Source organism: Helianthus annuus, chromosome 7 (genome assembly GCF_002127325.2).
Source record: "Helianthus annuus cultivar XRQ/B chromosome 7, HanXRQr2.0-SUNRISE, whole genome shotgun sequence".
Classification (NCBI taxonomy): domain Eukaryota; kingdom Viridiplantae; phylum Streptophyta; class Magnoliopsida; order Asterales; family Asteraceae; genus Helianthus; species Helianthus annuus.
In genome coordinates, this window is record NC_035439.2 from 146,534,724 (window position 1) to 146,600,973 (window position 66,250).

The 66,250-nt window shown below is 36.3% G+C and overlaps 4 protein-coding genes and 1 long non-coding RNA gene across 5 annotated transcripts; 4 read left to right on the top strand and 1 right to left on the bottom strand.

Moving 5' to 3' along the window:
• Positions 1–4,868: 4,868 nt before the first annotated feature.
• LOC110869156 lies at positions 4,869–6,488 on the top strand. Its single transcript, XR_002552969.2, has 3 exons — positions 4,869–5,145; positions 5,701–5,757; positions 6,257–6,488. It is a non-coding gene; the product is annotated as an uncharacterized LOC110869156 (long non-coding RNA).
• A 22,576-nt stretch (positions 6,489–29,064) lies between these two features.
• On the top strand, positions 29,065–30,309 carry LOC110867197 (receptor-like protein EIX2). Its single transcript, XM_022116326.1, has one exon. It carries the CDS (start codon positions 29,065–29,067, stop codon positions 30,307–30,309), a length of 1,245 nt encoding a protein of 414 aa, XP_021972018.1.
• A 4,799-nt stretch (positions 30,310–35,108) lies between these two features.
• LOC110867196 (receptor-like protein EIX2) lies at positions 35,109–36,923 on the top strand. Its single transcript, XM_022116325.1, has one exon. The coding sequence runs from the start codon at positions 35,109–35,111 to the stop codon at positions 36,921–36,923; it is 1,815 nt and encodes a 604-aa protein (XP_021972017.1).
• A 9,018-nt stretch (positions 36,924–45,941) lies between these two features.
• On the top strand, positions 45,942–50,900 carry LOC110869154 (putative kinase-like protein TMKL1). Its single transcript, XM_022118444.2, has 2 exons — positions 45,942–46,673; positions 49,546–50,900. The coding sequence occupies exons 1-2, from the start codon at positions 46,148–46,150 to the stop codon at positions 50,139–50,141; spliced, it is 1,122 nt and encodes a 373-aa protein (XP_021974136.1). The 5' UTR covers positions 45,942–46,147; the 3' UTR covers positions 50,142–50,900.
• A 1,270-nt stretch (positions 50,901–52,170) lies between these two features.
• LOC110869153 (F-box protein At5g07610-like) lies at positions 52,171–53,880 on the bottom strand. Its single transcript, XM_022118443.2, has one exon. It carries the CDS (start codon positions 53,721–53,723, stop codon positions 52,377–52,379), a length of 1,347 nt encoding a protein of 448 aa, XP_021974135.1. The 5' UTR covers positions 53,724–53,880; the 3' UTR covers positions 52,171–52,376.
• Positions 53,881–66,250: the final 12,370 nt, after the last annotated feature.

Genomic DNA, 66,250 nt, shown 5'->3' on the forward strand with positions numbered 1-66,250 from the left:
TTAGTTGGGGTCGAGTTTACGTTTCAGTTCTTTCCCTGTTCTGTATTTAAGCAGCTTGATGTTAATGAAAAAGGTTCATTCGAGTGTGTGAATTATTCGTTTGATTACCCAACATAGTGCTATCAGAGCTTTTCTTGAGTGAGTTTTTTTTTTTGTCTTTTCTGCTTCATGGCGTCTGCTTCATCTGAATCTGCTCAAGCTCTTACCCCTGTGTTCAAGGGTGAGGGTTATGAATTTTGGAATATACGCGTGAAGACTCTACTCCGATTAAAAGGTCGGTGGAAGTTTGTGAATCAGGGGTTCTTGGAGCAAGACATAAATCAAGACAGGTTGAAGAACAATACCAAAGAAAATGCAAGCACTAGAGATGGGAAAATAACCCGGTTTGTAGCCTGTAGAAAAATAACCAGTTTGTGGTTAATCATAACCGTTGGTTAGTAACCGCTTATAGATCTTTAGGATATATAAGGGTTATTTTTAGCCGATGTACCGGTTTGTCACACCCCAACCGATGGCGGAAACATCGGGATGAGACGAAGTGTGTAGATTGCTTAAAACGTCATAACACTATGTGACAATATTTAATTAAATTCAAATTTCATTTCAAAACTAAATGTCATACAAAATTTCAAAACAAAATACAATATTGTTTCAACAATAACATAACAAACAAAAGATAGATAAATTCTAGGTGTGTATCTAGTCCACCCTAAACTTGTTTCATCATTCATCCATACTTCAATAATCAACCTGCAACATGTATTAAAATAGAGTTCAATGCAAAAGCAAAGAGCGAGTATACAAGTTTGTTTACATAGCATAATAGAATAAAAGTCTCAAATCCAACATGATTCATAATATGTGAATTACTAGTATGCAATTTTGGCGTACACTATGATCAAACCCAAGAATCCAACGCATAAAATAGCCTAATCCCAAAGAATCGCGGGATGGTAAAAGTTTCAACTTAACAATACCCCAAGTTTAACGGGCGGTGCGTAAATCCTATAGCGCTATAATTGTCAAGGTGGGCTAGCAAAGTTAATGAGCATATACGTTCCAAATCGTTCAAATAGAGCATACAAGAATCATAAGTAAAGCACATTAGTTTCATGTTTGTACAAGGATTGAGTAAGTTTAGTTTAGGTTCAAGACGTTTGCATAGTTATACATGTTGCATCCCAAAGTGTAAAGGGGAAAAAGGGATCGAGTATACTCACGGTTTACAAGTCTTGACTTGAAGTTCCGAGAGCAAGTTTGGTGGATGAATTAGTTTGGAGCACCTTGTCCTTCTACACGGGAAAGCAAAGGTGTGTGAGTTTGGGGAAATCGGAAGATTATAGATTCGGAGTCTAAAGATGTATAGAAAATAACATAAGTGAAAATAATCATCTTGTACACATAACTCTTGTTCTTGACACTATTAAAACTCAAAAGAGTTGGTATGATTTCATGGACTCAAAGGTCCATTAGAGTCGTAACAAGAACATGGTCATAGATGATGTAACATATTCTTAACAAGTAACTATTAAGTTATCATCAAGTTTAGTTACTTAGGTATATACATATAGAATAACTTAGATAATATATAGATTACAAGTCCTATGATTCAAGCATGAGGTAGGAGATTAATGTCTCCATTTAGGCACCTCTTTGTGAAATAGAGTTCATACATGAGGTAGGAAGAACAAGCTTCCATTTGGGCACCTCTATTGTTCACCACTACACTTGTTGTTATAAACAACAAGGAGGGTCATGAACATACAAGTATTAAGGTAATAACAACAACTAATCTATAGAAAAACATCAAGTAATGAGTGGATTCTTATGAAGGATAGCCCAAGCTAGTCCAACCATCACACATTCAACAAGTTTCACACTTGAACACTACTTGTGGGTAAAACCCTAATTAAAACAGAATGTTTGTGAGGTTTTAACCTCTGATTTAAGTGTCTCAACCATGTTTTTAAGCTTAACCAACCATAAGAGAGGTTGTAAGCATTAGGACATTGGTATGAGATGTGTTAGACACAAGTTGGATGAAGTTTACATAAGTTTGTAACAAAACAGAAAGTTTTTTGGACAATTTCGGAGCAATTCCAGGTCTGATTTCTCCAAGGAGAAGTCAAGGAATCAAACTCCATGATTAACCAAGCAAGTAGGAAGAAGAACCAAGTGTTTTCATCAAGAAATGAGCAAGTTATACCAAGTTTAGTGCAAGTGTATGAATCTGTCCGAAAATGCAGATTCTTGCTTGAATTTGAGAGTGTTTTGGTGAGATTTGAGAGTGATGAAAGTGTCCAAGTGCTTGGAGGACCTTGGGTACTTATAGGGAGGTGATTAGGGTTGATTAGAGGTGTTTACAAGTGCCAAAACTCGATTTAAACATGAAATCCCGCCCAAAAAATGAAGCTGGTCGCGACTGTCCATATGTTCTGCAGACCTGGGCCTCATGCGGCCCGCCTGGGATATCCAGGCTATGTAACGCGGGCCGCGAGCCCTTTGGGGTTCTGAAACAAGTTTGTTTTTATTACAATTTGGCCCCTATAGTTGTGTAGTTGATGTTTTAAGGTGTTTTAAGGGCCATTCTTGTCACAAAAGCATAGATTAGGATATGATTTAGCATGAGGAGTATAAACCAAGTAGAATCAAGCGTATAAGTATCGAATCAAGTGTCATTCTCGTTCAAATCACGTTCAATGCATAAGTTTAGTTTAATTACAAGTTCGCACATAGTTTCCAAGAATCACGATTAAACATTGATTGATTCACGAAGTCGAACATACGAGCATACATAGAATGCGTATAACATAAATGTAACAAAATACAAGCTTCATTAATGATCCAAGTCTTGATTTGATAAAGATTACAAAGAAAGGAACGATTACAAGAGTACAAAGTTTCCAAAGATAGAAATACGAACAAAACTTTCTATAAATGGAAAGTACAAAAGAGCAGGGCGTTACAGTCTCCCCTCCTTTAGGAAATTTCGTCCCGAAATTTAGGAAGACGTAGGGAAAAGGTGAGGATACTTTGACTTCATATCCTTTTTGAGTTCCCAAGTAAATTCAGCGCCACGTTTTCCTTCCCATCTAACCTTAACGATAGGAATCTTACTGCGCCTTAGCAATTTGACTTGCTGGTCCACGATTTCTACAGGTTTTTCCACGAAATGCATAGTTTCGTTGATTTGAAGATCTTCGAGAGGAACTTGAAGTCCTTCATCAGCGAGACATTTCTTTAGGTTCGAGACGTGGAACGTTGGATGAACATTGCTGAGCTCTTGAGGTAAATCGAGTCGATAAGCCACCTTACCAATCCTTTCGAGTATCTTGAAAGGACCAACATAGCGAGGGGCAAGTTTTCCCTTTTTACCAAAACGAACCACTCCTTTCCAAGGAGATACTTTGAGTAGGACATGGTCCCCAACGTTGAATTCCATTGGTTTTCGTCCCTTGTCAGCATAGCTCTTTTGACGACTTCGAGCCTTAAGTAGATTATCACGGATTTGAAGGATCTTATCCGTTTCTTCTTGTATGAACCCAGGGCCAGTGAAATGTTTGTCACCAATTTCGTGCCAGCTTAAAGGAGATCGGCATTTGCGACCATACAATGCCTCGAAAGGAGCCATTTGAATACTGGAATGGTAGCTATTGTTGTACGAGAATTCGATCAAAGGTAAATGCACATCCCAACTACCACCAAAGTCGATGACACAAGAACGGAGCATATCCTCTAGGGTTTGGATAGTACGTTCAGTCTGTCCATCAGTTTGAGGATGAAAGGCCGTACTAAGATTCAAATGAGTACCCATAGCGGACTGAAAAGTTTGCCAAAGGCGCGAAGTGAATCGACCATCACGATCAGAAATGATGTCGAGAGGAACACCATGATAGCGTATGACTTCATCGGTATAGATGCGAGCAAGTCGTTCAACCTTGAAGTCTTCGCGAATAGGAATGAATTGAGCGGACTTAGTCAAGCGATCGATGATCACCCAAATGCTATCGTAACCAGCAGGTGTACAAGGGAGTTTAGTTATGAAGTCCATCGCAATGCTATCCCATTTCCAAACGGGGATTTCAGGTTGCTCGAGCAGGCCAGAAGGTCGTTGATGCTCGGCTTTGAATTTCGAACAGGTAAGACACTTGGAAACGTACACAACAATGTCTCTCTTCATACCAGGCCACCAATAGGATGTACGTAGATTATGATACATCTTGTCAGCGCCAGGATGAATTGAGTACCTAGATTTGTGTGCTTCGTTCATGATAAGGTCACGAATATTGTCGCGATCTGGGATCCAGACGCGATCACAACAATAGAGAAGACCATCAGGTTTCGAAACGAGTTGACTTTCAGATGCTCCACGTATTTCTACTGCCATGGAACCTTCATTAATAGACGAGTACTGCGCTTCACGAATGCGATTGTGAAGATCGCTCGAGATATGAAAACAACGAATGACATCTACATGAGCCTTACGACTAAGTGCATCGGCCACGACATTCGCCTTACCAGGATGGTAGCGAATCTCGCAGTCGTAGTCGTTGAGTAATTATACCCAACGTCGCTGACGCATATTGAGTTCTTTTTGGTCAAAGATGTGTTGTAGGCTCTTATGGTCAGTGTAAACCACACACTTGGTACCATATAGGTAGTGTCGCCAAATCTTTAACGCAAAAACAACTGCGCCAAGCTCGAGGTCGTGGGTAGTATAATTCTTCCCATGTATTTTGAGTTGACGTGTAACACCCCAAATTTCGTATGACATGATATAATAATTTAATCGTAATATTTTAATAGTAAGGAGTGGTAAATATACATTTTTACCACTTCGAAAGTCCTATAAATGATAATAAGTTAAAACCCCTTATGTAGTTGAAAGTAACTAAGTTAGCATGGGGAAATAACCATTGAACACCCTTTAAAAGACAAGGGACTAAAAGTGTAATTTTACAATAAAACTTGATAAAAAAAAAGAAGCCAGTAATTGCTTCTCTGTGTGCGATCGAGAAGGATAGGGCAGGGGAGACTTTCCCCTCAAAACCCTAGCAAATTATCACCAAATTGAGAGGCTTATAAAGGATGAAATTGTTATGCATGGGCTAGGAACTTTGATTACTTAAGTGTTCTTGACATCAAGTAAGTATAATTTCATGATTTGGTAAAGTTTGATGAAGTGGTTTATGTGTAATTGTGATTTTCTATGAAATCAGACATGAATGTAAGATGATATGAACATGTAGGAGTTGAAATTATGCTTGAATTTATCTATGATGATGATTTAGGGAAAAACCCACTTGTATGTCAAAAGATGATTAAACTTTTGTGAAATCCTACATGCTAATTAGATTAATGTTGATGATATTTTGATGCATAGATGATTTAGAACAATATGTATATGGTTAGGGTTGCAAATTATGAAGTTGGAAATACTTATGTTAATCAATAGATGAACTACGGAAAAATATACTTTAAGTGCTTATACTTTATGTTTTGTAATTAGTATGCACGCCATGTGTTCGATGAAATGCCTTAGAATGATTTAGTTGCGACTTAACATCAATTCTTGTTAAAATGATGTTATGAAATGGAAACGAATGTATGCTTATTCGTTCAACGCCATGTTGAATAAGTAAAATGCATATGTGATATAAAGCATACAAAAAGCTAAAAGTGTAAAGTTATGTTATATAGGCACGAAGAAAGAAGAAAGCGCGAGTCATTCGAAGTCACAAGCAACGCAAGACCACGGTAAGTTCATATGAACTTCATTTATCTTTTATGTAGATTTTACAAATGGTAATTCTAGAATTAAAGCCTTAGTGTAAAGTGTATGTGGTTCATGTTAAAAATTGTGATAAGTAAAGTATCGAAAGATGAATAGAGATGCAATGTCAATGGTCATGTAATGATTCGCTTCAAGCAGGTCAAAATGTTGGAAAGTGTAATTTTGGAATGGTTTATGTAAAGACTTGTTGATAACGGGTCGAATTGAAGAAAAAGTGTTAAAGATATGGCGTAGGTCTCGACCCACTATGTAGGGGTTGATAAGTTTATATGTTGAATGTTTTCGAAAGAAACGTAAAAGAGCAAAAAGAAATTTATGTTAGAATTGAAAAGAATGATTTACTATAAGGATGTTGACAAGATGATGAATTTATAAACGGGTCGAATAATGACAAGAAAATGAAAGTCTTGAATTTTGTTTGGCTAATAGAACTAATAAATGTATTGGTGTTTTGAATGATAGGTATATCCCACTCATGATGATGCGAGCTCGGATCGAACACACCACACTACATCGCCCTTTATGCGCTTCCGGTTAAAGTCGTCTTTTGTAAATGGGTCAAAACTCTTTCATAATGTAAATATTAAATTTATGTCTTTTGAAGTGTGTCATAGAACTTAGTTGAATGATGATTGTTAAAAACAGGGAATTGTTTATAGTACGAACGGGTCATGCCCAATTTTTGTAAAATTAATATGTCATTATCATTATTTTCGAAAGTGAAAAAAATGGGCGTTACAAGTTGGTATCAGAGCCGAGGTTTGAGGGATTCAAGTATTAGAGTTAAAAATGCTTGAACTCAAACCGAAAGCTCGTATGAAGGTGTGTTCGTTCCGAAGCGCTATTCAAGTAAGTAAATTGTAAATTTTGATTATGCTTATGGTTAGAAATGGGAAGGGGTTTATAGTTAACTCAATAGAATAACCTGGGTTGTAACATTACGGGATGTTGCGGGAGGTTTCGGAACGTCAAGGAACCTTTTCGGGTCATACCGGGGCTTGGGAATGAAGTATGTGGGTAAAAATAAGAGAAATTAGCGTTTGCAGGTTAGAAGACCCGTCGGCGACGGCCCCCTATGGCGTTAGCGACGCACCTGGGAGTCCCGACGGCCTAATTTCCTGTCTACGCGCAAAGTTCAGCGACGCAACATTCTGGGGTGCGTCGGCGACGCGGCCCAGTGCCGTCGGCGACGCCCCTTCCCGGTTCACTTTTGCTGATTTGTTTTCTTTGTTATTTCGTGGCCTCCAATTCAGCTCCGGACCTTCGTTAAACTTAGAAAAAGCCCCTAAATGTTTATAAAACCATGAATATAAGTTGAATAACATGAAGGCTATTAGTTAAAGAACGAATGAATATGAAGTAAGTGTAAGAATGAATGTATGTTTCGAATAACATGTCTAGAATGTTCGTAATGAAGGATAGTATGGTTTTATGACCTACGGAAATGAATTATTGAAAGACAATAATGCATGAATGATAAAGAAAAGAATGATACGGTATCTAATAAAGTATGTAATTGTAGATAGCGGGTGCAGTGAGTGTAAATGATGATGATAATGGTATTACCAGTAATGATGGTAAAGATGATACCCTATGATGAATGGAATGTGGTGAGGTCACGAAGTGACCCTTATCACCGAGAATAATGAATGGTATACGGTATGGTCACGAAGTGACCATTAACACCGAGAATGATGAGTGGTATACGGTGTGGTCACGAAGTGACCGTAAACACCGGGGATGATGAATGGTATGCGGTGTGGTCACGAAGTGACGGTAAACACCGGGGATGATGAATGGTATGCGGTGTGGTCACGAAGTAACCGTAAGCACCGGGGATGATGAATGGTATGCGGTATGGTCACGAAGTGACCGTAAACACCGGGGATGATGAACGGTATGCGGTGTGGGCACAAAGTAGCCGTTGGTATGGTCACTGAGTGGCTATTAACACCCGGAATTATGAAATAAAAGCATGATAATCATAACTTAAAGGACAGAGGTCAATAAGATGTAAGCATGATGGCATGAAGTAGCATGTAATGACGTGAAAAATATATATAAATTTACGAATGTGTAATAAGTAAGAGAATGAAAGTCATTGAATTATGTTAGGCATATTAACATATTTCCTAAATTATGTTGAAGAATATTTCTTGAAGCAAAACCGATAGTTTCGTTAAGTCTCCAAAAATGCAACCCATGATAAATAGGATCGCCTAAATGTCAACCGGGTCATGTCGAAATGTTTCGAAATAAGAACGTATTTGATTGAAAGGTTGTGAAGGAAATTCTAGTTAGGTTTATCAACCCTATAATGAGATATATGTGGTGAGGCCATAAAGGAAGGAAAGTATAAAAATTTAAAATGTTAGAATGTAATGAACGTAACTAAAGCATAACTTTTAATAAGGATCTCGAATGATATAGTAGATGGTTGGTGAAAACTAAGAGAGTTGTTAATAAAATAGGTTCCGAGTAACGGACGGTGCGAGAAAGTAAGCAAGAAGGATGAGGGATTCTATTCCCCCATGAACGAAAGGCATGCATGATGTGGACTATCGTGACCGATGTTGATGATGATGCCTAGGTGGGATGAAAGTTATTGAAATATGATTAAGAATGCATCAATGTAACTTAAGATGACATGGAAAGTATATGAAGTAATGAATGAAGAAAATGCTTAAGGTAGATGACGGACGAAGGAAATACAAACGATAACAAATGACACGATAGGAAGGAATAAAAGCAATGATTACGGAAGAGGATGGTATGGTCCTAGAATGTAAAGAAAGGTAAGAATGATAATTACGACTAAGCTTAGAAAATATTGAACATGAAAGGATGATGGAATTCCGAGTATGATATGATCTTAAGGATGAAAATTTTGTCAAACAAAAGTACAGATTAGTAGGGATATGTTGATAGTTAATCGTTGTAGACCTAAACGTGATATACAAATAAGAGTAAAACATATGACAAATGTGGTAACATATAATGGTGTAAGAAATTATATATATATACGTAGGAAGATGTTGAGATAATAAGATTATGATGAGAGAAGTATGCTCCGAACACGTTACGTATTAAGCATGTGATGATCGACTTATGAAGACTAAATAAATAATGGGCTAAGACCTAGGTGGATGATTTAAGCACTAACGAGGATGGAGGTTTTTGCAAGAAATGGTAAAATGAAAGCAACTATATCTGAAACCAGTAAGGAAGTACAAATGTGCGAATTAGTCCACACTGTAGTAATGGATTAACCAACAACTAATAGTAACAGAGTTATTGAATGTTTGAGGCCAATATATGTATAGGTATATATATATACACACTCAAACAATAGCAGTCAAAGTTTTTACGTCACATTAGAGGGTGACTAGGAAGAATGATGATGTAAATAATAAAGGAATCAATTAGTAGCCTCATGGTGGGCATTATTGATTTAAACAACATAGTGAAGGAACAAAGTATGGTTAGTAAATTGGAAGGCAGAAGTAAATGACTCATAATGCTAGTAAGTAAATTATAATCTTCATATCAATAAAGGAAATAATGACGGCTCTAAATTTTGTTTATTGTAGAGTAAGATTATTAGATGTCTTAAAAATGTCATGATGTAAAGAAAGTAAGAGTCGATTCGCATTACGGAAAGTGGGTAGTAGTAAGAAAAGAAAAGTGAGGAACTGTTACACACTTAGTATGCTAAATTTAGAATAACTAGAAAGAAGTGTATGGAAAATGTGAAAAGTTAACGTCGAAGGAAGCTGGGATGAAAATATAAGAATGCGTAACTGTTAGGGGTGGAATGTTACATAAAGAGGGGTTGAATGGAACGTAAAATGTAATGAATGGTTATGCCAAGTTTTATGTAACTCATACGAGAAATTGAGTGGCATATGTAATAAGCTTATAGTTTCGTATGTAGCGGGAACGTAGGTTGATAGGAATTAAACCTTTGAGGTACAATGTTGGGTAATTTCCTTAGTATTACAATTGCTAGAGGGAATGACGTATGTATGACGACTATGGAATGTGATGACAAGTATAGCTGAGTATGACACCTCGAATGTAATATGAGTTGCTCAAATGTAAGTATTGATTACACGATCATATTGATAGCATGATTAAAGACTCATGTTGGACCTTGTATCCTAGGGATAAACGGTAAAGAGGTTAGAGCACGATAGTATGTATACGATTTGTATAAATGTGTATACATTAAGTTGTGGTTAACCAGGCAGTTATGATAGATTATCAGTGGAAGAAATAATAGTCTTTGGGTAAAGATTATACGAAGGTATTGCAAGAAAAGTACGAAAAGAACTATCAAGCAAATGACATGAAAGAAATTTTGCTTGATAATTGGCCTTGAAGGATGGGGAGTATGTAGAGACTAAATAGTTAGAAACTATTGAATGATGTTTGATTCGTGAATTAATATGAATGAATAAGAATGAAAAAGTATGAATATTATGATAATTATTTCCCCTAAGTAGATGTTAGAGGTATGCGGGAATGAATAATCTGTCAGATAAGTTTTAAGAAATCAACTTGAACAAATGAACGATGATCATGGAATAATGTAATAGGATAGCATAGCATTGAATCATGCAAGATTGATTTACCAAGTGTATTAGACAAGTTTTAGAGTAGTAATGACCGATTCCACATGATGGATGATCAAATGAAAGCATGTTGTCGAAATTCGAGGTATGTAATTACGAAAGGATACAGGTAGACCTGTCAGAAGGTATGTATTCAGGTTTCGGGGACGAAACCTTCTTTAAGGGGGGTAGACTTGTAACACCCCAAATTTCGTATGACATGATATAATAATTTAATCGTAATATTTTAATAGTAAGGAGTGGTAAATATACATTTTTACCACTTCGAAAGTCCTATAAATGATAATAAGTTAAAACCCCTTATGTAGTTGAAAGTAACTAAGTTAGCATGGGGAAATAACCATTGAACACCCTTTAAAAGACAAGGGACTAAAAGTGTAATTTTACAATAAAACTTGATAAAAAAAAAAGAAGCCAGTAATTGCTTCTCTGTGTGCGATCGAGAAGGATAGGGCAGGGGAGACTTTCCCCTCAAAACCCTAGCAAATTATCACCAAATTGAGAGGCTTATAAAGGATGAAATTGTTATGCATGGGCTAGGAACTTTGATTACTTAAGTGTTCTTGACATCAAGTAAGTATAATTTCATGATTTGGTAAAGTTTGATGAAGTGGTTTATGTGTAATTGTGATTTTCTATGAAATCAGACATGAATGTAAGATGATATGAACATGTAGGAGTTGAAATTATGCTTGAATTTATCTATGATGATGATTTAGGGAAAAACCCACTTGTATGTCAAAAGATGATTAAACTTTTGTGAAATCCTACATGCTAATTAGATTAATGTTGATGATATTTTGATGCATAGATGATTTAGAACAATATGTGTATGGTTAGGGTTGCAAATTATGAAGTTGGAAATACTTATGTTAATCAATAGATGAACTATGGAAAAATATACTTTAAGTGCTTATACTTTATGTTTTGTAATTAGTATGCACGCCATGTGTTCGATGAAATACCTTAGAATGATTTAGTTGCGACTTAACATCAATTCTTGTTAAAATGATGTTATGAAATGGAAACGAATGTATGCTTATTCGTTCAACGCCATGTTGAATAAGTAAAATGCATATGTGATATAAAGCATACAAAAAGCTAAAAGTGTAAAGTTATGTTATATAGGCACGAAGAAAGAAGAAAGCGCGAGTCATTCGAAGTCATAAGCAACGCAAGACCACGGTAAGTTCATATGAACTTCATTTATCTTTTATGTAGATTTTACAAATGGTAATTCTAGAATTAAAGCCTTAGTGTAAAGTGTATGTGGTTCATGTTAAAAATTGTGATAAGTAAAGTATCGAAAGATGAATAGAGATGCAATGTCAATGGTCATGTAATGATTCGCTTCAAGCAGGTCAAAATGTTGGAAAGTGTAATTTTGGAATGGTTTATGTAAAGACTTGTTGATAACGGGTCGAATTGAAGAAAAAGTGTTAAAGATATGGCGTAGGTCTCGACCCACTATGTAGGGGTTGATAAGTTTATATGTTGAATGTTTTCGAAAGAAACGTAAAAGAGCAAAAAGAAATTTATGTTAGAATTGAAAAGAATGATTTACTATAAGGATGTTGACAAGATGATGAATTTATAAACGGGTCGAATAATGACAAGAAAATGAAAGTCTTGAATTTTGTTTGGCTAATAGAACTAATAAATGTATTGGTGTTTTGAATGATAGGTATATCCCACTCATGATGATGCGAGCTCGGATCGAACACACCACACTACATCGCCCTTTATGCGCTTCCGGTTAAAGTCGTCTTTTGTAAATGGGTCAAAACTCTTTCATAATGTAAATATTAAATTTATGTCTTTTGAAGTGTGTCATAGAACTTAGTTGAATGATGATTGTTAAAAACAGGGAATTGTTTATAGTACGAACGGGTCATGCCCAATTTTTTGTAAAATTAATATGTCATTATCATTATTTTCGAAAGTGAAAAAAATGGGCGTTACATGACGAGAGGCGTAAGTGATGACTTTGTCTCGTTGCATGAGCACACAACCAAGACCACGATTCGAGGCATCACAATACACCACGAAATCATCATTCCCATCAGGAAGAGCGAGGATAGGAGCGTTGCAAAGCAAGTCCTTGAGAGTTTGAAAAGATTCCTCTTGCTCAGGACCCCAAGCAAAAGGTTTCTCTTTTTGAGTCAACGAAGTGAGGGGACGGCGATTTTTGAAAAATTCGAGATGAACCGACGGTAATAACCCGCCAATCCTAAGAAAGAACGGATTTCAGAAGGAGATTTAGGCGCGGTCCAATTCTTCACGGCTTCGATTTTTGAAGGGTCGACATGAATTCCTTTTTCACTAACAACGTGCCCAAGGAATTGAACTTCTTTGATCCAAAACTCGCATTTAGAAAACTTAGTGTCACACCCCTAAAATCCACCTGCGGAGTATCACCGCTTGGGAGCGTGACTGACCAGGATCAAGCCACCAATCATATTAAACATGTAATTAATATATAAAAGTAAATGCCATTCAACCACCAATATGAAAGGTGTTCAAAACATAAGTATGTTATCACTGTTTAGCGGAAGCGTATAAATAAAATCCAACATAAATAAGTATGAGATGTCATAATTGTTTAACAAGACAACCACGATCCAAGCCCACAACGACCAGCTCCTCCCTGTGCAAGCTCCATGTATCTAACGACCTGCAAGGCATGTAACAGAGGATCAACAACTAGTTGAGCGAGTTCACAGAAAGTAAATGTGTAATAGTAAGTTCGTTTGAAACATGTGGCTCTACTGGGCCGATAGTACGTTCTATTGGTGGGGGCTTCCCATGTGTATAACCACTAGACTATTCGTAACCATAAGTGTTCTACATATCCCGAGAACAGTAATACGTACAAGTTTACGTAGGTTTTACGTAAGTATCCTTCACAACCGAGGATAGGGGTACGCGGGGGTTTACGTAGGTTTTACGTAAGTGCCTGACACAACCGAGGCAGTAGTGAGTATAAGTTCACGTAGGTTTTACGTGAGTGTCCTTTGCAACCTGAGGACAGTGAGTAGCATAAGTATACGTAGGTTTTACGTATGTGTCCTGCACAACCGAGGATGATGGTATGGTAGTCTAGTAACAGTGCAAGTACGATTCTATTCAACCTTATTCCTTCAATCCCATTCCCAAGCCCTGGGAATCCCATGCCTTAGTAAGAGTGTGAACTCACCTTGATTTGCTCGGTATGTTATTGCTTCTAGGGTTAATTAGTGTTTAAGTCCGTTACTCACGACCTAAGGTATATTGCACATGATTCGATGTAAGTGTTTGCAAACAATTAAGGTTTACAAGTCTTTGATATCCAAGCAATTGTGTTCAGTGTGATTATTGTGTACAGAATAGCATGAGATAGATTGTTCACGTATGCGGTATCCAGCAGTATACAACATCATACAGGTATAAACAGACATGAACAATAGCATGAAAAATCATACAGTAAGCTTTGACACACACATCCCTTGTAAAGTTCGGACTATTAGCATGCTATTATATACAGAAACATACCATCAGCTTTATTACAGTTGTTTGCTATAACACAGGACACTTATCCACTTATTCACGCGTATGAAATCAACAGATTGGACGACACAACCCACTTAATAAAAATTCGGACCCTTGGCATTATTAAAAGGTCGGATCCCCACTATCCTATAAAACTCGGACTACTAGTGGGGTGTATATGCAAAACTCGGACAAGAAGTGGGGGGGTTTCCCCTTTACAAAGTCGGACAAGAGAGGGGAAGGGGCTATAAACTCGGACCACATGTGATGTTATCAAAAGTCGGACAAAAAGTGGGGGGGGGGGAAGGCATAAAACTCGGACAAGTTAACACCTTAAGAAACTCGGACCTTCTTGAATCAACATAAAGTCGGACCCTTGATCCCTTATAAAATTCGGACAACCCTTCACCCTAATGAAACTCGGACAACATGGTCTCATTACGTTGGATTTTGTGAGTTGTAAAAAGGTTCGGACTATATTTTATTGCTAAAAGTCGGACTAGCTTGTATATAAAAAAGTCGGGCCAAGAACCCTTGCAAAAATTCGGACATATCATGTATCTTTCAAAATTCTGACTAGGTTACAAAGCTTAAAACTCTGACAAACATTTATACAAACTTCGGACCTTGTATATCATTCTAAAACTCAGACAACAATCAATCATACATACGAACATTCCATTTCATTGCGATTGTATCAGTTACGTTTTCATGTTATCACGACTAAGAAACCCTAATTACATTGCATCTGTCTAGCAGCAATCCAATTATCAAATCAATCATGTATCTTAATCATCGGGCAATCAATTAAACGACTATTCAACATCATTATCACCATAATCGGAATCCAATCAATAATCACAGAGAATATCATATGAAGAACTAGGGTTTTAACAAGAATCACAAGAATCAAGAATTGATAATAATCAAGCAATCAATAAACAATTACCTTGGATTGATTCTAGAGAAAGTGTGGAATCAAGAGTGATGAAGAACTTGTGCCAATGATGAGGATGATGATGATTGCCAGAGAATTAGAGAATATGAGAGTACGTGCTTAGTTTCTTGGGTGGTGATTAGTGAAAGGAATTAGGGTTAAGAATGATTTAAGTTTCACTATTCACACAAAGCACCCTAAAGAATTATCTATCACATATTTCATGCACAAGATATACAATTTAGAGTTTCACCACCACATTTAAGTATTTGTCAAATCATTCACAAGTAACACATAACCATGCACAATTACAATACACTTTATTGTATCAAACGTATACAGTTTCATCGTAAAACAATTGTGCAACTAAACAACCAAACAAACAATGAACGTGCAATAAATGCGAAATTGGAATCTTGGAAACTCGAGTTGTCACACTTAGCATATAAACGCTCAGTACGCAAGACTTCAAGGATAAGGCGAAGATGACGCTCTTGATCGGCTCGAGACTTAGAATAAATGAGAATATCATCAATGAAGACGATCACGAAGCGATCCAAATAAGGCTTACAAATACGATTCATGAGATCCATGAACACAGCGGGTGCGTTGGTCAAACCAAAAGGCATAACCACGAACTCGCAATGTCCATAGCGAGTGCGAAAAGCGGTTTGGGGAACGTCCTCTTCGAGGACTCGAAGTTGATGATAACCAGAATGAAGATTGATTTTGGAGAAACAGGTAGCGCCTTGAAGTTGATCAAAGAGGTCGTCGATTCGCGGAAGAGGGTAACTTTTTTTGACGGTGAGTTTGTTGAGCTCACGATAGTCGATACACATGCGGAAAGAACCATCTTTCTTTTTGACGAAAAGCACAAGAGCACCCCAAGGAGAGGTACTTGGACGAATGAAACCCTTGTCGAGGAGTTCTTGAAGCTGAGTAGACAATTCTTGCATCTCGGAAGGTGCAAGACGATAAGGAGCCTTGGCAACAGGAGTTGCACCAGGTATGAGGTCAATACGAAAATCAACGGATCGAGGAGGAGGAGGACCAGGTAAATCTTCAGGAAAGACATCAGGGAAGTCGCGCACCACTGGAACATCACTTAAACTTTTTCCCTTGCCTTTTTCTTCCACAACGTGGGCTAAAAAGGCAAAGTACTGTTTGCGTAAGTACTTGTTCGCTTGTGTGCAGGACATCAACTTTAGTCCTTTTGAAGGTCGGTCTCCATAAACGTGTAAAACGTCACCAGATGGAAGAGGTAAGCGAACGAACTTCTCGTGACAAGCGATTTCAGCATGGTTCTTTTGGAGCCAATCCATGCCTATGATGACGTCGAAACTACCCAATTGCATGGGTATGAGATCGATAGAGAAAACATGCTCGTTAAGAGTAAGACGACAATCGAGGAGAATGGAATCGACTAAGATAGATTTGCCATTGGCGACTTCAACGGAAAACGACTTAGGTAGCTTAGAGCGTGCGCAATTTAACAATGATTCGAATTCTAAGGACACAAAGCTTTTATCCGCCTTTGATACTGGTGCGGAACGAGACGGGCTTGCGTGCTTCAACCTTAGAGTCGACGGAAGAGTGAGGAGTTTCAGAGGCACGAATCTCGGAAATGACCTTTGGAACGACACGCGCAAATTGATCGGCCATGAAAGCCATCATCTTCTTGGTGGAGCGAGACTTTGACTTCCTAGACGCGTTGGAGTGATGAGAAGACATCTAAGATTCAAGGAACGAAACGAGTGAGACTTGGTCGTAATGTTTGTTTAAGAAAAATGAAATTGATCGCATAGCATAAAGTGTCACATAGCATAAAGATTCAAGTTGATTTGCATAGCATAAAAGTTTAAACGTTTCATATAACATAGTCATGAATTTCACATAGCATAACATGAATAAATGAAAGCATTGTAAATTTAGTTTGTTCACGAAGGATTATTATTGTTTGTGATTGCGATTACGTGCGAAATGATTAAAACGACATTTGGAAATGAATGAACGTTCAAGTATAAAAATCACATATAAATTGAGATACATAAAAGAGAGGCTCAATAAAACATCAGATTGTTTCGGGTAGAGAAACGTCGACTATTCCAAAGTGGGTCGAAAGTTCTTTCGATTTAGAGATATTGTGCTTTGGCCTATAAGTAAGATACTCTCGTCGAGAAGCGATTAACGGTATCTTACCCTTCCGGTTACTACACATCTCTAAATGATTGAAACATTCGGGACTTTGGCGAGAGTAAAAATCGAGGAATGGGACTTAATCGACGAGATGCGGGTTTCACCCCTAACTTGACGATTTCGTACCCTAAATGTGGTTGCTACTCGTCGATCAAAAATAAATTTTGACACTTTGACGAGGGTCCACTAGAGTTGAAATGGAAATTACAATTAAGTTGTGGATGTCACTCCTAGCTTAATGGTGAAATTTCGTGCAAAAATATATTAAAGGTAGAATGAGAGTCGTTTACCAAATTGTGGGTTTCACGCCTATTTTGGTAAATTCTTCTCGTTGGTGTTACAAGAGTATAAAAATAGCATAAGTGTATTCGTGTTAGCCTTAGGAAAGGCACATAAATTTAATCAAAAGTATAGCTAGGAAGCATGCATGGTAGAGTACAAAAGTTTTAAACAACAAATAAGAGGCAAAATTCCTAGAACTATAGATTAGGGCAAAAGCATGACAATTTTCCTAATTCCCTATAGTTATGGCTCTGATACCAATCTGTCACACCCCAACCGATGGCGGAAACATCGGGATGAGACGAAGTGTGTAGATTGCTCAAAACGTCATAACACTATGTGACAATATTTAATTAAATTCAAATTTCATTTCAAAACTAAATGTCATACAAAATTTCAAAACAAAATACAACATTGTTTCAACAATAACATAACAAACAAAAGATAGATAAATTCTAGGTGTGTATCTAGTCCACCCTAAACTTGTTTCATCATTCATCCATACTTCAATAATCAACCTGCAACATGTATCAAAATAGAGTTCAATGCAAAAGCAAAGAGCGAGTATACAAGTTTGTTTACATAGCATAATAGAATAAAAGTCTCAAATCCAACATGATTCATAATATGTGAATTACTAGTATGCAATTTTGGCGTACACTATGATCAAACCCAAGAATCCAACGCATAAAATAGCCTAATCCCAAAGAATCGCGGGATGGTAAAAGTTTCAACTTAACAATACCCCAAGTTTAACGGGCGGTGCGTAAATCCTATAGCGCTATAATTGTCAAGGTGGGCTAGCAAAGTTAATGAGCATATACGTTCCAAATCGTTCACATAGAGCATACAAGAATCATAAGTAAAGCACATTAGTTTCATGTTTGTACAAGGATTGAGTAAGTTTAGTTTAGGTTCAAGACGTTTGCATAGTTATACATGTTGCATCCCAAAGTGTAAAGGGGAAAAAGGGATCGAGTATACTCACGGTTTACAAGTCTTGACTTGAAGTTCCGAGAGCAAGTTTAGTGGATGAATTAGTTTGGAGCAACTTGTCCTTCTACACGGGAAAGCAAAGGTGTGTGAGTTTGGGGAAATCGGAAGATTATAGATTCGGAGTCTAAAGATGTATAGAAAATAACATAAGTGAAAATAATCATCTTGTACACATAACTCTTGTTCTTGACACTATTAAAACTCAAAAGAGTTGGTATGATTTCATGGACTCAAAGGTCCATTAGAGTCGTAACAAGAGCATGGTCATTGATGATGTAACATATTCTTAACAAGTAACTATTAAGTTATCATCAAGTTTAGTTACTTAGGTATATACATATAGAATAACTTAGATAATATATAGATTACAAGTCCTATGATTCAAGCATGAGGTAGGAGATTAATGTCTCCATTTAGGCACCTCTTTGTGACATAGAGTTCATACATGAGGTAGGAAGAACAAGCTTCCATTTGGGCACCTCTATTGTTCACCACTACACTTGTTGTTATAAACAACAAGGAGGGTCATGAACATACAAGTATTAAGGTAATAACAACAACTAATCTATAGAAAAACATCAAGTAATGAGTGGATTCTTATGAAGGATAGCCCAAGCTAGTCTAACTATCACACATTCAACAAGTTTCACACTTGAACACTACTTGTGGGTAAAACCCTAATTAAAACAGAATGTTTGTGAGGTTTTAACCTCTGATTTAAGTGTCTCAACCATGTTTTTAAGCTTAACCAACCATAAGAGAGGTTGTAAGCATTAGGACATTGGTATGAGATGTGTTAGACATAAGTTGGATGAAGTTTACATAAGTTTGTAACAAAACAGAAAGTTTTTTGGTCAATTTCGGAGCAATTCCAGGTCTGATTTCTCCAAGGAGAAGTCAAGGAATCAAACTCCATGATTAACCAAGCAAGTAGGAAGAAGAACCAAGTGTTTTCATCAAGAAATGAGCAAGTTATACCAAGTTTAGTGCAAGTGTATGAATCTGTCCGAAAATGCAGATTCTTGCTTGAATTTGAGAGTGTTTTGGTGAGATTTGAGAGTGATGAAAGTGTCCAAGTGCTTGGAGGACCTTGGGTACTTATAGGGAGGTGATTAGGGTTGATTAGAGGTGTTTACAAGTGCCAAAACTCGGTTTAAACATGAAATCCCGCCCAAAAAATGAAGCTGGTCGCGACTGTCCATATGTTCTGCAGACCTGGGCCTCATGCGGCCCGCCTGGGATATCCAGGCTATGTAACGCGGGCCGCGAGCCCTTTGGGGTTAGGAAACAAGTTTGTTTTTATTACAATTTGGCCCCTATAGTTGTGTAGTTGATGTTTTAAGGTGTTTTAAGGGCCATTCTTGTCACAAAAGCATAGATTAGGATATGATTTAGCATGAGGAGTATAAACCAAGTAGAATCAAGCGTATAAGTATCGAATCAAGTGTCATTCTCGTTCAAATCACGTTCAATGCATAAGTTTAGTTTAATTACAAGTTTCGCACATAGTTTCCAAGAATCACGATTAAACGTTGATTGATTCACGAAGTCGAACATACGAGCATACATAGAATGCGTATAACATAAATGTAACAAAATACAAGCTTCATTAATGATCCAAGTCTCGATTTGATAAAGATTACAAAGAAAGGAACGATTGCAAGAGTACAAAGTTTCCAAAGATAGAAATACGAACAAAACTTCCTATAAATGGAAAGTACAAAAGAGCAGGGCGTTACACGGTTAACCAGAAAAAACCGAAAAAATGAAAAAAAAAATTGAAATAACTGGTTAATTAATTAACTGAAAATAACTGGTTATGAACCGAACCGGTTAAAGTGAATAACTGAACTAGTTAAAGTAATAACCGATTAAAACATTAACCGGTTAAAGCCAAAAGTTGGAATTAACCGCCTAAACTACTTACCTGAACTGGTTAGGGAAATTAACCGATTTGTGCACCTCTAGCAAGGGCGTTGGTGTTGATTCAACAGGGTGTGCACGACAGTGTATTCTCTCGGATTGACCTCGAAACAAGCTTGGACGGTCCTTCAAACCGAGTTTCAAGGTGATTCGAAGGTACTAACTATTAAGTGGGGATGGTAATGGGTCGGGTATGGCTAATCCCATATCCATGCCCGGTTGTAAAATCTTGTCCCATACCCGTCGGGTATCAGGCATACCCATGGGTATATCGGGTTTAGCCTTTACGATTTTCATGTGCAGGGGCGGATCTACATTGACATCTACGGGTTCACACGAACCCACTCGGTTTCAAATTTTTAGTAGAAATGCTATTAAAAATATGGCATGAACCCATAAATAATATTTTGGATGAACCCATTAACAAAACTCATAAGTGGTAAAATGGTTAAGGCGTTTACTACTTAACATGTCAACCCCGGTTCGAATCTTGTTTTATGGTTATATTTTGAAGTTTTTATCTTTTTTTCCTAACTTTAAAACACAAATTAGGGTTTAGACTTTATAAAACCATCGCCCCTGCCCAATTTAAACGTACAGAACACCACGCATTAATCAAACAAGTTGAATTTTTTTTTTTGGCAAATATGATTTGGTTATTTCCTTTGATTGATACATTCTTCGAAAAAAGGTAACGAAAGTTTGCATTTTCTTTCAGTTTCATGTTATTAATATCGAAAAATATTCATGCCTAATAGGTGTTTGAATAAATGCCAAAATGATGAATTCATATGGTTCTCCTTCGAATGCTTAAAGGGGACATCTGTTTTTTGTTTTCTTTTGAGGGTTTAGGTTCCAGTCAATTCATTCATTTAGTCTTCTCCTTGTCTTCGTATATTCACATAATCATGTTAATGAAAGTGATTTCATGTAATTTGTTTTGAACTCTTACTAGATATGCAAAACTAATAGCTTAGATCATATGTGATTGGCTAATTCATACAAAAATGCAAGATCATGTGATGCAAACTTCCAATTTCTTCCACTAATTTTTAAAAAAATTTTGTTTGTCTAACATTTGGTAAAGAAAACAGTAGGTGAAAACTGAATATGATATAGAAGTGAGAAATAGATAAGTAAACAATGTTTGTTAAGAATCATCATATTTTGTGTGATGAACCTTACTCGACCCGAACCGTTGGACCGACCCGAAATTTTTGATGTCCGGTCCTTTAAAATTGGAGCACTGTAAACTACTGAACCCATCGGAAAAAAATCCTGGATCCGCCACTGTTCATGTGTGTGTGTGTATATATAGGGGAGGGTTCATTGGATAACACTAAAAAACCACGGAACGGGGGAACACTCTTAAAAATTATACTTAACATGTTAAAAAAAATTTCTAAATTTTTTTTGGCGCTTTTTCTTATAAATACAAGTAGAAACATTTTTAATAAAAAAAATCAAAAACTAAAAATATATAAAAAATGTTTAGAAAACAGTTATATTTTATAGAATTAACATAACATGTTAAAAATCAATTTTTTAAAAAAAAATTTCAGCGCTTTTCTTTATAAAAAGGAGGAGAAACTAATGGAATAAAAAAAATTTCTAAAAAAAATTTTAGCCTTTTTTAATTGTTTTTTTAATATTTTTAGTTTTTGATTTTTTATTAAAAATGCTTCTACAAGTATATATAAGGAGAAGCGCCGAAAAAGATGTTTAAAAAAATTATTTTTAACATGTTAAGTTATTTTTTTAAGGGTGTTCCCCGGTTCCCCACTTTATTAATCTTTCACAATGAACCTCACACTATATATATATATATATATATATAGAGAGAGAGAGTAGGAGTTGGGTAGAAAGTCTATTTTTCCTAGAAAGTCTAGGAAGAAATAAGAATTTGACATGTGTCATTGAGGGATTTTAAGTAGAAGGGCTATCATGTAATTTCACATTTTAATTTTATTTTTGGAATGTATCTTCATTAACTAAAATTCCATGATTTTCGGAATTTTTATTATTTTCGAATTCAAATATGGAAGTCAATGTGTTCATTAACTAAAATTCTATGTCACATTGCATCGCATATTCCATTGTTCAGAAGATTACTTGAATTTATCAGCATGTTCTTGATGCTGTGTTTTAACAGTTTACAGGGCTAAAGTCAATTTTTTTATAGATCCCACAATATAAAGATGGTAAAACACAGGGTATGAATCTTTTTTTTTTTTTGAACGGCAAATTTGGATCACTGACGGACCACTGGAGTATCATCGTGCCACCAGCAGAACCACCCGATCATATCCATCTCCACTAGGCAATATAATGCCTATACACCAATTCAGGAGGAAACCCAATAAATCTAGGAAAAACCCCCTTTGTGGGAATCGAACCCATGACCTAATGGTCATAAGCCTTATCCCACCACCAAGATACCACTAGGCTATAATGCCATGGGTCAGGGTATGAATCTGATTGCTGTTAAAACACAACTGTATGAATCTGAATGCTAAAACACAAGTGTATGAATCTGCTTGCTGTTAAAACACAACTGTATAAATCTGTTTGCTGTTAAAACACAACTGTATGAATCTGAATGCTAAAACACAGCTGTATGAATCTGCTTGCTTGCTGTTAAAACATATCTGTATGAATCTGGATGTTAAAACACATCTGTATGAATCTGCTTGCTGTTAAAACACAACTGTATGAATCTGCTTGCTGTTAAAACACATCTGTATGAATCTGAATGTTAAAACACATCTGTATGAATCTGCTATCTGAATGCTAAAACACAGCTGTATGAATCTGCTTGCTGTTAAAACACATCTGTATGAATCTGGATGTTAAAACACATCTGTATGAATCTGCTTGCTGTTAAAACACATCTGTATGAAGCTGCTTGCTGTTAAAACACATCGGTATGAATCTGTATGAATCTGGATGTTAAAACACATCTGTATGAATCTGCTTGCTGTTAAAACACAAATGTATGAATCTGCTTGCTGTTAAAACACATCTGTATGAATCTGCTTGCTGTTAAAACACATCTGTATGAATCCGTTTGCTGTTAAAACACATCTGTATGAATTTGAATGCTAAAACACAACTGTATGAATCTGCTTGCTGTTAAAACACATATGTATGAATCTGGATGCTAAACCACAACTGTATGAATCTGCTTGCTGCTAAAACACAACTGTATTAATTTGCTTGCTGTTAAAACACATCGTCAAGAAAACAGAGATGATAAGAACAATATTTGAATGGTGATGATGAACTCAGAGATGGTGAAAATGGAGAAGTGTTTTAATTTGATCCGGTGCTCTCCATCGTTTCTAAAGTTACCTTCTTCCATAATTGTAGTTATTTTTGGTAGGGATTGGAGTTTCCAAGATGGGTTTGGAGAGAGAGGGGGGAAATCGCTTGAATTTAGGAACTGGCGGTTATCTAATTGATTTAAAACACGGTCATTGACAAAATTGCCCCTACTCATTTAAAACAATCAATTAATTAAACTCAAATATTACAAGATTGCTATTGATTTAATCTCAACCCTTAAACACACCAATCGGATGGACCAGATCGCTTCCTAGACTTTCTAGGAAAAACACACTTTCCGTGCAAACCCTACTCTCTCTCTCTCTCTCTCTCTATATATATATATATATATATATATATATATATATATATATATATATATATATATATATATATATATATATATAAAATTCGATGTATTAAATATCTATATAATACATTAAATTGTGATAAATAACATACATATTATCATCACCAAAATGATATTTGATATGTTTGGAAATGTAAATATATTATAATAGTAATCTTAAAAACATTGTATTTCATAGCATATAAATAATGCCATCAAAGTATATATTACAAAAGAAAAGTTTATTTTTTAAATAATAAAGCTACTAGAATGAGACAATACTAAACAATAGTTAAAGGAAAATACTTAAAAGTTTTCGGGTATATAGTTTTGGGTAATTGGGTCGGCTATCATCTAATCCCAAACTCGTCCCACACCCATAGAATATTTTTTTACCAATACCATACCCGACCCAATACCTGTCGGGTATCGGGTCTACCCGTCCCAAATGCTTCGGGTTTACCTGTTGGGTTCGATAGTTTTGCCATCCCTACTCTTAAGTTACAGGGGCTGCGAAGGGAATTCAAAGCCATTTAGATGAAAGAGAATGAAACCATCCCTAAGTTTTTGTCCAAAGTAATGATGGGGTTGTGAATAACAACTTGCCTATGGGGAGGAAGTGTTTTATCAATTGGTTTTGGAGAAGGTATTACGAAGCTTGTCGCCCAAATAGGAGCATGTGGTCATAATAGTTGAAGAATCCAAAGATTTGACAAAACAGTTTTTTGATCAGCTCATGGGTAATTTACAATCCCATGAGCCATGGGTCAATCGAGTCATGGATGTTAATAAAGAAGAACAAGTGTTTCCAGCAGAAGTTGAAGAATACCATTTACCTGCTCGTGTTAGAGGAAGTGGTCGTATTCGAGGACGACGCTGTGGGCGCGATCGTTTTAGTGGCAGATTACGAAGTAGCATACAATGCTACAATTGCAACAAGTATGGACATGTTAGGATAGATTGTTGGGCTGAACCACAAGCATGTGCAGCTCTAAATGACAACAATCCTAGGGAAGAATATAGCCAGTTATTCATGACCATAGGTAAGGATGAATTTAAAGATGGTTTGAAAGATGTGGTTAATCAGTTGTGCATGGCTCATAGTGAAAATTGTGGAAGCAAAGTATGGTTCTTATACGTCCCGCTTGCGGTATGCGCATATAATGTATATATGTGTGGGCGCTCGGGGGAAAAAGTGAAAGTGCACTAATTTTAACGTTATTTTACTAATTTTGTGAAAATAATGTTAAAAGAGGGGGATGGTTAATCATGCTTCATGTGGGGGATGCTTAATTGGCCTTTGTCTTAATTGCTGAGTGTTGTGTGCCTTATGTCTAAGGTTTGATGCAAAACTACCATCGAGCCGGGGGTCTCACCAGAAGCAACATCTCTATTCCTACGGGGTAGAGGTAAGAGTGTCTACATTTTATCTTCCTCAGACCCTACCTTAGCTTTGTTAGTGGTGGGATTTACTAAATATGATGATGATGAAAGTATGGTTCTTCGATAGTGGTTGTTCAAACGACATGACGAGGCAGCATGCATTGTTTCAAGTTTTTGATGATACAAATAAAGCTAGTGTGATGATAGGGAATGGAAAGAGCATTCAGATTGAAGGTCAGACCACTATTAAAGTAGATGTTGCACCAGGAAAAAGCAAGACACTTTCTCAGGTTCAGTTCTCTCATTTCCTCGGTTACAATTTACTCAGTGGCCGGTAAATGGGGGTATGATACTCCTTATTATTGATGATGCGGTGTGCATTATTACACTCAAAGAGTAAGGGGAACAAGTGTGTAAAGTTACAATGGCTGCAAACAATTTTTTTTCCTTTGAATGTTACTCAACAACATGAATACGACTCTAGTTGCTATTGAGCTTGTTGATACTACACTATGGCATCTTCGTTATGGTCATCTACATGAGAATGGCCTTCAAGTATTGAGCAACAAAGTTATGGTCTCTAGCTTACCTCCTATTTGATACTTGCTTTATGTTAAGGGTGCATATATGGAAAGTAACATAGGCGGTCATTTTCTCTTCATGAATGGAGGTCTTCTTAAGATCTAGAGTTGGTTCATGCAGATTTTGTGGACCAATGCCCATGCAATCGCTTGGAGGTAGTCGGTAATTTTTTATGCTAACGATAATTTCACACGTATGAGTTGGATCTTCTTTCTTAATAAAAAAGCTAAAGGTTGCAAAGTTTAAGGTTTTCAAAGCAAGGGTTGAGCTTGAATCTAGGTTGTTTTTGAAGACTTTACGTATTAATCGCGAAGGGGAATTTTATTCCCATGAGTTCAATTCCTTTTGTGAAGAAGGAATGCTAGTGATGTTTTCAATGAAGTTTTTGATCTCAATCGGCGGTTTGATGATTAAACCACCAAAATATGTGATAAATATGAACACAAAGAATATTGAATAAAATCCCCAAAATAGATTTTGCATAAGATGTTTACAATGAACCCACAAAATTCCTAAAGTTTGTGTTACTAAAACCCTAATCTCTCTTACTATTTATAGCCTAAACATAATTAGGCTAATTACACTTTAGGTCCCTAGAGATAAAAACTCACTAAAACTATCACTTAAACAAGAAAACTATATGTTTAAATATATTTTGTTCAGGCAAAGTATATTTCTTTAACCACAAGTTATGTTCCTTCATATCTTGAATTCACCCGACAATCCTTCGCTCAATCTTCTGATGTTAACTTTGGCTACGTCAACTTCGACTTTGTTCCCAAGAGAGTATCAACACTTGAACAGTCAAGGGCGTCAATGCCGTCGGGTGACACTTGATGAGTGTCTTCCTTAAGTGTCGATAGTAATCAACAATTGAACCACTACGGACACCCTTGACACATTGTCGATAGTGTTGTTCTTAAGTGATACCACTCAGCAACACTGTCATCATGTCAGTGGTGCGAGCGACAAAGGCATCTTAGGGCTTACACTTGTGTCGAAGACAGACTCCCTATACAAACATCTTGAAACCTTGCGACAGGACTGTTGCCGACACTCAACAAAACTAAACCACCAATAGGGACGACCTTGACAACCTGTAGGGACAGGCCTATAGGAATAATAGATGTGGATACCATATCCATATGTCGTCCCTATAGGTTTAAAAGACCTATAGAGACGATATGTCGTCCCTAAAAGTTAAAAAAAATTGGTTTCAACAGATGTTTACCTATTGTTTTTTCGACCCGAATGGCATGGATAGGATATTGCCAAAGTGTGACATCATCATTTTTTCTTTCTCTTCTCCTTCTTTCTCACTCAAATATCAAACAATAATGTGGCATTTTAATGGTGCACTTTGCCCTTGATATCACCACACTATTTGACATGCTTATACAATAGTAAAGATGAAAGACAAGGGGTGATAAGAAGTTTGCAAGACTTGGCAGACTCTTATTTAAACTAGTTGGACAAGGGAAAATAGGCTACGATTGGAGTTTGAGGCCCATGAGCGCAGGTAGTTTAACTCAGCTGTTAGACCCAATTTCCATAATTTAAGGCTTTGATTTCGTCAACTAATATTTTCCCTCAAGTTTGTCGTTATTTAAACTTTGCGTTTATAGCTTAAGACACGTGAATCTTCAATTGTCTAAATAGGCCCTTAATTTAAGTATTTCCAAATTTAGAACATCCTTATAAAAGGGCTCCTTGTATCGTGTTTTAGTCATTCCGTTTCTAATCAATTTTCTTATTAGAACTCTCCGTTTATTTTTTGTGCTTCCGCTCTGCCTAAAGCGGCGATTTTTTTTAGAAAGAATAATAAAAAAGCCTCCTTAAATTAATTAACAAGTTGAAGCAATCAAGTATTCATCAACTAGATAATCCTATTAAATAAAATGGTGTTGTATTGTAGTGGTCTATGGTTGGTGCGGATAGAAATTGCACATTTTTAAAATTCAGTGTATAAGAATCCACCAAAAAAGTCTCTTTGCAAGTCGTTGGAAATGAGGTGAAAGGAAGGTTCCTTCAAAGTGTTAAATATCTAATTAACTATGAAACACTTCCATTAAATTGCATATTATATCATCCAATTGTTCTAATGAAATTATATGTGTGTTTTTAGTCTTTCCAAAGGTGAAATTGTGGCGTTTGGTGAGAGCACCAGAACACCTTTTTGAAATTCAATGATTCAGTGTATGTGAAAACGTTTCTAGATTATGAAGTCGCTAGTCGTTAAAGGATGTTTCCTTTAAGAAAAAATGACATTATTATATTTTTGCCACGGTTGTAAAACAAGGTTTCCAAGGTCAAGTACTCCCCGAGTAGTCGCTACAAGGCAGGCTGCCGAGGAGACTTTTTTTACTCCGCCTAATTACTCGGAGTCGGTCAAACGCGATCAACCTTGGCCAGAATTGGATCTAGTAGGTCAACTCGGGCCTAGTTTGACTTAAATAATAATAATATAACATAATTTCTATGCCTCATATTAAATATTAAAGAATAAATATCATTTTCACGTATTTTGCTATAAATATTAGTAAATTTGTGTTATTTGACATATATTTAATCTCCAAAAAGTAATTTCTTTATATATAATTTAACATGTTCGAGTACTCCCCGAGTACTCTCCGCGTAGACCGAGTACTCTCAACTCCCCGGTCAACCAACTAAGGAGCGCCTAACGACTTTTGCAACCATGATTTTTGCAACTTCTTTTTCCTCCCACTTGAAGTTAGAAAACATGACTCAAGTCCCTAACTTTTTATCACTTTCTACAGTGTAACTTTGGCATCTACACAATAATGGTGCCTGATACTTTTTTTTTTATTTTTTTTTTAATATTGATCAGTAAGTAATAGTTTCAAATGATTTAACGCAAATAGATCCAAGATAAATGAAACTAGTTTTATATAATGGTCAACATTGGGCGACTCTTGCACCATCATAAGTATTTGATTTCAGCCCCCGTGTTCGATGTTTCTGGACAATTATGTCCACATTTGTGAGTGTGTGAATGCAAGTGGGTACACAAATGATGTGTATGTATCTATATATGTCCAAACAGATTTGGTACCTTTAAACATCTTTTGTAACCATAGTTTTCAAATTTGCTGTAATCCTCACACATATATTTATGAAATCTTTTACGCATTTATGGCTTCTAATTGTTGCTTCAAGTTTGTGTGCTAGTTGTTTGTGTGACGAAAATCCGGGCCGGGGTTTGTGCATTGATGATGAGAGAGTGGCACTTCTTCAGTTTAAACATGATCTCATAGATGATGCCAACAGGCTCTCTTCTTGGAGCAGTGCGAACATCGACTGTTGCACATGGGATGGAATCGTTTGTGATAACTTTACCGGTCATGTTCAAGAGCTTCACCTTCGAGGACCTGATCCGGAACGTGAAGACGCGTCAACTCAGATGCTCAAAGGAAATATTAATCGTTCTCTTTTGTTGTTGAAGCAACTTAAGTACCTAGACTTGAGCTGCAACGATTTTGGTGTTACACAAATTCCTAGCTTCATAGGCTCTCTTCGGAACTTGAGATATCTTAATCTCTCAATGTCTCAATTCTTTGGCGAAGTTCCTCACCAACTAGGGAATCTGTCCATGTTGGTTGTCCTTGATCTAGGAAACGGGCCGTGGCTAAGTAACGTTCCTATGAACAGTATGCATTGGCTGTCGAGTCTCCGTTTGTTGAAGTTCCTGGATTTGTCTGGTTATGATCTTAACAGTGCATCTGACTGGTTTCAAGTTGTGAGTAACCTTCCATCTCTGGTAGAATTGCATTTGCCTTCAAGCAATCTTACTCAAATTCCGAATCAGCTATCCGAAGTTAATTTTACTTCACTAACTGTCCTTGATCTTTCTTATAACATTTTTGACACGATGATGCCTTGGTGGATTTTTAGTTTAGGTAAGCTAGTTTCATTGGATTTGACTAGATGCCTTTTCCATGGTCCGGTTCCAAGTAGAGTCGGTGGTTTCCAAAACATGACAGATTTAAAAGTTGTTCATGTTTCCGAAAACGATTTTATGAATTCAACGTCCGTCTTGAGTGGATTGTTGAGCGTCACTAGTCTTGTGTCCCTAGACATTAGTACTTGTAGTATCTCAACTCCAATTCTTGGTGGTCTTCAGAACACGACTTCTCTCGTTAGTATCGACTTGTCACAAAATTTTATCAACGAGACGCTGCCAAACTCAGTTGGGAACCTTTGCAACTTAAGACATTTAGATCTTCGATCTAACAATTTTACTGGAAGTGTATCAGAGCTTCTGAATAACTTCTGTGAATGTAATTCACCTAAGTTGGATTATTTGGCGTTTAGTGCCAACAGCCTCCTTTGTATTAGACGGAATATCATATTAAGCTAGATCGTATTATTATTATAAGGCCATGTTAGATATATATATATCATAGGTTATGCTGTTACTATTATTATTATTATTATTATTAGCCTAAGTTAGGGGTAGTTATTAATCATTATCTGATGTATATATAGAACCGAATATGTATCATTTGTTTTCACCAATTCAATCAAGAACAATAAGAAACTTTCGGCCTCTCTCAATATATTCATTCCAATATAGTGGTATCAGAGCCACCGATCCGAAACCAGATATCAATATCAACGATACATAATCCATACAATCACATCAAATGACGACAAACGTGGCATCTAATGGTGGAATTCAAACCCAGACTCCAAAATTACTCCAAAATTACTGGGACAAAATTACTACCATTGGCACATACAGATGAAGGTTTTACTAGAATCACAAGATTTGTGGACGATTGTAGAGGAAGGATATACGGAAATTGCGACAGGGGCACCAGAAAATGAACAGAATATTTACAAAGAAAAGATAAAAAGGGACAAGAAAGCACTGCATATCATATTCCAGGCAGTGAACGAGACGGTGTTTGAACGCATAGCGACATGTAGAACATCAAAAGACGCGTGGGAAGTATTACACAAAGCCTACAGGGGCGAAAATCGGGTTAAAACGGTAAGACTTCAAACCCTAAGATGTGAATTTGACGGTTTACGAATGAAGGAAACTGAAACCGTAGAAGATTATGTTAATCGAATTACAATAATAGTAAATCAGTTACGTATGAATGATGAACGATTAGAAGAACAACGCGTTGTTGAAAAGATTCTAAGAAGTCTGACTAGGAAATATGAATCGGTTGTGGTAGCGATTGAAGAGTCGAAGGATTTAAATACAATTTCCACCGAAGAATTGTTAGGTATCCTTCAATCGCATGAATTAAGATTACGGCAATATGACGATAATACATCGGTGGAACAGGCTTTCCAAGTCCATAGTAACGGATATGATAAATCTAGATTTTCTAGATTTGATAACTCCGAAAGGGGACGAGGGAAAGGTAAGGGTAAATTCAACAGAATGATCAGGTGTTATAATTGCCAAAGGTTAGGGCACACGGCAAGATTTTGTAATAAGCGTGAAGAAGGAGAACGGTCAAACAATGTACTGATGCATAAAGATGACACTGAAGATGAAACCGAAGACACGATGTTTATGATCTTTAATACGGAAGAAGTTGTCAAGAACGACTGTTGGTATCTTGATAGTGGTTGTAGTAACCATATGACGGGCAACAAAGATTTATTTATAAATCTAAATGATTCAGAAAGACGTGAAGTCCGGACCGGCGATGACAAAAGGTTGGAAGTTCTCGGATGTGGTGATGTAAATGTTAAGATTAAAGGTTATGAGAAGCGAATCCCAAATGTATTCTATGTAGCAGGTCTTAAACACAATCTCTTAAGTGTTGGACAACTAGTACAAAAAGGCTATGATGTATGTTTCAATGACAAAGGATGTGTGATTCATGACTCGTCCGGACGTTGTATCGGTGTGGTGAAGATGACCGGAAACAAAATGTATCCATTAAATCTGAATCATGATGTGGTACCAAGAGTATGCAATATGACTACTCAAGACAACTCGACATTATGGCATAGAAGATATGGCCACTTAAACCTTGAAACTTTACACGACATGGGGAAGAATGGAATAGTTAACGGGCTGCCGAAGATTAACAAATCTGAACATGTATGTGAGGGATGTGTTTTCGGCAAACATGCTAGAAAACCATTCTCCAAGAAGGCTAAATGGCGAGCAAGTGAACCACTACAATTGGTTCACTCGGATATATGTGGACCTATGAACACACCATCGATTGGAGGCTGCAAGTACTTTATTACGTTCATAGATGATTTCTCAAGAAAGACTTGGGTATATTTTCTAAAACTCAAATCTGATGCATTACATTACTTTAAGAATTTCAAACAACAAGTAGAAAATCAGATAGAACGCAAGGTAAAGGGCATAAGAACAGATAGAGGAGGAGAATACTGCGGACATGAATTTCAAAATTTTCTTAAGAATAATGGAATACATCATCAACTTACGACAAGTTACACACCCCAGCAAAATGGAGTAGCCGAAAGGAAGAATAGAACTTTAATGGAATTAAGCAGAAGCATGTTAAAAATGAAAGAGCTACCGAATACCTATTGGGCCGAAGCAGTGGCCTGTGCCACCTACTTATTAAATCGGGCGACCACCAAGAGTGTGCCAAAATTGACTCCACAAGAAGCGTGGAGTGGGAAAAAACCTAATGTAGATCATCTACGGGTATTTGGCTGCATTGCATATGTGCATATCCCTAAGCAAAATCGCTCCAAGTTAGACGACAAAACTGAGCGGGCTATTTTTGTTGGGTATAGTGAACACAGCAAGGGATACAAGTTATTCAACCCAATAACACACAAGATGATAATAAGTAGAGATGTGATTTTCAGCGAAAATCAACATTGGGCGACAAATAAAGAAAATGATAGTGGGCTTCGGATAGAAATAAGTAACACAAGTGGAGATGACGATGATGCAGCTGTAGCTGTAGATGATCAAATCGATCTACCGACACCAAATGATGAAGATAATGTTCAACATACTAACATAGAAGCTGAAATACCGGGAAGTTACAATGAAAGTCCGACAGATGTTGAAGAAACAGGAAATAATGAAAATAATGATTCTTCATCAGACTCTGAGAATGAAGTTATTAGAACTAAACCGATAACTCAAGTATATCACGACACAACAGAATTAACTGAAGCACAAGTAAGAGAACTCTACAGGAAAGATCAAGGGAATACAAGCGGAGTAGTGAATTTTGTGTTATATGCAGATACGGATCCAACAACCTATGTTGAAGCAAGCAAAGAAACAATATGGCAAGATGCCATGGATAGAGAAATGGAATCAATTATAAAGAATGACACATGGGAATTAGTGGATCCACCTTTGAACCAAACACCAATTGGCGTCAAATGGATATATAAAACTAAGTATGATGAACATGGACAGATTAGCAAACACAAAGCAAGGTTGGTCGTGAAAGGTTACAATCAGAAATACGGAATAGACTATCAAGATGTCTTTGCACCAGTCATCAGGTTTGATACAGTTCGACTTGTTTTAGCATTAGCAGCACACCACGGATGGCATTTACATCAAATGGACGTAAAAACAGCCTTCTTAAATGGATATTTAAAAGAACAGGTGTTTATCGAACAACCGGAAGGATATGTGGTAAAGGGTAAGGAAAGAAAGGTGTGTAAGTTAAAAAAGGCTTTATATGGTTTAAAACAAGCTCCGAGGGCATGGTATAGTAGAATAGAAGGATACTTTGCCACTCATGGATTCAAAAGGTGCATTTATGAACACACTCTATTCACCAAAATGTCAAAAGAGGAAAAGATAATCATTTGCCTATATGTAGATGATCTTATTATTGCAAGTGATTCATTATCTAGCATTGAATCCTTTAAGGAATTAATGAAAAAGGAGTTTGAAATGACTGATATGGGAATCCTACACTACTTTCTGGGAATGGAAGTTTCGTTCGATAATGGGAATATCATTCTAACTCAACAACAATATGCAAAGAGCTTACTAAGTAAATTCAACATGATGAACTGCTCAGGAATTTCAACTCCCATGGAATATGGTTTACGTTTGACAAAACAAGATCCAGATGACGAAGTAGAACCTAATGTATACAGGAGATTGGTTGGGAGTCTTATGTACTTAACCAATACTAGACCGGATATAATGTTTGCAGTAAATAAGATAAGTCAATTCATGGAACAACCAAAGCGAAGTCACTGGGAAGCTGGGAAAAGAATACTTAGATATATAAAGGGAACACTAGATCAAGGATTAGTGTATTCAAAGGGAGGCAAAGGAAAGCTAATCGGTTACAGCGACAGCGATTATGCAGGGAATATCGACGACAGTAAAAGCACATCCGGGTATGTATTTCAACTGGGAACAGGAACAATAGCATGGCAATCGAAAAAACAAAAGGTTGTGGCGTTGTCATCAACAGAAGCAGAGTATATTGCTCTCTCCTTAGCTGGCTGTCAAGCACTCTGGCTCAAAGGGATCCTAAACGAGCTGCATGAAGAAGTAAATGGTCCTGTGATCATCCATTGTGATAATAAATCCACAATATGTTTAGCCAAAGATCCTATGTTTCATGGGAAAAGTAAACATATAAGGATTAAGTATCATTTCATCCGAGATTTGATCAAGAACAACGATATAGAAGTTCGTTTCTGCTCCACCGGAAATCAAGTTGCAGATATACTCACTAAGGCGCTGCAGCTTAAAGTGTTTTCACGTCTAAAGGAATTATTACAGTTCAAAGATGAACACACCTGAAGAGTCAGCAATGACGTTGATCTAGCTTACGGGAGGGTATTAGACGGAATATCATATTAAGCTAGATCGTATTATTATTATTATAAGGCCATGTTAGATATATATATATCATAGGTTATGCTGTTACTATTATTATTATTATTATTATTAGCCTAAGTTAGGGGTAGTTATTAATCATTATCTGATGTATATATAGAACCGAATATGTATCATTTGTTTTCACCAATTCAATCAAGAACAATAAGAAACTTTCGGCCTCTCTCAATATATTCATTCCAATACTTTGGGGTCGTATACCAGATAAAATAGGACAACTTCGAAATCTAGTCACTTTTGATCTCGCGTTCAATAGCATTTCTGGTACCATTCCAAATTCTCTAGGAAAATTGTCATCCTTAAAAGAGTTGATGCTTAATGTTAACCTTATTTCTGGTACGCTCCCTGATACGATAGGGAACTTAACATCCTTGGAAAAGTTGGAGATTTCTTTCAACAAGCTCAGTGGAAGCCTGCCAAAAAGTTTCGGAAAGCTAAGGAACTTAATTTATATGAGTGTGCATCATAATTTGTTGACTGGAGATGTCACGGAAGATCACTTTGCCAATCTAACAGCATTGACCTCAATACGGGCAGAGGCAAACAGGCTAACTCTAAATCTAAGCGTTAAAAGCTGGACCCCGCCTTTCAAACTTGACGTCCTAAGAATAGGTTCTTGGAATTTAGGCCCTCGGTTTCCTTCATGGATTCGGTCACAAGGAAATTTGACAGAGTTAGACATAAGCAACACAGGGATTTCCGACATCATGCCTAGTTGGTTTTGGAGCTCGTATTCAGATGTTATTTTCTTGAATATATCTCACAATAGTATCCAGGGGACGTTGGTAGAAGAACTTAGTATCCTTGCCCCAAATGCAGTCGTAGATCTAAGTAACAACCGTTTCGAAGGTCCGTTACCTGGAAAATTCAACGATGCTGACTTTGTTCTTCTAGATGCATCATACAATCATCTTTCTGGATCTCTTGAGAAATTCCTATGTCCTCGTTTCGAAAGAGATAGGCCGCTAATATTTCTTGATCTGGCCAATAACAACCTGTCAGGCGTTATTCCAGATTGTTGGATGAATTGGCAAGCTTTATCAGTCATAAACTTTGAGAATAATAATCTTTCTGGTGGAATTCCAAAATCTATAGAGAGCTTATCTTCCATCCAATCATTCAACATCCGCAACAACAATCTCTTTGGAAAGCTACCGGCATTTCTTTTAAATTCAAAAAGCTTAGAAATTATCGAGCTTGCTGAGAATAAACTCACTGGTAGCATACCTTTGTTGATAGATGGAGAAGAAACAAAGTTGAAACTAGTCAGCCTCAGATCAAACATGTTGGCCGGTGAAATCCCGGAAGAATTCTGCCGACTTACATCCATCCAAATCTTGGATCTTGCTTATAACAATCTTTCTGGAACCCTGCCGACATGCTTCTACAACTTCAGCATAATATCTGGAAGGCAACCATCGAATGCGTTTGTGCTATATGATGTGCTATTTCAGGTGCAAATTCTTGGCAGTGCGTTGTTGGTGACTAAAGGAAGAGAGTTCGAATATAGATCGATTTTGGGTCTAGTCACAACCTTGGATCTTTCGAGTAACAAATTCTCTGGCCCCATTCCGAAGGAACTTATGGGCCTCGCAGGCTTGCGCTGGCTAAACTTATCCGGAAATCATTTAACCGGAAGAATTCCAGAAGAGATCGGTAAAATGACATCACTTGAATCTCTTGACTTGTCTCTAAATCAGCTTGAGGGGAAGATTCCTTCGAGCATGTCGAGGTTGACAACCTTAAATTGGTTGAATCTGTCTTCCAACAGATTAACCGGAGAAATCCCAACAAGTACTCAGTTGCAAAGCTTCAACGAGACAAGTTTCATGTCGAACACGCTTTGTGGGCCTCCACTTGCAGCAGTATGCAACAAGAAAGGGGTCCCACCTGATGCAGGCGCGGGAAGTGGAGCAGGAGAACAAACTGATGATGAGTCAGATGAACGGAACTGGGGATTTATCATCAGCATTGTGCTTGGATTTATAATTGGCTTCTGGGCTGTGGTTGCTCCTCTGATTGCTAGCAAAGTATGGAGAAATTCTTACTTTGATTTTCTTTATAGTCTGTGGCTTAAGATTTGTCTTGCTTGTCATAAGAATTCCTTTAGAATACCTCTATCATGAGTGTGCATTTTTTTTTATCAGTTCAATAAATTTGTTAGTTTTATGATAATCTTTTGTCTATACTTTGATTTGTTAGTTCCTTGAGCTAGTTATTTGCTATTGGGCTTGTTAATTGGGTGTTTAGAAAGCCCGTTTGGTTTTCTTGTTCACTGATGTAGACTAGAAAATGGGATACGAAACTGGACCTGTTGATTCTCACAGAATGCCAGGAACGTTTCTTCCAAAATTCGTTGATTCATGAAGAATACCGAAAATTGGGGGTTTCGCACACAAAACACTCAACAGTGAATTGGGAGGGAAAATGACTTTTCATATAATTCCAATCTGATTAGCTTCCTCCCATTACATCCATATAAATAATAACTTAAATTGAAAACGGGCCTCAAAACACACTTGGGCCAAAAGCTAGAACGAATAAAAGTCCACGAAAAGCACTAAAAACATAAAAAAGTTAACTCATAAAAATAAGCGTTTTTGGCCCGAACGATGACCCAAACCACCTATGGTTGTTTGTTGAAAGATGGGCTTCGTTCTCACGATCGATTCTCCTGGTCGCACGCCCAAAATGGACACCTGTAGCCCAAGTTAGAGCCATTTTAGTGAAGCCCCTTTTGTCATGCGATCTTGGGCCTCCAAATACAAGATGGCCAGCTCCTCCACACTTGGGCCGCATCATTCACCAAGCCTAAAACCCTAGGCAGTCTTTATATACATCTTGTCTATGTAATTGTAAAATTTGTCAGAGCTAATAAAATATCACTACTTGCAGCCCGTGGACGTAGGTTCCCTATTAGAACCGAACTACGCAAAATTCTCGTGTTCGTGTGTCGTGTTTTATATTTTTCTCGTTTATTGCATGTTCGTTGTGAGACGTGATTCCGTTGCGCCACTTGAGACCTAACAATTTGTCCTTTAAACCCGAACCATCGGTAAGAGCTTCTAGCTCAGGCATTTGATCCAGCTCCAGCCCACTATAATCACGCCTACGACAGGCCCAATTGAAAGCCCCATTCAGTCAACTTGGAAGCCGTCTTTAAGTTCTAACAATGCAACATTAGGTTATTTCTAAGCTCTATTTTGTCTGATTTTTTTTCTAACCATTGTGTATTCAAGAGGCTCTTTTTCAAACCATTGAACCATCATGACTATTCGTATTCTGTACAAAATCCGAACGATTGCGCCGCTTAGTTTGCACCATTTTGTTTAGAACATCCAAAATAGCATTATATATGCTTAGTAAACTATTGATTCACATGCTACCAGGAACATTTTTATGTTCTAAAGAGAAATAAAATCACAACACCATATGTATGTTTTACGAATTTTGTTCACCTTGTAAACAATGTGAGGTTTGAGTGTTGAAAGGATGTATGGAATACCAGTTTTTTTTTTTTTTTATATTTGGTTTTATTGTTTTTGTTGTATTATTATTGTTTTGTTATGAGGTATTGGGCTCGTTGGATACTGGGCTTATTTTGTATCAATACTTGTTGCTGGGCTGGAAGATGGGCCGGATGCAAGCATGCGAAAAATGTCGACTTTTCCATTACATTTTTAAAGCAAACAAAAATAATAATTAACAACCCAATTCTGTAAAAATTACGTACATATCTATACACACTATAGGGAATCCACGCAATAGCGACGACGTAAAAGCCTCTAAAGTCGACACTAAAGCCGCTAGCGGCCACTTTTTTGGTTTTAGCGACGACAATTGTGGTCGCTAGAGTCATGTGTGCCACGTTAGGATCTACCCAATAGTGGCGCCTTATGTCGCCGCTAAAAGTCTAAAAGTTACCCGAAAGTTAAGTTTTCGTGAATTTAATGTATAAGAGCAATGCTAAAATGAGAGTAAATTAGTTTTTCAAACACTAGTTTTTTTTTTTTTTTTTTTTTTTTTTTTTTTTTTTTTGAACGGCAAATTCGGCAAATTTGGATCACCGACGGACTACTGGAGTATCATCGTGCCACCTTTCAAACACTAGTTACATTTTAATCTCTCATCGTAAACCAAATTTTCGCTAATTGATTTGTAGTTACACTTTTGCCCCCTTATAGCATTGGTTATGGCAACATTTCAAAAAATAAAAACTTGTAGAGAACAACTTTTTTAAACATAGAGAACAACTTTATATATATTAGATTTTCATTATGCATTTATAATGACAGTTAACATTGTTGATTGTATAAAAAAAATAGTTTGATTATCTTTTTTTATACAACTCGACCCAAACCTTCGAACAGGACAGAAAAATATTATTATATGGCGATAGAAAAACGAGTCCTAAAAATCCCCCACAACCCCCCCCCCCCCCCACCCACAAAAAAAAAAGAAAAAAAAACCTGGGTGTCCACTGATTTTATGTATTTATACCTTCATTTAAGGTATTCTTAACCAAATAAACTAAACCAACTAACCGAAAACACTTAATAAAATAGAGTAACCAATGACTTTCGTTTCGATTTCGATTGAGGCTAATAACCGAACCGGATCAAATCATGCACACCCTTGGCAATGTCTGCCTTCTTCGCCACATCACACGAGATTAAATGCATACAGTTTTTTCCATGATTAGATAAGATGTCTGTACAAAATCATAAGTTTCAATGTTAATTATCTAGTACCCAAATGCTCAAAATTTAACAAAGTCACATTTATTACTGTCAATGTTATTAACTTGGTTAAGGGGGACGGTATGATAGCAGGGACTCTATCGGGAGTTGTTTTCACGCTCGGTGAATCGTCGCCGCTCTCTAAGCGGTGTTTGGTGATTGCCTTTTTCGGTGAGTATTCACGATTCGGTAAAGAAGAGGAGGGTGGGAGAGAGAGGGTGAATGGTGGGTCTCAACCCCTCTCAACCAATCATAAATTTTTTTTTTAATTTTTTACCACTCTCCGAGTGTTTGAATTACTGTCAGTGATTGAGTACATAATGGGGAGTGGAATGGGGACTTGACATGTCATGATATTATTGGCTAGATGGTAACTCAAACACTCTAAAGTGATTGAATGATACCCTCCACCCTAATAATCAAGTGAGCAAGGAGTCTAAGTTGATTTGACATATTAAAAAAATACTAGATTAGAATCCCGTGTATTACATGGATTTAAAAATATAACTTTATATACTAAATAATAAAACAATATATTTTTAAAAACTCTGTTTATTACACGGATTAAATAAATTGAATTTTATATATTAAAGAATAAAAAAAAATTATATCTATAAGAAACTCGTGTATTGTACCGGTTTAATAAATGAAATTTTATATATCAAATAATAAAAAAGTTATATCTTAAAAACCTCCGTGTATTACGTGGGTTGAATAAATATAATCTTGTATGCTAAATAATAAAAAAAATATCTTTAAAAAACTTTGTGTATTCTACGGGTTGGATAAATCTAATTTTATATTACCAAGTAATAAAAAAGTTATATCTTTAGAAACCTTTACGTATTACACAGGTTGAATAAATTTATATACTAAAAAAAGTTATATATTTAAAAAATCGCGTGTACTACACAGGTTGAATATATTTATTTATATTTTTAGTAAAAAATAAAAATAAATAATATATTAATATATTGTTGGAAATTAATAATTTAAATTTAAGGATAATATTTTATTAGAAAATTAGAAGATGTGTTCGACATTAAAAGTATGACAAAATTTAATATCAATTTATTATTTATTTAATTAATAAGAGAAGATGGAAATACAGAATATTAATCTCTTTTTTTTGTCGTTTTAATAATAGCAAATATTATAATTTTTACACAATAAGGTTATAAATTCGGAGGTTGTGCCAATACTGAGATATTAATAGTAGTGGGCCAAGTGTCGTGCTTTCAATGGCCCAATAGAGTAATCATCTATCACTTCCGATGTTTTCTTGTGGGCCACAATGGACCTTTCTTGGTTTCTTTAAAGGTGTACCATTAGGCACTACTATTATTTCTGAAAAAACAAAAGAAATCTTTATAATTAATCTGTTACCAAAATGAAGAAAGATCCAAACCACATGTGAGGTCTCTTAAAAGAAGATCAAAACCAAGAATTTATAATTTTGACTCGCTTCGAGTTAAGGCGGGGTTGAAAGTAAAAATAACTGAAATTTGTACCGTTAAATATCTGATCCGACTTTTTCCAAACAAAAATTAAGTCAAAACATAGACCAACTAAAACATACATAAAATAAGTACGGAAACGTATTATATTTGACTTGATTCATTGCCGAGAAAAAAATAGTCAAAAAATAAACCAACTTATATTTATGCCGAAACATATTTTTTTTATATAAAAAAGCACGTAAGACAATAGTGTTTTTTAAGTTAAAGAATAGTACTGTGCATTACGACAGCGTTTGAAACGTAAAGTAACTCGAACTTACATACTGCCTAGTGAAAACGTATTATATTTGACCCGACTCGCTTTCGAATAAAATTTATGATAAAATGTAGACCATTTACGTAAAAACGTAAACCAACTTGACGACACATACTTAAAAAAAACAAAACAAAGAAAAAAACCAAAAACAAAAAAATGAAAATAAAAAAAAAAGCAAATCACTTCGCTACAGTGATTTTGGTTTTGAGAATTGTTATATATTATAATTATAACTATTAAAAGAAGCTTGTGATGAACAGTAAACAAATTTTTATTTGTTATTATATTTTCTTAGCTTTTAATTATTTTACTATATTAATTAAACATATTTTGTTTTTGCATTATAACTTTTATCAAAGCGATATTTTATAAATTTTTTGAGTATGCAGTTACGACGTATCTATTTTTTATCTACATTTAATATTTTTTTATATATCGACGTCGTTTATCCTTTACATTATTTTAATAATATAAGTAATGCCTTATAAATTTTGATGCGACATTCTTATTTTTATTTATATTTCAATATAAGTTTTGTTTGAATCGAACGGGTAAAATATAATTGATTTTTTTTTGTTTTTTTTTTTGTGACGAAATGAACCAATACTGTGTGCACAACTTCAGTAGCAGTATAGAGTATATTTTATATATTGTAAGCTACAACGAGTGTTGGTACCATATCCCTATCATGCCTAACTAACTGACACCGTATTGAATGTCCTGTCGATTTCGATCAAGCAACATTGGTACTGTATCGTTATTATTGAACCACTATTTGTTTTTATGGTTTTCAAGCATTGTAAAACACGTGTGAACATCATTTTAATTACTATACGAGTGCTAAACCAGACCGAACTTGTCATAAATCGAACTGATACTAATCATAGACCCGCCGCACCGCGCGGGGAATATTACTAGTATAATATGAATGATAAAATAAATAAACAAAATTAAATTAAAGTTAAATAAAAAAACTATTAAATATGTTTGTTTTAACTTTTAACACCAAGTACTATAATATAATTTCTAAGAGAAAATTACTTTTGACTATTTTAAATATTTGACCATATGCATGGAAAGCCATTCCTTAGGTGGTTAAAAAGAAAAGTAGGTAAAAGTGTATGGCCAAATTATAAAAATACAAAACTTAACTGTATTTAGTGTGATGTGTTTTAATACATATAAAAGTAAAATAAAATAAAATAAAATAAAATATAATGTATGACTTAATAAAGAACTATGATTTGAAAATAAAATTATATCGCAAGCGTGCCTCCGCAGTAGGTCTAGCTCGCGCCAGACGCGGTCTGCCTAGGTCACACGCCCTATCTCTAGACCCACCGTGACTCACCCGACCCATGTCATGGACCACACATACGAGGTCAAATATACAAAGGTGGTTCCCTCGCGATGATGTAAGTGTGCAGAGTGCGTCATCAAACCTCCACACTGCGCCCAAGCCACTAAAACTACTATGTATTTTTGTTTTTAGCTTGTACATTTAAGAATTTTGTTTAGATCCTTGTGTTTTTATTTGGCATTGTGTTTTTTTCGTCATTGTGTCTTTTTTTTCCTCAACATTGTGTTGTATTTTTTTTATTCATTGTGCTAGAGTTTTTGATCCATTGTATTATATTTTGTAATCTATTGTGTATTTGTACCTTTATTAGATTTAGGAGATCTTGTAAGATAAGTTTCCCCAACCCAATTAACCTTTTCCATAACCATTTCTCGATTCAAATACCAACTGTTGTGTCCGGGTTAAACCTTAAATAGGCTCATGTTAACAGGATTTCATCTTATTCGGGTTCGGGTAAAAACAACACCACTAATGCGACATGCCTACAACAATGAGGAAATCAAAGATAAGCTGTAAATTATATAGTTTTTTTAATGGCCAACGAATCCTTCAAATGGGCTATTGGCGAAATTCACCATATCGGGATACACTCGCCTCTGAACCAGGGAAAACACTCACCTAGGGCCGAAGCCCGTGAACACTCGCCCGAAGGCACGACAGTGCGGTGAGGTAAAACCTGCTCAGTTCAAGGATCGAACTAGCGATCTCCACTTTTTCGCCTAGTCTCACATCATCACCAGGTGCCGCAGAAAATAATGGGGAGCTTGGGAATCGAACTTGGGTCCCTCAGAACACCAAGTCTCTCCCTTAGACCATGGGGTATGGTGGGGCTTGGGTTGGGGCATTTGTTGACACGTGGAATGGGAGCCCCCCACCACTCAAACCCACGCCCATGGGGTATGGTGGGGCTTGGGTTGGGTGCTTGGATTGGGGGCATGAGTTTGGTTTGGCCATTGAGAGCCCGCCATGTCACCTTACTAGCCCTACTAGCCCGCCCCACGCCCGGCTTCAAACCCACGCCAATGGGGCCACGCCCCAAACCCACGCCCCAACCCAAGCCCCCTACCCCATGGCCTTACTACTCCACTACCAACTCATTGGATAAATTATATAGTTTTACTTGCCTTTTCATTTACAAATATACACCAACTATGTATAAAGTTTAAATGTTAGAATTTATAAATATTTATAAAAACTAAAATGGTCCAAAAGTAAGGTGTAATTGGGCTTGAGGACCACTTTCTGGCTATTTCAATTTCAACAACAAAACCACATGTCAGATTTGAAAATCAACCGAGTGCATATAGCTTGCTGACCCTACCAATAACATGCTCTATAACTCATTAACTCCCACTCACTATGCTCCAAGGGATTCCCAAAATTCAAAACATAAAAGAGCAAATCTTCCACAATGAAACTAGATGACTAGGATGACTTTGCAAAAAGCTTGTGAAATAAAAGACTCCACTATGTCCATTCACATTATTAAAAAAGGGAAAACAGTATATAGGCTTAAACATGATGTTTTAAAATCAAATTTAAGAAATACATATTCCCATATGGGATGACTTATGAGTAGGGGTACAAACGAGTCGAGCGGCTCGCGAGCTACTGAAGATTGGCTTGAGAAAAAGCTCGAAATGAGTCGAGCCTTATCGAACTCGAGCCGAGCTTGATCCTAAAATAAAGCTCGTTTGTTTATCGAGCCCGAGCTTGAGCCTCGAATGTGAAGCTCGTAGGCTCGTCAAGCCTTATCAAGCCTTAGTGTAAACGAGCCAAGTCGAGCCGAGCTTATTTAAACTTGTTTACAAGCCGGCCTCGAACCTAAAAATAAGCTTATTTAGTAAACGAGTACGAGCCCGAGCTTCACTTATCGAGCTCTCGAGCCTAAAAAGTCTATTATTTATATTATTTTATTTAATATATCACTTAATAGATAATAAACGAGCCGAGTTTGAGAAAATACCAACTAGTCGAGCTCGAGCTTTGAAAACAAAGCTCGAATCAAGCTCTCATAAATTAATCGAGCTCGGGCTCGGCTCGCCTCGTTTGCAGAAACAAAATAGAAACCATGGCTATATTTTACTTTTGCTAGTTTTGGGTTGGGCTGATAAAAAAGCACACGACTTAAGGCTTGTTCAAAGCCCGCTCAAAAAATTGAAAAAACCTTGCTCGAAATTACCTCATTTATAATCGAGTCGAGGCCTAGCCAAGACTGGTCATTCCTTTCAATTAAAGCCCGATCTTTTAATATACGTGTGTGTATAGATTAAAAATTATGTGGTTTATAAATTAGAGTTATAGGATCTTTTTATCCCCAACTATTGGCTATTGGCGCTGCCACCCCCAACTATCACTTTGACGCTTGTCACCCCTAGCTTAACACTTAGTGTGTTCTGTCACTACGTCGTTAACTAATCACTAACTTTTGATCCAGTTACTATACTTTTAGGGCACGATAGGGATCTTAGGAAGGTTTTAGTGATCTTAAGACACCCCCAAAAGTATAGTAACATGACCAAAAGTTAGTGATCAGTTAACGACGTGGTGACAGAACATACTAAGTGTTAAGTTGGGGGTGGCGGACGTCAAAGTGATAGTTAAGGGTGACAGTGACCAATAGCCAATAGTTAGGGGTGATAAAATCCAATAACCCTATAAATTATATGTTATGTAGGTGTTAAAATTATTATATCTATTTATATACGTGTGTGTGTTTAAAAACTAATAAAAATACAAAAATAAATAAATAACTAAATGAGCTGACTCAACCTTTTGACGAGTTGAACTCCAATTCAATATTTCAGCTCGTTAAAATAAATGAGTCAAGCCGATTCAGCTCAGTTTATAAACAACAAAGTCCGATCTCACCCTGGTTCGACTCGTTTAAAGCTCTACCCCTGAAAACACTGTATCGAATAATTTATTGACCCAATCAATAACCCATAATTCAAGTAGAGCTTCAACATGTAGCCTTCAAAAGGGTTTAAAAAAAGGCAGAAAACTAAAACCAATCTATTTTTATATATCTCAAAATAACTAATAAAAATTATTTAAAATCATAATGTATCCATATAAGTTATAATATTGAACAACCGACAACAAATATTTATAAAACATGTAAAGAAAACAACTACAAAATTAATTAGCACCTTCCAATGTTATAAAAAAGCATTACTTAATGGTTTCTTTAATGCACCTTGAAAAGAAAATTATATTGATTCCAATAAGACAATGCCCCACATCCATTCTCTTCCCTGTCTACTCTTAAAACAGAACAAAAAGAAACCTTCTTCTCTCATACAATCCATGAATCCAACAACAACATTAATGTCTTCTTTGTCTGTCTTCTTATAACACCAAACAAGTTTCAAACTTCCAACCCAGATCCCCCCCCCCCCCCCCCAAATGGGGTCAGTTTGAATCTTTGAACCCAACCCAGATCCTGTAGCTCCACCATTAGATTCCAGCCCAAATGGAGAAAAGACACATGATTATATTGATTGTGACATTATGTTCATCTTTTGTTTTACTTGTTATTCTTCTCTTGATTTGTATGTGTAGAAGAAAAGGGTCTGAAACCAATGAGTCATGGGATAAAGAAGCAAACAGTGAGTTTAAACAAAGTGGTGTGGAAGAAGAAGAAGAAGTAGGAGAGATGAAAGGGGATTTTATTAAGTTTGAAGGTGGTGAAGATCTAACATGTTTTGACATATTGGATGCTCCTGGTGAAGTGATTGGGAAGTCAAGTTATGGGACTTTGTATAGAGCTAATTTGTTGGGGGATTCTAGTGTTTTGTTGTTGAGATTCTTGAGGCCAGCTTGTTGTAGTTGTACTACTACTGGGAAGGTACAAGATATGATGCATGTTGTACAACTTTTGGGGGGTATTAAGCATCCTAATTTGGTGCCTCTTTGTGGGTTCTATTCTGGGCCTAGAGGTGAAAAGCTTCTTGTTCATCCTTTTTACAGGAGAGGAAATTTGGTTCAGTTTATTAGAGGTGATTTCTTGTTTTCTTTACATAATTTTATTTATTTTTTATTTGTTGATTTGTATGATTACAATAAAAAAAAAAGTAAATTACAAAAATCGTCTATGCATGTCAGTTATTGCAAACTGTGTCCTTTATTTTCAATAATTACAGAAAACGTACTTGATGTTTGCAAACTCTTGCAAGTTATGTCCTTTAGTCCTAACTCAGTTAATTTTTTGTGGTTAAATCTGACCAAATGGACTCCACCTGAGGGTATTTTGGTCATTTTACTCTCATGTGAGGTTCATTTGGTTAGATTTAACCACAAAATACTCTCATATGGGGTCCATTTAGTCAGATTTAACTACAAAAATTAACTAAGTTAGGGCTAAAGTACATAACTTGCAAGGGTTTACAAAACATCGAGTACGTTTTCTGTAATTATTGAAGACAAATGATACAGTTTGCAATAACCGACATACATAAAGGACGATTTTTGTAATTTACTCTTAAAAAATGACTTTAAGGCTTTTTTTGGTTTTCTTAAAGATTTTTTTAATGAAATAATGTCGGGTAATGATAAAGAAAGATTTGATTTTTACTTTTGGCTTTTCTTTAATTTATCTTTAATTTGTTGATTTGTATGATTAAAATATAAAAAATTGACTTTTACTCTTTTTTTTAAAGAATTTTTAATGAAATAATGTTCTTGTTGGGCTATGATGAATAAAGATTTGATTTTTACTTTTGGGTTTTCTTTAAAGATTCTCAATGAAATAGTCCCTTTTTAGGCAATGATAATTTTTGAAAATGCAAGAAAGTTGAATAATATAATTCATGAAAAAAAATAGATGAAAATAGTGTGTGCAAGCACTAGTTACTTATGTCAGCAAGTGATTGTACTATAACACCATTTGATGCAACATTTTTTTTTTTTTTTTGTACATTTCCCATGTCAAGAAGGTTAAAACTTTATTTACTTTGGTAAAGATTTAACCTTTTATGACTTTCTTGTACATGTTTTTTACTTTTTTACCTCTGTGCTTCACAGTTTACATGAATCTTTATATTCATATTTCTTTATGCACATTTTAAAACATTATTTTTTTCATCAGTTCCTAATTATATGCTAAAAAGTTAAACAAGATATCTTGTTGATATCTTGAAGATTAGAACTGTTTGTTACTCTCCATGGCTTTATAGCCTAGTGGCATCTTGGTGGTGAGATAAGACTTTGGGATCAATAGGTCCTGGGTTCGATTCCCACAAGGGGGTTTTTTCCAATATTTATTGGGTTTCCTCCTGAATTGGTGTAGATGACTAGTGGAGATGGATATGATCGGGTGATTCCGTTGGTAGCACGATGATACTCCAGTGGTCCGTCAGTGATCCAAATTTGCCGTTAAAAAAAAGGAAAAAAAAAGGACTATTTGTTGCCAATTTTGTGACTAGCAATTTCATACTCTAGAATGACTTTTATGGCATTGAAAAGTCAAATTTTGGCTCTACTAATTAGAGGGTGGTTACAATAATACAATTATGTCTTTACTCAGATAATAATTAAATTATTCATCTTAATTATTATTTAATTTATTAGTTTATTATTACCTGGCAGTCTTCTTCATATAAAAAATGGATTTATTCTAGTTTTAAAAGGGTGTTTTGATTGGATATGATATATGCATGTGGGGAGGTCTGCTGGGTCATTTTAGTCATCAATTTGGATCTTTGTTTTTATTTGATTTTCTACTTGCATTTAATTTCCTTCACATGCTGTTTATTATAATACATCCAAGTGTATCAAATTGGGCCAACATTTTCCTTTAGAAAGTCAAGTCAGTTAACTTTTTTTAACTGTAAGAACAAGTATCACTTCTATTATTGTAGAGTATAATTTTATTTACGGTAAATTATTTTTTGAGTCCCTGTGTGTTAGTGGTTTTAACTAGTTGAGTCCAAAAGCAAAAAGTTTAACGATCTGAGTCCCTATAAGCATTTTCTTTAACCATTTGAGTCCAAATTTTAACCTTTTGAGTCCAATTTTTTGGACTCAAATCGTTATAAAATGAACAAAATTGGACTCAAAACGTTATAAAATAAATGGCTAGGGACTCAGGGCGTTAAACTTTTTGATTTTTGACTCAAGTGGTTAAAACAACTAAAAAACAGGGACTCAAAAAGTAATTTATTTTAGAGAAAATCGCGAAAACAACCATTTATCTTGTCGCGTCGCGCAAGAATCATGTCTATAGCCATGAAATACGTGAATATGGCATGTAAAGATGTATTTATTTATGTAATAATAACATAAAGTCTGATACGTAAGCAAAAGTAGTTACATGGCATTTGTGTCGCATAAGTGATGGCTATTGATGTGGATTCTTTTTTTACATGACCATAGAGATATAACACACTAGTAGTAGTAGGGTTGTTCATAAAGCTCGCGACTCGTAGCTCGCTAGAAAGAAGCTCGAGAAAAACTAGCTAAAAAACTCAATTTGAGATGACGTGAACCAAGCTGGCTCATTTTGTAACCAAGCCCAGCTCGAGCTAAGCTCGGCTCGGCCCATTGCTCGGCTCATTGGCTCGTTCTTAGGCTCGTTTAACTCTGACGTAAAGCTCAAGCCAAGTTTAGCCGCCTGAATTAATTTCGAGCTTGAGCTCGACCCCACCCTGGCTCGACTCGGCTCGACTCGTTTACAGCCCTACACACTAGAAATATGGTCACTTTCATGCTTTTCTCTTTTATTTTTGAGTTAAATGCCATTTTAGTCCCTGTGGTTTGGCCCATTTTGCCAGTTTAGTCCAAAGGTTTGAAAACGCAAATCCAAACGTTCTTTTAACGAGTTGCAATGTATATTCAATCGGTTGCTTATGTTTCTTTGATTTAACTAAGCAGATGAGAACGGCGACTCGCACAAATGGGAAATCATACATAGGATATCAACAGGCATTGTTAGAGGATTAGTTCATCTTCATACAAGCCTTCAAAGACCGATTATCCACGGAAACCTCAAGTCAAAAAACATACTTCTGGGCCGAAATTATCACCCGTTTGTATCCGATTTTGGCTTGCATCTTCTCCTGAATTCCGCAGCATCACAAGAAATGCTAGAAGATACCGCGGCAGAGGGTTACAAAGCACCCGAGTTGACTAAAATGAAAGAGTCAAGTACCGAAACTGATATCTACAATCTCGGGGTCATTTTACTTGAACTAGTAACCGGTAAGGAACCGATTAACGGTAAAGCAAGTCCTGATCAAGATCTATATCTGCCAACCGCGATTAGAAACGCAATGTTGGGTCATCGGATGTCGGATTTATACCATCCGGATGTTCTTAAAGATGATAATGGTGCGTCGAGTCGTGTTAACGAAGATATTATTATCAAATTTGTGCAGCTCGCGTTGGCTTGTTGTTCGCCCTCGCCTTCTCTTCGGCCCGACATAAAGCAGATTTGTAAGAAGCTTGAAGAAATTGGACCAAAATCTTGAAAATTTGTCATGTCGGAGACAAAAGAGTAAACTGCCGTTTTGGTCCCTGTGGTTTGGTCAATTTTGCCACTTTAGTCCAAAACTCAAACTGTTTGCATCTGGGTCCCTGTGGTTTCAGTTTTATTGCCATTTTGGTCCAAAAATGGAATCATGTCATATTTGTCTTATAAAATCCTGTTATTTTGTCATTTTCCGCAGGGGCAAAATGATCATTTCTTTTTTATAAATAAATACCATATTTTATAAGACAAATATGACCTGATTTGCCTCTGAGGAAAATGACAAAATTGCAGGATTTCATAAGACAAGTATGACCTGATTTCATTTTTGGACCAAAATGGCAATAAAACTGAAACCACAGGGACCCAGATGCAAAAGGTTTGAGTTTTGGACTAAAGTGGCAAAAGTAACCAAACCTCAGGGACCAAAATGGCAGTTTACTCGAGACAAAAATAGTCAAAATTTTGGAAACAATGAGATTGTTCATAGTTTTAGTCACTGATTTAGCATGGTGATGATCAAATACAGTTGTATTGAAAAGGGTATTTTTGATATGGGTCAAACATGTTCTTGAATGGTCAAAGTCAGGGTCTTTATTGGTTGACCCATTTATTTATTGGTGTTGCAGTTCTTTGTTGAACAAGAAAAGCAAAAACATGAAAATTGCCAATTATTGAGAACATGCAAGGAGATACAACTGTTTTCTAGATTCTATACATACAGCTGTTATATATATGACAAATCAAGTATTGCATTAAATATAATCTTTTCTCTCTCACACACATAAGACTTGAGGAAATCCAGGTCATTTTCTCTAAATATTTTGCTGTCTACTAGGTGATGGAGATTGGAGAATATGACTATATAATATACATTGTAAGATATGCTAAAAATTATTGCATGTAGAATATGAGTGATTTTTGTTGATAATTTATTTGATGGTTGTTGGTCATGTTGGTTATAATATATTTATATTATAGAATGGTTAAGGGAGGTTCTAATGATAATCATCAAACAATAGTATTTGATATTTTAATTCTACTAGTGGGACATTACTGGGTACGTTTGTTTGTTTGATATTTTATAGGCTTCTACTATTCTCATACCACAAAATCTTATTTTCACATCCTTTTTCACTCTATCGCTCTCTCTCTATATATATCTATGTATGTATAGAGAGAGATAGAGGGGAGAGATGTGTGAATATTAAGGGGATGTTTGACAACATCTGAATGGTTAAGTGCTGAACCAGTAAGAGGTCTGAATCATTAAGTGCTGAACCAGTAAAAGGTATTAACCATTAAGAGTCTGTATAATGTTTAACCGTTCAGAGGTAAATGTTTAACCAATTTAGATTAGAGATCTTAACCATTCAGACTATATATAAATCTTAACCATTCAGAGGCAAATGTCTGAACCATTTAGACATCTGCTCGTGAAACAAACACTCTGAACCATTAAGATGTCTGAACCATTAAAAGCCTCATTAAGAGGTAAACAAACATCCTCTAACTCCCATTTTATATCGGTTTTTGGAATGATTTTAAGATTTGGTTTAAGGTCATGGGTAATGAGTTTAAGAGTAAATACACGCCTGGAAACTCGCAAACCCAATGGTTAGTGAGTATTATCGTACCCCACGAGAATGAATCTTAGTACGGGTTAAGGTTGTTCACTCAAGTACGAGACATGAAATATCATATCTGACCTATTGACATCCCTAGTCCCTAAATATACAAACCAAATACGAATTTAAAGTCATATCAAATAGAAGAATATCCTTCACATTCTTATATAGTTATATAATACTTTTAAAACACATGAGAATGAAGAATGTGATTATATAGTAGGGGTGTGCACGGTTCGGTTATTAGCATAATAGCATTATCCGTAACCGTAACCGAAGTCATCGGTTATCTTGCTTTGTAACAAGCTAACAATGCGATTTAAGCGCCAATCGAACTCTGCTCCTCTGTAAATACATTAGTATCACATCAAACATACATACATACATACAAACATACCAAGATTCCATGATAAACCTGAACCATTAACTATCTATAGGTAAACTTACATACCAAAGTTTGAAACTCGAAAGCGAAACAACATATGATATAAAGGGCGAATAAGCTAGAACGAAAAGTCGAAAACCTATATGTTTAAGTTTGAAACTTTAACCAGACACATAACAGACAAGTATCCCACAAAAAGAAAAAGGTAAGTACAACATTTCGACTAGACGTTAGAAAGCGACTCGAAGAACAAAAAAGCACCTGGCCATCGACCCAGTTTCGAAAATCCATCATCCGCAACAGACAACCTTGACGGTTTAGATACGTCAAGATCACAAAGCTCCTGATACGTCTTCGAAAAAATATTGTATCTTACAGCCTTCCCAGGTATTTCCAACACCAAAAACGCTTCATCTTCCCCTTCTCCCTCAACAAAACAATGTATCACAAACGGCTGTGCCGACATGAGTGAACGCAAAGCCCGGATAATCACGTCGGTTTCAGGGAATCTACTCATCACTCGATTAAGATCTACATGGTACTTAACCGACCACCCCGAATAATCCCTATTCATTTCATAAATGTCAAGCTTCAAACTTGACGCCGGAAATATATCGATAAACAACAAGCAATCGTTAGACTCGACTATCGGATAACAATGCTTCTTAACATTCCACCCATCGTGCACAACAGGCGTAGCAACTCTATCGACGCGATCCTCGTCAATCTTCAAATACAAAACATACCCTTTCTTGTTAACCCAATGAACCGCACCGTTCCAATACACCCCACCCATAAACTCGGTATCAACCTGATTCCCGCACGGCGTCCCAAACATCCTCCACTTCCCCGTTTCCGACGAGTAAACCTCGATCGTATAAACATGATCACTCCACAAATGCGCTCTAACGCACACTACCTTATAACAACCCGACTTTACCGGATCGAAAACCAACGTCATCCCACGCGGTCGCCTTCGAATCCAATCGCACCCGTGAAGATTCGGGAGCTTCACGACTTGGTTAATCGTCGGATTGTACACATAATAACTAGCATTATACTCAATATCCTTTGTAACATTACAAAAGTACTCATTCAAACTATAACAAAGCATCAACCCATTGCAAGATTGCAGCACAATCACACCCGAATGTGTCGAATTCTTCGAACTCGACGAATTCGATAAATTCGATAAATTCGACAAATACCCATCATAATTCAACCTTTTAAACGGGGGTTTAACATTCTTGTCACGATCAAAACACACAAACTCATACTCAGGACAAGAAACATTACCAAATCGTTGCAGAAACAACCCAGAAGGGGGATTAGGGTTAGGGTTTCGAGCAAGGGCAAAACGGGAATCGGAAATCAATAATTTCCAATGTTTGGATACGCATTTGGATCGGAGGAGTGATCGGATGGGTAACCGGAGTAGTATCTCGGTCAAAACGTCGTCGTGCGAGGCTAAATCGGTTGATGATAATGATAAAGATGTTTGATCGTTGGTGTCATCATCATCGGAGGTGGGTTTTTTGGATTTGAGATACTGGGTGATGTTTGTTTTCATGGTGTCACGTGCTTCGGTGGTTGATGGTGGTGGAGGCACGTGCCGGTGACATGTGAGTGATCGACGGTGAGTTATTAGCGGTTCGGTTGATTGGGTGTTGGCTGAGGAAGAAATAGGGTGAAAAAAACTAAAAAGGTTTTTTTTTTTTTTTTTTTTTTTTTTTTTTTTTTTTTACAAGTGAGATGAAGTGTTGTTACATTGAACATTGCTCACAAAAAAGTCTTGTACTTGAATAAAGGGTGTGTTTGACTGTTTGGAAATGTGTTTGAAGTAATTAATTGTCTTATTATTATTATCATTAATGTTTTGAGAATATAATAATTGGTATAATCCTTATGGTTTAAGATACCTTGATTTTTATATATTGATATTTGGAATTTGGAATTTGAAATCATGTACTTTTATATGAGTATTCATCGAATCGAATTAGTTTTGAGTAATTTGGGTTGTTTTATTAGGGTTTTTTTTTTTTTTTTGAATTGGGTTTTTTTTTTAATGAAGCAAGTTTGGCTTATAAACACTAATTAGAAGTCAGTTTGATTCGAACAAACTGAATTAATAGGAAAAGGTAAACTTGTAACTCAATCCGGGTTTATTGAAATAAAATGCTATATGTGATATAAAGTATATAATTCAAATTCATATCATAGATTCATGAGTCTAAACCGAATTCTGAATTTATAAACTGAATTACAAGAAAATCATAATTTTTTTTATTCAAAAAAAAAAAAAAAAAACGATTTACATGTAATGTAATATACAATTTAAATTTGGATCATAGACTCATGACTCGAAACCGAATTCATAAATTTACAACGGATTCTAATCTGACTTGATAAACTAAACTAAACTTGAATTTGGTTTTGTTTGAATTTTTTTAATTTTCTCGGTTTTCTGTTTAGTTATTGACCATCCTAACTTAACCTCGTATATTTTAGCCTAAACATTTTCCCCGATGAACGCTTTACGCTTCCCTAGTAAGCACACTTTGGACGTGCTAAAAAAGTTACATATGTAGCATACTCTCTCTTTTTCCCAAGAATCACTCCATTTGCTCCACTCACAACTCTTTCTCCAACTCTAAAACCAACCCACTCCGCCACAATTTCATAACCCTCTCCCTCATAAAGTCGGATTTTAGGTAGATTTCCACAACCCCCCCCCCCTCTCTACTCACCCTCAAAACCATTTGGATGGTCTTAGCATGTATTAGTAAAGCAAAACATTTATAGACTTGTCATTTGGTATTTAAAAATTGTAGTAATGAATTTAGTATATATGTTTATGTGACAAATCTTATCATCTAGTGCATTAGGTATAATTGTCTAGATGTTATGTTAAGGATAGATTTAAATGTTTGGTTAGTCGTTGAGGTTCGCAAATTTTGTATAGTTGGTCCAAAGTTGATTCTGATAGTTGTAAACTTATTACTCGATGGTCCTTGTGGTATGAATATTGTAACTTTGATGGTCCTTACCAGATAACATGATAAAAATCATGAGTTAAGTGTATGTTAAATGACCAAATCCTTTCTTCTTCATCTCAACACCAATCCCCACCTTCATTGCCATTTATAGATCCAAAAACCCTAATCATAATTCGTTCATGATGTGGTTTAAATTATGTTGGAAATTTAGTGAAAATGAGTTTTTCACTAAATATTTTGGACATCAATAATATTTATATATGTGTTGTATAAATAGTAATTTATGAGTTTGTGTTCAAACTATGTTCAAATAGAGCTAAGATGAATGAGATATCTAGGCTTGAAGTTGTATATTTGGAACAAACAAAGATGAGAAAAATGGATTGAGATTTGGCACCTTGTCCCACATAAGTAGGATGATCAAACTTAAAGTGGTATATAAGGAGGAGCACTCCTTGTAAATTATTTCCTTAAAGACAAATGTCACGACCCCCGACCCACCCTGGACGGAATCGGGTGCCGTGAGCAGTCCCGTGGTACCGGTGGTTATTTTTTATTTTGAAAAACATTGCAGCGGAAATTTCATCAGGACCGTGAGTTAGGAAAAATATCAGAGTTTAAAAACACCGGATTTTATTTATTAAATAGATGGGATAAACTCATATTTTACAAAGGTAGCTTTTAATATAGAAACGATATTTCTTAATTTGATTTAATTAATGAAATAAGCCACTTCTTGATGCCTTTCGGTGTCGGATTCATCATTTGTTCCAATCTACTGTAATTACCTGAAAAGTGTTTTAAAAAGGTTTTGTCAGCGGGAAATACTGAGTGAATCATTCTGTTTTCTAAAACGACCCGTGAGTTATAATTCACAGTATTAAGAGCGATTACAATGTTTCTATCAACCAATTATCAAGAATGGGTATTTGTCACTCGATTCATTTCTGTGACTGTGGTCATACCACTATTGGGTCCCGTTGCCCAAATAGTGACGGTGTACTCACACAGAGTAATAATAACTCACATAGAGTAATATTCACTCACATAGAGTGATAATAACAGTAATGTGCACAATACCCCACATACCAGCTGTAATTTGGTGATTACAAAGACTTAATCCCTGTAATTATAACCTTGAAAATAATTTGGAGTATTGTAAAACAGTTGATAAAAAGAGAATGACTCACATTATAATCATGCAGATTCATACGGCCAAAGTTTAGTCTACAGATAAGCCTTGATATATTGTAGATTTATACAGGTAAAGCTTAGCCTATTGAGTAAGCTTTGTAATCTAGTGCACACAACTAGGTAGGTAACTTAATACAGCAGTTACGTCAATTCACGAGATTAAACCTTCACAGTGATTAATCAGTGCAATACTCGATAATTCAATCGGATTCACAACGAATAACAGAGCATAGTCCGAATTCGAACAGCACTCTAATATTCAAGTCGAAATCACGACGAATAATCAAAGTATAAGCTCAATTGAGCAGCACCTGGACTATCGTTGGATAGTTATAATCGATCGGACGTTGAATCGTAATAGCGATCGAGTTATTACCCTGATTGCGGCAGCGTTTCGAGATTTAGTGTGTGTTTGTGTAGTATTTTGGCTATAACTTAGCGTGTACAACAAATTTCTTCGTCGTTTTTGTGCTAGAAATCAAGTCCCAGACTCCTCTATTTATACCTGAAATTTGACACCGTCGCGTAGCGCGAGGGGTATCACTATAGGCGTCGCGCTACGCGAGTGGTAACCTATGTTATGCGAAATTTGTCCCTGTAGCGTAGCGCGAGGGGTAACCCCTATAGGTGTCGCGCTACGCGAGTGGTCACCTATTTTCTATAGGTAGCTTCGTGTCTAAGTAACTTAGCTGAGTTGATAAAATTGTAAAATTCAAAACGGCCAGCAAGTTATTTAGATAATCGTAACTAGGGTTTTGCCCCCCCCCCCCCCCCGAGTTTTAGGGGCCCTGATCCTGATTCTGATTGTTCTGGAAATTTTAGGGTTAGTGCAGAATTACTTGGGTTTCTCAGTTAGGGTTTTCTTAATAGCTAATTACCATCCTAATTATGGATTTTAGTGGCAGTTGTTACATCCTCCCCACCTTAAGAAAAATCTCGTCCTCGAGATTTACTGGAAGGGATGTGGATATTTTCGCTTTATTTCGGACTCCAGCTCCCAAGTGTATTCTGGCTCTCTCTTTGAATTCCACTTGATTTTGACCAACCCAGTTGTTTGTGTTTGAGAAACTTAATCTTCCGATCTTCTATTTGTAGAGGTTTCTCTATGAACTTAAACTTCTTGTTTACCTCTACATCTTGAAGAGGTACTACCAGGGATTCATCTGCTAAACATTTCTTGAGATTGGATATATGAAATACGTCATGTATTCCAGCCAATTCTTCTGGTAGTTGTAAACGATAAGCAACTGGTCCTATTCGTTGAATTACGGGGAATGGTCCAACGTATCTCGGACTTAGCTTTCCTTTCTTACCGAATCGTACTATACCTTTCCAAGGAGAAACTTTTAAAAGTACCTTATCTCCTACATGAAATTCTAAAGGTTTACGATGATTATCTGCATAGTTCTTTTGACGATCTCGAGCTGTTTTCAGTCTTTTCTTGATTTGAGTTATTTCGTCAGGGGTTTCTTGTAAAATTTTAGGATCTGATAATTAACTTTCTCCTATTTCTGCTTAACAAACTGGGGTTTTGCACTTGCATCTGTACAGTGCTTCGAATGGGACAGTTTTGATACTTGAATGATAATTATTGCTATAGGAGAATTCTAATTAAGGGTAAGTGGTTATCCAACTTGAATGGTTATTACATATGCTCGCAGCATGTCTTCCAAGGTTTTGAATGGTTCTTTTACTTTGTCCGTCTGTTTGGGGATGATAAGATGTACTTAAATTTAGTCGTGTTTTCATTGCTATTTGGAAACTTGTTCCAGAAATGAAAAGTGAAACGACTATCTCTGTCCGATACAACTGAGAGTGGAACTTTATGTAAGGATACTGTTTTATCTATGTACAACTGGGTCAACTTTTCTATGCTAAAGGTTTCTTTCATAGTTTAGAAGATGAGCTGATTTGGGTAAATCAATTCATGATTACTCAAATCGTTTTATTACCTTTTCTGATTTTGGGTAACTTAGTAACAAAATCTATTGTTAAGAGTTCCTATTTTCATATAGGCATTTCTAATTGTTGGAGTAATCCTAAAGGTTTCTAGTGCTCTGTCTTAACTTGTGAACAAGTGAGACACTTAGATACATGACTGGCTATGTCCATTTTTATTCCTATCCACCAAAAGTTATTTCTTAAATCTTGGTATATCTGATTGTTACCTGGGTACATGGTATACCTAGATTTATCTAGAATCTTATTTCTTAATTTACCCTGCTTAGGTACCCAATTGTTTTCTTAGGGAATCTCCAAATTCTTATTACTTCCTTGTTTTAATTCTTTGGCTTGTCCTTTCATTCCTTCAGCATTGTCTTCGATTACTGTTTCTTGAACTTTCTTTAGTTGCTTTATTAAATCTAACCGTAGATCTTAATCTAAGAGCATGGACTCACTCTTGCTTTTCATGATACTTATGACTTAAAGCATCTACAACTACATTTGCTTTTCTTCGTGATACTGGACATCACAGTTGTACTTATTTAGGATTTCCATCCATCTTCTTTGCCTAATGTTTAGTTTGTTTTGCCCAAATACGTATCTTTATCTTTTTGTGATCTGTATCTACAGATAATGTCTCTAAATCTTAAGGGCAAAATTATAGTTCCTAGTTCTCAATCATGAGTTGTAAAATTTTCCTCGTGCTTTTAAGTGCCTGAAGGCATACGCAATTACCTTTTTGCGTTGCATCAACACACATTCTATTCCTAATTTTGAAGTATCACCATATACTTCAGTTTCTTTTGGCAATGCAAAAATTAAAGCACTTGTTAACCTTTGATTTAATATCTTAAGAGCTTCTTCTTGTCTAGGTCCTCACTCAAACTTAACTATTTTACAGGTTTAGCTTAGTTAAGGGTTTAGTTATCTTGGAACAATCTTAAATAAATTGTCTATAGTATCCAGTTAAACCTAGAAAACTTCGAATTTTTTTTTATGGCTGTTTGCGGAACCCTCTATTTAGTAATTGTTTCTGGTTTAGAAGGATTCACATGGATACCTTCGTGATTTTCTACATGACCTAAGAATTGCACTTCCTGTAGCCAGAATTCATACTTCGAGATCTTGGCGTACAATTTTTCTTTTTCTTAACAAAGTTAAGAGTGCATGCAAATGTTTACAATGTTCTTTTTGACTGTTGGAATAAATAAGTATGATAACTTAATTTATATACATTAAATGGTTATTATTATGGTTGGATATTGGTTAGTGCTGCCTTGTTTAAGCATAGGTGATCAGTCCATGCCTGACTAAGGCTAGGCTACTCAATATCTGCACCTGACAATAACCAGGGTATTTAAAATACTGATATATTATCATAAACTTAAATCGGAATAGGAGGTGAATTTGTGTATCATTATCTGAGTATATGATTGTTTTAAGATTACTTTTATTGAATAAAATAAGGCAAATTTAATATAAATAATTTTAAATCCGAGATTAGCGAAATCTTCAGATTTTGTGGAGATGTCACCAGAGGGTGATTGTGATTAAAGAAATATTTTAGTGAAATCGAAAAAAAGCATGTTATAGTTTCAAGAGAATCAAAGTGCTTATTGGGATTATTTTGAATTTGAATATGATAGCTTAAAATATCATATGGGACCTGGAATTGAATACGAGTTGTGAGCAATTTAACTGGGTTTGAACAAAACGAGTGGTAATAAGGAAGTTCGGACATCATTATAACAGAAACCATGGAAAATCGAGTTTTTCAAGAAATTCATTGATTTGATATTAAAGAGTCATTGCTTTGTAAAACGAGGTTTTACTATGCAAAGATCAACTATAGTGAAATGATATTTGAACTTTTGATTAAACAACAATTGGTATAATGTCCTCCTATGGTCTTCCTAATTTGAATGAACCATAAGTACAATCATGTGGATTTACCAAGAAATGTAAAAATTTGCTACTATGAAGGAAATCCTCATGGTATGATGCCTATGAGAAGGAGTAGAAACACGAGAGTTAACTTACTATAGGCAGAAGTCAGAGTTTTAATAATATAAAAACTTTACTTGGATTTCCATGTGATACTAGTGTGATGTTATTATGGAATGTCGAAAAAATAAAATAGAGAATTTACAAAGGTATGTGATTCCTTTTTGCAGTGTGATTATGGAACGTACCTTAGCGAGATCTGTGTCATTGGTAGAATCATATGGCAAGAGTGTTTCTTCCTAATTAGTAGTTTTCTACTGACAGAATTAGTATTGGTGTCATCGTGCCCAATTTATACTTTTCAAAGTTCTTGCCTTGGAAAGTCGTGTGTGATATATTTCAACGTCTGTGGACGTATATTTTAAGTTTCATGTGTTTTCTTGTGCGTTAGCACAACTTTATATGTTTCTTACTTGTGCATTGTAAATTTTTATACTTTCGATGATATCCCTTCTTTAAAGGGTTCTCATTGTATGAGTTACGAGGTAGATGATTAAACAAAATAATGTTTGATATTGGAAAAGAGATTCCTGATAGAGAATTCTAGACACGGATGCTTGTACTTTATTTCAATTTGTCAATCCTTATGGGTTTTTGGAATTTACTTATAGATATACCTATCTATATAATCACATATTTCACATGCTGAAATAAACATACCATTTATCAGGTCAATGTATTTAACAGATTCATATTTCCAAGAACCACTCAGGTATTTGGTCATGATACTATTTAGGGAAATATTGTCACTGATTTGACATATCATTTACCCCGTCTTATCCGGTTCGCGCCGGAGCGGTAATCTCAATATGTCCGGTCAAGCTGGAGAGTCTGCTACTCTAGACCCAATTTTGCCGGAGAAAATTTTCTATTTCCCATAAACAGTATCTTTTCAAAAACTGCCTCTTTTATTAGGGCTTTTATCAAGGAAATTTGTATCCCCGTAACACATCTTATTCTAGACCAAATAATATCAATAAGCAGGAATAAATAGCAATTAAGTGCTATTGCATGCTAATCGTCATACCAGTATCCATTACATTATATAAGTAATTTACCTTAAAATTTATTTTAAGGCAAACTTCTTAAATTCAAGTCTAAATACCATCCAGAGTGCCATCAGATAATATTAAGTTTCTAATTCTCCGTTTCACTTAGGTATTATTATAACACCTAATTGTGTAAACCAGTGGCTTAGCTTATACTAAGGCATCTTTTCTTATATTCAAGTCTAACTGCTATCAGCTGTGCTACCATTTAATAGAAATTTCCTAACTCTTTTTATTTAAGCTTAAGTATTATTATCACAACACTTATAGGCTTAAAGCAGTGGCTTAGCTCTGATACCACCTTCTGTCACGACCCCCGACCCACCCTGGACGGAATCGGGTGCCGTGAGCAGTCCCGTGGTACCGGTGGTTATTTTTTATTTTGAAAAACATTGCAGCGGAAATTTCATCAGGACCGTGAGTTAGGAAAAATATCAGAGTTTAAAAACACCGGATTTTATTTATTAAATAGATGGGATAAACTCATATTTTACAAAGGTAGCTTTTAATATAGAAACGATATTTCTTAATTTGATTTAATTAATGAAATAAGCCACTTCTTGATGCCTTTCGGTGCCGGATTCATCATTTGTTCCAATCTACTGTAATTACCTGAAAAGTGTTTTAAAAAGGTTTTGTCAGCGGGAAATACTGAGTGAATCATTCTGTTTTCTAAAACGACCCGTGAGTTATAATTCACAGTATTAAGAGCGATTACAATGTTTCTATCAACCAATTATCAAGAATGGGTATTTGTCACTCGATTCATTTCTGTGACTGTGGTCATACCACTATTGGGTCCCGTTGCCCAAATAGTGACGGTGTACTCACACAGAGTAATAATAACTCACATAGAGTAATATTCACTCACATAGAGTGATAATAACAGTAATGTGCACAATACCCCACATACCAGCTGTAATTTGGTGATTACAAAGACTTAATCCCTGTAATTATAACCTTGAAAATAATTTGGAGTATTGTAAAACAGTTGATAAAAAGAGAATGACTCACATTATAATCATGCAGATTCATACGGCCAAAGTTTAGTCTACAGATAAGCCTTGATATATTGCAGATTTATACAGGTAAAGCTTAGCCTATTGAGTTAGCTTTGTAATCTAGTGCACACAACTAGGTAGGTAACTTAATACAGCAGTTACGTCAATTCACGAGATTAAACCTTCACAGTGATTAATCAGTGCAATACTCGATAATTCAATCGGATTCACAACGAATAACAGAGCATAGTCCGAATTCGAACAGCACTCTAATATTCAAGTCGAAATCACGACGAATAATCAAAGTATAAGCTCAATTGAGCAGCACCTGGACTATCGTTGGATAGTTATAATCGATCGGACGTTGAATCGTAATAGCGATCGAGTTATTACTCTGATTGCGGCAGCGTTTCGAGATTTAGTGTGTGTTTGTGTAGTATTTTGGCTATAACTTAGCGTGTACAACGAATTTATTCGTCGTTTTTGTGCTAGAAATCAAGTCCCAGACTCCTCTATTTATACCTGAAATTTGACACCGTCGCGTAGCGCGAGGGGTATCACTATAGGCGTCGCGCTACGCGAGTGGTAACCTATGTTATGCGAAATTTGTCCCTGTAGCGTAGCGCGAGGGGTAACCCCTATAGGTGTCGCGCTACGCGAGTGGTCACCTATTTTCTATAGGTAGCTTCGTGTCTAAGTAACTTAGCTGAGTTGATAAAATTGTAAAATTCAAAACGGCCAGCAAGTTATTTAGATAATCGTAACTAGGGTTTTGCCCCCCCTGAGTTTTAGGGGCCCTGATCCTGATTCTGATTGTTCTGGAAATTTTAGGGTTAGTGCAGAATTACTTGGGTTTCTCAGTTAGGGTTTTCTTAATAGCTAATTACCATCCTAATTATGGATTTTAGTGGCAGTTGTTACAACAAACACTAGTGGGGACCCGAAGGGTGCATCGTACCCGTACATATGCGCGCGTGACGTGGGCTATAGGCCCAATGTGGTGCACTTTGAACTTCGCACACCGCCTTTGTATTTTTTGCCCATGAGCGCGTGATCAAATACATGACGGGTCTGCTTATGGCGCACCCTTGGGTGGCGTAGGCGGATGCCATGGCATTTCACATGTTTCATGTCGATGTGGTGCGAGCTCCTTAGGCGCATGGCACACGTCATTGGATAAAGGGGAGAGTGCAGGCGGCACACGAGTATGGATGGAGCATGACCAGGTGGCGTCCTGGTTGCATAGTGGCATCCGTGTGGCGCGCAGCTCCACATGGCGTGCAAGTGATCCTTGAAGCGTGGTACACGAACTAGCAGATCAGTTCTAGCGCGCGCGCAGGTTTGCAACAGTAATAGAAGAGTTGGTTAGACCTAGTCAAACTAGTTGTTTCAAACCATTTAATTCGTGTCATGATGAATATGACCGTTTTTTTACTAACCACTTAAGTCCATTTAATTCGAGATTAAAGTCATATTCATTATCTTGTTTATTACAAGATTAATGTTTTATTTATGACAAAATTAATGTCGTTTTATTACTAGTTTTAATGAGGTTAAACCTATGGGTGTATATATATATACTTGGGGGTTCTGGTTCATACTATATATACAAGAAAATAAGCACTCTCTTTAGTCTCGATTTTTCCATTGAGAGGAGTACTCTCAAATTTACACAGCTTCATCTTTTTCCTAATTTTATAAACACCAATGTAAGTCCCGTTTAACCGGATCTTTCAATGATATCAAACCTAATCTTGTGAGAGTGCAGAAACCAATCACAAGATGATTCAAGATAAACACGAAGAACTGAAAATCAAAGAACAATACCGAATCACTTTCAACACTTGCACACGATTCTATTACTTGAAAAGCAAAACCGTCTAGTACAAGTGTTCACAACTAATCGCCTCCCACTCTAGCTTTCTCTAGAATTTTTTGTAACAATAATGTTCAAACCCTAAAACAAGTTGAAAACTTGTTTATATACATAGACAAGCCCACTTCCCACATGGGCTCCCCTTGGGCCTGCTTGGCCCACCAGGCCTAAAGTTTGGCCCAAGTGACCTATAAAGGTCCACAACCCAATATAAACTAACCCGGTAAGGCCCAGTTCGTAACCATAGCCCGTTGTGTTAATTTGATGCGTCGGTCTCACACTTTAAGGCCTAACAATCTCCCCCTAGACTGATGCCATCAAATTATCTTAATAACATGAATTCAGCAACGTCTTCAACGAAGTCTATGGTTGTCGCTATGCTGCAGATGTTGTGGAAGTTCTTGACTTCTGAACTCTCAGCACTGGGTCTCATTCTTTAGATTTTGTGGTTAGCTTCATATCAGGATCACGATCAGCATTTGCTTGAAAATCTTGTCAGAAAGAATGTGAGAGAAGAATTCTCAATAGCTCTTTTCTTCTTCAATCTTTGTCTTTCAAGCAGGTTCATGATTATGTCTTTCAACCAGAACTCTTCGATTCTGTCAAAGCAGATGACATGAAGGAAGAAGTGAAGATTGGCGTAAACAAGGCTCCAAGTACGCAAGCTGAACAATCTGAACCTTCTGTAAGTAATGAAAAGGTTCAGATCAAGCAACAAGAGCCGAAGCGAGCAGGTAAAGGACGCGAAAAGAAGAAGCCTAAACATCAAAGGCAAGCAGGCTCTCCACAGTCCTCAACGGGCAAGAATAGTCCGCAAAAGGCTCGTAATGTGAAAAATACTTTTGTTAAGCTAGTCTGTAATGGCATCAGTCTAGGGGGAGATTGTTAGGCCCTAAAGTGTGAGACTGACACATCAAATTAACACAACAGGCTATGGTTACGAACTGGGCTTTACCGGGTTAGTTATATTAGGTTTTGGACCTTTATAGGTCACTTGGGCCAAGCTTTAGGCCATGTGGGCCAAGCAGGCCCAAGGGGAGCCCATGTAGGGAATTGGGCTTGAGTTAGTATATAAACAAGTGTCTAACTTGTTTTTTATTTTTGAACCTTGGGAACCTCATTGTTACAAAATTCTAGAGTTCAGAGAGAGGTGATTTGATTGTGGTATAGGACATTTGTACTAGACGGTTTTGCTTATTCAAGTAATAGAATCGTGTGCAAGTGTTGAAAGTGATTCCGGTATTGTTCTTCGTATTTCTTGCTTTTTGTGTTTATTCTTGAATCTCACCAAGTTTGGATTCCGCACAAACTTGGTGATTGTTTGATATCATTGAAAGATCCGGTTATTCGGGACTTACAACCAAATTATACTCGGTGTAATCTCGGACATGAGAGTCATCTCCGGCAGTACAACTACTGCTTCAGTTGTTGTATCCTGGAAACAGACCGTCTGAGAGGAGGCGGGAATCTCTTTTAAGGGCCCCGTGTCAAACACCATCCTCAACCAAAACCGTCAACGACAGTTTGTTCATTCTTGCAGCGGAGGTTCGTACAAGACGGTGCGGTTGAATTTCTTCCAAAGACGCTGGCTTGAATCAAGATTTGTACAATTATATTGTATTATATATTCATTTATTTGGTTTTTGTAACCAGTATTGTACTAGTCGAATTTCCCACAAATAACGAGAGTCTCGTTATTATATATTTTGAAATATAATTTATTAAAAGTGAACCTAGTTTCTACAAATTATACATATTTTTCAATAATTATTTCCTACACTTTTAAGTAGATTTGAGGTTGTTTTTATTAACTTCTACTCGAATCTCGTTCGTATTTAGATTTTAAAGATTTCAAGAAATAACAAGCTAAAACTATCAAATTAGATGTATATTTATTAATTAATACATGTATACATCTATACTTATATATAAAAGAAACCAAATACAGTACACGTGGCGTTAGATGAGGCCCTCCTGGAGATTTTTTGGCGCCTAAACCAAATCCCCCTTTTTCCTTTTCTCGCGGTTCTAAT

What these genes read in the sequence shown, in the direction of transcription:
- LOC110867197 (XM_022116326.1), top strand. Translation starts at nt 29,065, where the DNA reads ATGAAATCTTTTACGCATTTATGGCTTCTAATTGTTGCTTCAAGTTTG.
- LOC110869153 (XM_022118443.2), bottom strand. Translation starts at nt 53,723, where the DNA reads ATGAAAACAAACATCACCCAGTATCTCAAATCCAAAAAACCCACCTCC.
- LOC110867196 (XM_022116325.1), top strand. Translation starts at nt 35,109, where the DNA reads ATGCTTAATGTTAACCTTATTTCTGGTACGCTCCCTGATACGATAGGG.
- LOC110869154 (XM_022118444.2), top strand. Translation starts at nt 46,148, where the DNA reads ATGGAGAAAAGACACATGATTATATTGATTGTGACATTATGTTCATCT. An exon ending in TTTGGTTCAGTTTATTAGAG is followed by an intron (nt 46,674 to 49,545) that starts GTGATTTCTTGT and finishes TTAACTAAGCAG; the next exon opens with ATGAGAACGGCGACTCGCAC.